The sequence below is a fragment of the Dama dama genome, chromosome X (genome assembly GCF_033118175.1).
Source record: "Dama dama isolate Ldn47 chromosome X, ASM3311817v1, whole genome shotgun sequence".
In the NCBI taxonomy this organism is placed as follows: Eukaryota; Metazoa; Chordata; class Mammalia; order Artiodactyla; family Cervidae; genus Dama; species Dama dama.
The window spans coordinates 156,027,532-156,099,620 of record NC_083714.1 but is presented as its reverse complement, the minus strand read 5'-3'; the positions used below and the strand labels follow the sequence as shown (position 1 = coordinate 156,099,620).

The 72,089-nt window shown below is 44.3% G+C and overlaps 1 protein-coding gene and 2 pseudogenes across 1 annotated transcript; 2 read left to right on the top strand and 1 right to left on the bottom strand.

The window, feature by feature from the left end:
- The first annotated feature begins 21,340 nt into the window (after nt 1–21,340).
- LOC133052309 (testis-specific Y-encoded protein 1-like) lies at nt 21,341–23,636 on the top strand (annotated as a pseudogene).
- A 4,903-nt stretch (nt 23,637–28,539) lies between these two features.
- LOC133052310 (testis-specific Y-encoded protein 1-like) lies at nt 28,540–30,747 on the top strand (annotated as a pseudogene).
- Nucleotides 30,748–33,948: 3,201 nt separating this feature from the next.
- Nucleotides 33,949–55,199, bottom strand: LOC133053087 (ubiquitin-like modifier-activating enzyme 1). The gene is made up of 25 exons (XM_061137905.1): nt 55,083–55,199; nt 54,907–54,965; nt 54,639–54,807; nt 54,411–54,545; nt 47,575–47,681; nt 47,272–47,362; nt 47,031–47,163; nt 44,627–44,724; nt 44,378–44,524; nt 44,070–44,246; nt 43,849–43,953; nt 43,678–43,758; nt 43,195–43,350; nt 41,190–41,355; nt 40,880–41,076; nt 39,062–39,126; nt 38,526–38,721; nt 37,524–37,598; nt 37,214–37,400; nt 35,464–35,552; nt 35,136–35,228; nt 34,821–35,012; nt 34,452–34,553; nt 34,247–34,347; nt 33,949–34,084 (listed from the first exon to the last, which is right to left on the bottom strand). Exons 1-25 carry the CDS (start codon nt 55,197–55,199, stop codon nt 33,949–33,951), a joined length of 3,174 nt encoding a protein of 1,057 aa, XP_060993888.1.
- Between the last annotated feature and the right edge of the window lie 16,890 nt (nt 55,200–72,089).

Here is a 72,089-nt window from a genome sequence, read left to right as displayed (position 1 = left end):
ACACTCAAACTAATTTTACAATGCCACCATCACTGTAATACCAAAACCAAAGATGCCACAGAAATAGAAAATTAGAGGCCAATGTCACTGATGAACATAAATGCTAAAATCATTAACAAAATTCCAGCAAACAGAATCCAATGACATATTTAAACGATCAGACACCATGGCCAAGCGGGATGCAAGGATTCTTCAACGTCACAAATCTATCAATGTGATACACCATATTAACAAATTGAAAGATTAGAAACCATATGATTATCTCAATAGAGGCAGGCAATACTTTGACAAAATCCAACATCCACCTATGATATAAAAATCCTCCAGGAAGCAGGGAGAGAAGGAACATATTCAAACATAATAAAAGCCACATACAACAAACGCACAGCAAATATTTTCCTCACTGGTGAAAAATTGAAAGTTTTTCCTCTAAAATCAGTAAAAAGACAAGGGTGTCCACTCTCATCACTGCTATTCATCAGAGTTTTGGAAGTCCTAGTCACAGCCAGCAGAGAAGAAAAATAAATAAAGGAATAAAATGATTCCAGGTTGGAAAAGAAGAAATTAAAGTCTCACAATTTACTGCAGACGTGATCCATCACATAGAAAACCCTAAAGACACCACCAGAAAATAACTAAAGCTAGTGATTAATAACTCAATGTTTCAGGATATGAAATTAATCCACAGAAAACCCTTGCATTCATATACACAATCAATGAGAAAACAGAAAAGATTTTTTTTAATTTAATTTATTTATTTTAATTGGAGGCTAATTTAAAATATGTAGTGGTTTTTTTCCATACATTCACATGAATCAACCATGGGTGTACGTGTGTTCCCCATCTTGAGCCCCCCTCCCACTGTCCTCCCCATCCCATCCCTCTGGGTCATCCCAGTGCACCAGTCCTGAGCACCCTGTCTCATGCATCGGACCTGGACTGGTGATTTGTTTCACATATTATAATATACATGTTTCAGTGCTATTCTCTCAAATCATCCCACTCTCTGCTTCTGCTGCAGAGTCCGGAAGACTGTTCTGTACGTCTGTGTCTCTTTTGCTGTCTGACATATAGGGTTATCTTACCATCTTTTGGAATTCCATATGCATCTATTAGTATACTGTATTGGTGTTTTTCTTTCTGGTTTACTTCACTCTGTATAATAGGCTCCAGTTTCATCCATCTCATTAGAACGGATTCAAATGTATTCATTTTAATGGCTGAGTAATATTCCATTATGTCTATGTACCACGGTTTTCTTATCCATTTGTCTGCTGATGGACATCTAGGTTGCTTCCATGTCCTGGCTATTATAAACAGTGCTGCGATGAACATTGGGGCACACCTGTTTGTTTGGGTTCTGGTTTCCTCAATGTATATTCCCAGGAGTGGGATTGCTGGGTCATATGGCAGTTCTATTTCCAGGTATTTTAAGGAATCTCCACACTCTTCCCCATAGTGGCTGTACCAGTTTGCATTCCCACCAACAGTGTAAGAGTGTTCCCTTTTCTCCACACCCTCTCTGACATTTATTGTTTGTAGACTTTTGGATAGCAGCCATTCTGACTGGCGTGAGATGGTATGTCATTGTGGTTTTGACTTGCCTTTCTCTGATAATGTGTAATGTTGAGCACCTTTTCATGTTTGTTAGCCTTCTGTTTGTCTTCTTTGGAGAAATGTGTGTTTATTTCTTTGGCCCATTTTTTGATCGGGTTGCTCATTTTTCTGGAATTGAGCTGCAGAAGTCGCTTGTATCATTTTGAGATTAACTCTTTGTCAATTGCTTCACTTACTATTATTTTCTCCCATTCTGAAGATTGTCTTTTCACCTTGTTTATAGTTTCTTTCGTTGTGCCAAAGCTTTTAAGTTTAATAGGTCTGATTTGATAAATTTTGCTTTTATTTCCATCATTCTGAAGGTGAGCCATAGAGGATCCTCTTGTAATTTATTTCGGTGAGTGTTTTTCCTATGTTCTCCTCTAGGAATTTTATAGTTTCTGGTCTTCAGTGAAAAAAAAAAAAAAAAACAAGAAAATAAATTAAGGAAACAACCCCATTCACCATTGCAATGAAAATAATAAAATACTTAGAAATAAATTTACCTAAAGGGACAAAATATCTATACACAGAAAGCTATAATACACTGATAAAAGAAATCAAAGATAACACAAATAGATGGAGAAATAAACCATGTTCATGGATTGGAAGAATCAATATAGTGAACATGAGTATACTACTCAAAACAATCTGCAGATGGAACACAACCCCTATCAACGGTATTTTTCACAAAACTAGACTAAATCACTTCACAATTTGAACGGAAACATAGAAAACCTCAAACAGCCAAAGAAATCTTTTTTTTTTTTTTTCCCAAAGAAATCTTAAAGAAGACTAGTGGAACTGGAGTACAAACCTTCTTGACTTCACCTTATCTTTAACAAAGAAGGTAAAAGTATACAATGGAGAAAAGACAAACTCTTTAACAAGTGGTGCTTAGAAAACTGGTCAACCACCTGTAAAAAAGTAAAGCTAGAACAGTTTTTAACACAATAAAAAATAAATCCAAATGGATTAAATCAGTTCAGTTCAGTTCAGTCGCTCAGTCATGTCAGAATCTTTGTAACACCATGAATCACAGCACACCAGGCCTCCCTGTCCATCACCAATTCTCGGAGTTTACTCAAACTCATGGGCATCAAGCCTGTGATGCATCCGGCCATCTCATCCTCTCTTGTCCCCTTCACCTCTTGCCCACAATCCCTCTCAGCATCAGGGTATTTTCCAATGAGTCAACACTTCGCATGAGGTGGCCAAAGTATTGGAGTTTCAGCTTCAGTATCAGTCCTTCCAGTGAAAACCCAGGACTGATCTCCTTTAGGATGGACTGGGTGGATCTCCTTGCAGTCCAAGGGACTCTCAAGAGTCTTCTCCAACACCACAGTCCAAAAGCATCCATTTCTCGGTGCCCAGTTTTCCTCACAGTCCAACTCTCACACACATACACAACCACTGGAAAAACAATAACCCTGACTAGATGGACGTTTGTTGGCAAAGTAATGTCGCTGCTTTTTAATATGGTCTCTAGGTTGGTCAAAAATTTCTTTCCAAAGAATAAGAGTCTTTTAATTTCATGCCTGCAATCACCATCTGCAGTCATTTTGGAGCCCCCCAAAATAAAGTCTGACACTGCTTCCACTGTTTCCCCATCTACTTGTCATGAAATGATGGGACCAGATGCCATGTTCTTAGTTTATTGAGTGTTGAGCTTTAAGCCAACTGTTTCACTCTCCTTTTTGACTTTCATCAAGAGACTTTTTAGTTTCTCTTCACTTTCTGCCATAAGGGTGGTGTCATCTACATATTTGAGGTTATTCATATTTCTCTCGGCAATCTTGATTCCAGCTTGTGCTTCTTCCAGCACAGTGTTTCTCGTGATGTACTCTGCATAGAAGTTAAAGAAGCAGGGTGACAATATGCATCATTGATGTACTCCTTTTCCTATTTGGAACCAGTTTGTGGTTCCATGTCCAGATCTAACTCTTGCTTCCTGACCTGAATGTGGGTTTCTCAAGAGGCAGTTCAGGTGGTCTGGTATTCCCATCTCTTTCAGAATTTTCCACAGTTTATTGTGATCCACACATTCAAAGCCTTTGGCATAGGAAATAAAGCAGAAATATATGTTTTTCTGGAACTCTCTTGCTTTTTCAATCATCCAGCAGATGTTGAAAATCTGATCTCTGGTTCATCTGCCTGATCTAAAACCAACTTGAACATCTGGAAGTCCATGGTTCACGTATTGCTGAAGCCTGGCTTGGAGAATTTTGAGAATTACTTTACTAGTGTGTGAGTTGAGTGCAACTCTGCAGTAGTTGGAGCATTCTTTGGGGTTGCTTTGCTTAGGGATTGGAATGAAAACTGATCTTTTCCACTCCTGTGGCGACTGCTGAGTTTTCCAAATTTGCTGGCATATTGAGTGCAGCACTTTCAAAGCATCATCTTTCAATATTTGAAATAGTTCAACTGGAATTCCATCACCTCCACTAGCTTTGTTCGTAGTGATGCTTACAAGGCCTACCTGATTTCACATTCCAATGCCTGGCTCTAGATGAGTGATCACACCATTGTGATCATCTGTGTCATGAAGATCTTTTTGTACAGTTCTTCTGTGTATTCTTGCCACCTCTTCATAATATCTTCTGCTTCTGTTAGGTCCATACAATTTCTGTCCTTTATGAAACCCATATTTCCATGAGATGTTTCCTTGGTATCTCTAATTTTCTTGCAGAGATCTCTAGTCTTTCCCATTCTGTTGTTTTCCTCTATTTCTTTCACTGATTGTTGTGGAAGCCTGTCTTATCTCTCCTGGCTATTCTTTAGAACTCTGCATTCAAATCAAAATATCTTTCCTTTTCTCCGTTGCTTTTCACTTCTCTACTTTTCACAGCTATTTGTAAGGCCTCCTCAGTCAACCATTTTGCCTTTTTGCATTTCTTCTCCATGGGCATGGTCTTTTTCCCTGTCTCCTGTACAATGTCATGAACCTCCGTCCATAGTTCATCAGCCACTCTATCAGATCTAGTTCCTTGAAGCTATTTCTCACTTCCAGTATATAGTCATAAGGGATTTGATTTAGGCCATACCTGAAAGGTCTAGTGGTTTTCCCAACTTTCTTCAGTTTCAGTCTGAATTTGGCAAATAAAGTTCATGATCTGAGCCACAGTCAGCTCCTCGTCTTGTTTTAGCTGACTGTATAGAGCTTCTCCATCTTTGGCTGCAAAGAATACAATCCATCTGATTTCGGTGTTGACCATCTGGTGATGTCCGTGTGTAGTCTTCTCTTGTGTTGTTGGAAGAGGGTGTTTGCTATGACCAGTGGATTCCCTTGGCAGAACTCTATTAGCCTTTGCCCTGCTTCATTCCATACTCCAAGGCCAAACTTGCCTGTTACTCCAGGTGTTTCTTGACTTCCTACTTTTGCATTCCAGTCCCCTATTATGAAAAGGACTTCTTTTGGGGGTATTAGTTCTAAAACGTCTTATGGATCAGCAGCAGCAGAGAACCGTTCAGCTTCAGCTTCTTCAGCGTGACTGGGGCATAGGATTGATTGTTTTGGAAATGGACTGAGAACATTCTGTCATTTTTGAGATTGCATCCAAGTACTGCCTTTTGGACTCTTTTGTTTACCATGACGGCTACTCCATTTCTTTTAAGGGATTCCTGCCCAAAGTAGTAGATATAACCATCATCTGAGTTAAATTCACACATTCCAGTCCATTTTAGTTCTCTGAATCCTAGAATGTCGACATTTATTCTTGTCATCTCCTGTTTGACCACTTCCAGTTTGCCTTGATTCATGGACCTAACATTCCAGGTTCCTATGCAATATTGCTCTTTACAGCATCAGACTTTGCTTCTATCACCAGTCATATCCACACCTGGGTAATATTTTTGCTTTGGCTCCATCCCTTCATTCTTTCTGGAGTTATTTCTCCACTGATCTCCAGTAGCATTTTGGGCCCCTACCGACCTGGGGAATTCCTCTTTCAGTATCCTATCATTTTGTATTTTCATGCTGTTCTTGGGGTTATCATGGCAAGAATACTGAAGTGGTTTGCCATTCCCTTCTCCAGTGGACCATATTCTGTCAGACCTCTCCACCATGAGCTGTCTGTCTTGGGTGGCCCCACACGGCATGGCTTAGTTTCATTGAGTTAGACAAGACTGTGGTCCATGTGATCAGATTGGCTAGTTTCCTGTGATTATGGTTTCAGTGTGCCTGCCCTTTGATGCCCTCTTGAAACACCTGCTGTCTTACTTGGCATTCTCTTACGTTTGACACGGGGTATCTCTGCATGGCTGCTCCTTACCTTGGCAGCCTAAATGTAAATGTAAAACCAGAAACTATAAAACTATTAGAGGAAAATATAGGCAGAACAATGTAACATAAGTCATTGAAAGATCCTCTATGATCCACCTCCCAGAGTCATGGAAATAAAAATAAAATTAAACAAATGGAAATGATTAAATTTAAACTTTCTACACAGTGCAGGAAACTATAAGCAGTGTTATAAAGCAGCCTTCCAAATGTTAGGGGGGAAAAAAAAAACAGAAACAAAAAGAAAAACAAATGAAGAAACTGACAAAGAATTAATCTCCAATATATACAAGCAGCTCATGCAACTCAATACCAGAACATTAAATGACCCAATTCAAAACAAACTGGGCTAAAGAACTGAGCAGAATTTTCTCCAAAGAAGATATACAGATATCTAACAACCATATAAAGGGATGATCAACATCTCTCTTTATCGAACAACCGCAATCACATTCCATCTTATACTGGTTAGAATGGCTTCCATCAAAAAGTTTACAATCAATAAATGCTTTAGATGGTGTGCAGAAAAGGGAAACCTTTAAACTGTTGTTAAGAATGCAAACTTGTAAAGCCACTGTGGAGAACAGTGTGGAGATCCCTTTGAAAACTGGAAATAGAACTGCCATGTGACCCTGCTGGACTTACACACCTTGGAAATCAGAATTGAAAGAGACACACGTACATTGAAGTTCAGTGCAGCACTGTTTACAATAACTAGGACATAGAAGCATCTTCTATGTTCATCAGCAGATGAATGTATAAAGTTATTGGTACATATGCACAATGGAATACTCAGAAGTCAGAATTCATTTCAGTTGCTCAGTTGTGCCCGACTCTTTGTGACCCCACGGATTGCAATAATATAGGCTTCCTTCTCCATCACCAACTCCCCGAGTTTGCCCAAACTCATGTCCTTTGAGTCAGTGATGCCATCCAACCATCTCATCCTCTGCCATCCACTTCACTTCCTGCCTTCAATCTTTCCCAGCATCAGGGTCTTTTCTAATGAGTCAGTTCTTCCCATCAGGTGGCCAAAATATTGGAGTTTCAGCTTTACCATCAGTCCTTTCAAAGAATACTTGGGACGGATTTCTTTTAAGATAGACTGATTTTATCACTTTTCAGTCCAAGGGACTCTCAAGGGTTTCTTCAAACACCACAGCTCAAAAACAAATTATTTGGTGCTCAGCTTTCTTTATAGTCCAACCCTCACATCCATAAATGACTACTGGAAAAACCATAGTGTTGATTAGGTGGACCTTTGTTGGAAAAGTAATGACTTTGCTTTTTAATATCCTGTATAGTTTGGTCGTAGCTTGTCTTCCAAAGAGCAAGTGTCTTTTAATTTTATGGCTGTAGTCACCACCTACAGTGATTTGGAAGCCCAATAAAGTATCTTCCTCTTTCTATCATCCCCCCATCTATTTGCCATGCAGTGATGGGACTGGAGGCCATGGTCTCTGTTTATTGAATGTTGAGATTTAAGCCAGCTTTTTCCACTGTCCTTAACCTTGATCAAGAGGATCTTCAGTTCTTCCTTGCTTTCTGCCATAAGGCTGGTGTCATTTCTATGTCTGAGGTTATTGATATTTCTCCTGGCAATCTTGATGCCAGCTTGTACTTCATCCTGCCCAGCATTTTGCATGATGTACTCTGCATATAAGTAAATAAGCAGCTTGACAGTATACAGCCTTGACATACTCCTTTCACAGTCTGGAACCAGTTGTTCCAAGTCTGGTTCTAACCGTTGCTTCTTGACCTGCATACGAATTTCTCAGGAAGCAGGTAATGTGATCTGGTATCCAATCTCATTCAGAATTTCTCACATTTTGTTGTGATCCCACAGTCAAAAGTTTTGGTGTAGTCACTAAAACAGAGGTAGTCAGTAAAACAAAGTTTTTGGGAACCCTCCTGCATTTTCTATGATCCAACTGGTGTTGGCAATTTAATCCCTGATTCCTTTGTATTTTCTAAATCTAGCTTGAACACCTGAGAGTTCCTGGTTCTTGTACTGTTGGAGCCTAGACTGGAGAATTTCGAGCATAACTTTACTGGTGTGTGAGATGAGTATAATTGTCTGGTAGTTTAAATATTTATTGGCATTGTCTTTTCAGGGATATTTGAAAAATACAACCTCCTAAAAGTGCAATAGGAGGAAATAAAGAAATTACGTGATGAATCATGACTGTGGGAATCAAAACTTTGATATAAAGTCTTCCAACAGTAAAAGCCCAGCACCAGAATGCTTAAGAAGTAAATTCTAACAACAACACCAACAGAAAAATATTGGAGAAGAGATAGCATTCATTCTATTCAATCTCTTCCACAAATTTGCAGAAAAAGGAAAACTCTGACACCCATTCTAAGTCACTACCACCACCCTAATAACAAAAGTAGAAGAAGATGCCATAAAAAAAGAAAAAATGAGAAAAATAGGTCAATATCACTTATGAACATATATGTAAAAATCTGCAACAAAATTCTGGCGAATAGAATGCAATAACATATCAGAAACATCTTACATCATGATCAAGTAGGCTTTATCTCAGAGATGCAAGGATTCTTCAATAAATCAATAAATGTGATGCCTCATATCAGTGATTTTAATTATAAAATCATATGATCATTGACAAAATTCAGCACTGATTTATGGTAAAAACTCTCCAGAAATTATACACAGAAGAAAATTACCTCAACAAAATAAGACCACATATGACAAACCGACAGGAAGCATTATCCTCAAGGCAAAAAAATTGAAAGCGTTTCCTCTAAAATCTGGAAGAAGGAAAGATCTCTAACTCTCACCACTACTATTCAGCTTAACTTTGGAAGTCCTAGCTGCAGGAATCAGAGTAGAAAAAGAAATAAAAGAAATCCAGAATGAAAAAGAATAATTAAAACTCATACTGTTTGCAGATAACATGAAACTCTACATAGAAAATCCTAAAGACACCATCAGAAAATGACTAGGGCAAATCCATGAATATAGTAAGGTTTCAGGATATAAAACTGTTTCACAGAAATCCCTTGCATTCCTATACACTAACCATGAAAAATCAAGAAGAGAAATTGAGGGAAAGATCCGTCACTGTTGCAATGAAAAGAATAAAATACTAGGAATAAATTTACTTGAAGAGACAAAAGACTTATATAAAGAAAAATATAAAATGATGAAAGAACTCAAAGATGGCATAAACGGTTGGAGAAATATGCTATGTTCTTCAGTTGGAAATGTCAATATAGTGAAAAGGAGTATACTTTCCAAAGCAATCTATAGAGTCATTGTAACCTTTATCAAACTGCCAAAGGTGTTTTTCACAGAAGTAGAACTGGTATTTCCACAATTTGTATAGAAATGCAAAAGACCCTGAATAACCAAAGTAATCTCCAGAAAGAAGAATGCAACTGAAGGAATCAACCTTTCTGACTTCAGACTATGCTCCGAAGTTACAGTGATCAAGACAATATAGTCCTGGCACAACAGAAATATCGATTGATGAAGCAAAATAGAAAGCCCAGGGATAAATCCACCTATCCATGGATACCTTATTTTTGACAAAATAGGTGAAAATATACAATAGTGAAAAGACAGTCTCTTCAGGAAGTGGTGCTCAGGAAACTGTTCAACTATTTGTAAATGGATGAAACCAGAATGCTTTCTAATACCATAAACAAAAATAAATTCAAATGGTTTAAAGACATAAATGTAAGACTAGAAACTGTTAAAACTCTTAGAGCAAAGCATAGACAGAACACTCTCCACATAAACCACAGCAAGATCCTCTATTACCCACTCTCCAGAGTAATGGAAACTACAACAATGAGACCTGATTAAACTTTAAAGCTTTTGGAGAATTAAGGAAACTATAAGTAAGGTGAAAAGTCAGCCACCAATATGGGATAAAATTAATAGCAAATGAAACATCTGACAAAGAGTTAATCTCTAAAATATACAAACAGCTGATTCAACTCAATATCAGAAAAGTGAATAGTCTAATTTAAAAGGGGACAAAAGCCCTAAACAGACATTTCTTTAAAGAAGACATACAGCTGGCTTACAAACACATGAAATATGCTTAACATCATTCATTATTAGAGAAATGGAAATCAAAATTGCAATGAGTTGTCATCTCACACTGGTCAGAATAGCCATCATCAGAAATTCTACAAGCAAGAAATCCTGGAGAGGGTGCAGAGAAAAGGTAACCCTATTACACTGTTGGTGGTAACACAAACTGGTACGATCAGTGTGCAGAACAGTTTGGAGATTCCTTGAGAAACTTGGAATAGAACTGTCATATGACCCAGCAACCCCACTTCTTGCTGTATACCCAGAGGGAATTAGAATTAGAAGAGACACAGGTACCCCAATGTTTCTTGCAATACTCTTTACAATAGCTAGGACATGGAAGTAATCTAGATGCACATCAGCAGATGAATAAATAAGGAAGTTGTGATATATACACAAATGGAATCTTGTGTCACTTTTTATGAGGCAGTTCAACCTTCAGCCTATGATTCCGAGTGAAAAAAGTCAGAAAGGGAAAGGCAAATATTGTTTATTAATGAATATATATAGGATTTAGGAAGACTAGCAATGATTCTACATGGAGGCTAGTAAAGGAGATGCACATATAAAGAATAGACTCTTAGATGCAATGGGACAATTCAAGGATGGGATGATTTGAGAAAATGGCACTGAAACAGGTACATTTCCATATATAAAAGAGATGACCAGTTCAAGTTTAAAGCCTGAAAGATGCACTCAACTCTGGTGCTGTGGAAGAACCCAGAAGGAGGGTTAACAAGTAAGGTTTGAGCTGAGTTCAGGATAGAGGGACATATGTATCCATGTGGCTGATTCATGTTGATGTATATGTCAAAAACCACCACAGTAATACATAGTAATAATATTCCAATTAAAATAAATAATTTTTAAAAGGAATATGAAGAAATGAGAGGAAAAAAAAAAAAAGTGAGTTCAATAATAGCAGGGACATGCTCCAGAATAAAACCTCAACAGTTGTTTCATACCTATTCAAGAAAGGGGGATTAGGAGGGCCAGAATATGTTTGCTGGTATAGAAGCTGAAAGTCAAAGAAGATAAGCTTGAGAATGCAACTATGTAGTAGTAGCATGACCTCAGTATCATAGTCTAAGTAGTGGACAATGAATGTGACAGAATGCAAGCTTAGTAGATCTGCATGGCTACTCTGGAGCATAGGCTCAATAGGAGTTAAATGCACGCACTTGAGCATCCTCTCAGGAGTGACGGTACACATGTTTCAGAGTGACGGTAAATAGGTGCAGCAAAAGTGCTCTAAAATGTTGGCCAAATGCTTGTAAGAAGGAAGGTTCAGAGTGGAAGCTCAGTGTTTGTGGGACTAATGCTATAGACTTAGACTCAAACTTAAGAAAGAAGGGAAAGCCGCTAGATGATTCAGGTATGACCTAAATCAAATCCCTTATGATTATACAGTGGAAGTGACAAAAGATTTAAGGGATTAGATTTGATAGAGTGCCTGAAGAACTATGGATGGAGGTTCATGAAATTGTACAGGAGACGGTGATCAAGACCATCCCTAAGAAAAATTCGGCAAAAAGGTTGTCTGTGGAGGTCTTAAAATAGTTAAGAAAAGATGAGAAGCCAAAGGCAAAGGAGAAAAGGGAAGCTATACCCGTATGAATGTAGAGTACCAAAGAAAAGCAAGGAGAGATAAGAAAGCCTTCCTTGATGATCAATGCAAAGAAATAGAGGAACACAGTAGAATGGGAAAGACTAGAGATTGCTTCAAGCAAATTAGAGACACCAAGGCAACATTTCATGCAAAGAAGGACACAATAAAGGACAGAAATGGTACAGACCTAATAGAAGCAAAAGAAATTAAGAAGAGGTAGCCAGTATCTATACAGAAAAGATGAAAGAACAATACAGAAAAGATCTTCATGATCCAGATAATTACGATGATGTGATCAGTCACCTAGAGCCAGACATCCTGGAATGTGAAGTCAGTTGGGCCTTAGGAAGCATCAATACAAACAAAACTAGTGGAGATATAGAATTCCAGTTGAGCTATTTCAAATTGTAAAACATAGTGCTGTGAAAGTGCTGAACTCAATATGCCAGCAAATTTGGAAAACTCAGCAGCAGCAACAACACTGGAAAAGGTCAGTTGTTGCAGCACATGTATTTTAGAGCTTGTTCCCTGCAGTGTTGAAATGTGCCCCACAAAGAATTAGACACAACTGAAGCAATCTTGTGCAAATATTTGCAAGATTTTTTTTTTCAGCGCTTGGCAGCTTTTCCCCAGTGAGAGTTAACTGTGAAGGTGGAGCAGCTGCTTGGCTTTCAGGGACCCTGGTGGTGCCAAGTGTGCAGGGACACAGACTGACTACACCACAGGAGTTATGGCCCTATCAGAGTCTTTTTCTCGAGCTTGTTGTAGCTGGCAATCAGAAGGCCTCTTTGGCCAGTCTTCCTTTCCCCTTAGTTCCACCCATTCAGGCACGTAGAAGGCTTCCTTGCCTGGGATCCTTCTCTGTTGTTTGATGTGTCAGCACATAGAGAGATGTCCCTGGATGGGGACCTACTCTGTAGATCAGTGCGTCAGGCACCGAAAGGAGCATGCTGAGTGGGATTCTACTCTAGTTTGGTGCATCAGTCACTTAAAGGAGCACCCTGGGTGGTGTCCTACTCTGGATTTCAGTGTGTCAGTCATTTCATGGGCCAGCATCTCTATTGTAGTAACTACGGTTGCTAGCATGTGGGGGGAGAGAGGCCATGGTGACTGCTCCACTCCCTACACGTGACTCAGCGGCATCGCCTTGCTTCCGTGACTGCCTTGCTTACCTCCACAGGCATATCCTAGTGCAGTCTCCTCCCTCACACCCCCTCTCTCCATCTCTCCACAGTCAACAGCAACCCTTGCCCTGGAATTGCTCCAGAATCCATAAATTCCAGCTCCTAGCCACTGTACCTTTCAGGGGACCCATCCATGTTCCTGTCTGGGGTATGTACAGCTGTGGCAAGGACTGTCTGATTCACATTCCATCTAGGTTTCCACAGATCAGCTGCTTCACTCTCAGCTTTAAACATGTATTCTATGATTCAGACAATTGCCCCAATATGGGGATCTGACCCCTGCTTCAGTTTCTTCACCCACCAAGGGCAGTTCCAGTCCTACTAACACTCCTGTTTTCCCCCCTAGTTCTTTCATCCTGCTGAGTGTTGTGGTTCTATCTATTCATTTCCACTGGTCAGGTATTCCTGTCTGCTCTCTCTCAGCTGATGTTCTGATTACTCTTCCGTGTCTGAAGGTGTATGCCTGATGTATCCATGGAAAGATGTACTCCATGTCCACCTACTCCTCCACCATCTTGTTCTCATCTCACAATAGGTTTAAAGCATGGAATCCACAGTGGCAATAGGTGTGCTATAAAATGTGAGTTCAGATATACTCGTGAGGGCAAGCTCAGTGATTGCAGCACAGCTGATCTAAAACATGGATTTAGTGTTGGCCAGACACATGCTTCAGATGCTAAGAAAATTATTTATGGTGTGCTAATTGTAGAGCACAAGATCAGTCGTTGTGTAACATTTGCTGTAGAATGCAAGTTCAGTTGTGGAAAGAGGTATGCTCCACAATGTAACTGAGCAGTTTTAGACATCTTGTGGTAGAGTGCATGCTCAATAGTGGTGGCAACTATGTTCTAGTCTGCATTCAGTAGTGGCAGGATGCATATTCCCATTGCCAATGGAATAGCTTCAGACAACCTATTCTAAAGTGCAAGCACACTAGTGGCAGAATATGTCCTCCAGATTGCAAGCTCAGCAGTTTCAGTACGCCTGTGCTAGAACTCAGACAGAGTAGTGATGCATGCAGGCTCCAAAGTGCCATCCTACTATTTGTGTCACATCTGCTCCAGAGGACAGTCTCAATAGTGGTGGGGAGAATCCTCAAAAGCACAATCTCAGGAGATGAAGCGCGTGTTCTCTAAAGCAAAGGCTCAGAATTTGAAGCACGCCTGTGCCAGATCATGGGTCTGTATTGACAGGGGTATGTCTAAAGTGTGTTTCACTATTGAGATGCATGCTGAAGAGTTAATCTCAGAAAATGCAGCATACCTGCTCTAAGTGTGCTTCAGAGCGTTGTCTCAGGAGTGGCAGTGCACTTGCCCAAGAGGGCAGACTCAGTAATTGAGGGACATGTTGTCTTGAATGCTGGGTTTTTATTTTTGGGTGCATATCCAGAGATCAAATTCAGAAAGTGTGATATGCCCGCTCTGCCACACAAGCTCAGTAGTGGGAAGACAAGTCCTCAGCAGGTTGTGGCATATGTGTGTTGTGGCATATGTGTGTTGTGACACATGACAAATTGAGGCAGGAAATATGAAGTATACACCAGGTCCATACTTGTGGCACATCACCCATAGAACAGCCTGCACAGTCTAGAGTGCTGGATGACTAGCAGCATAACGGCTGGTATAAAATGCCACTGGAGTAGTTGTTGTGCACACCTTCTAGGGCAATACCTCAAGGAAGTGACTTTAATGCTTCAGAACTCAAGATCACTAGTGAGCACACAGTTGATCTAGAATGAGGGTTCACTTGTGGGTAGGATATGTGCTTTACAATGCCGCCTCCATTGCCCTGGAGTAGGTCCTCCAGAGTGGAATCTCAGTAGTTGAAACACCTGCTCTAGAATACAGGAAAAATAGTGGGGGGAAACAAGCAACAGAGGGCAAGCCAAATCATTGATAAATTCCAGCTGCAGAGTGTGAGCTCCCACAGAGTGTGGCCTGTGTTTAAGCACACAGGCCATGGAGCAAGATTAGTAGTAGTTGAACTCATGCTCTACAAGGCAGGTTTAGGAGTGATAAAACAGCATACCAGGGTGCAAAATCAGTAGCTGAAGCATGAGTGTTTTGGGGCCTGGGCTTACAAGTGGCAAGACACATGCTTCTGAGTGCAAGAGTAGTAATGGCCACACATGTGCTCTAGACCACAGCTCACTAGCTGTGCCATGCCTGTTTAGTGTGAGGACTCAGAAGTGACACATGTGCTGTAGTACCAGGATTTATACTCCTGGGATGCATGATTCAGTGTGCAGTTGTGTAGTTCAGGCATTCTTACTCTACAGCATAGTCTCAGTACTGTCAGAACATTGGCTCTAGGAGGCACACACAGCCATGGTGGGAGGTATGCTTCTGAGTAAACCTCAGTAGTGCAAAACCCATGCTAAAATGTGTGCACTCTGTAGTAATGAGATCTGTACTCCCAATTGCAAGTTCGGTTACTGTGGCATGTGTGCAACTAGAGCCTGTTCTCAGCAGAGCCCAGATGTCTGCACTTGAGCTCATGCCCAGTGGAGGTGTACCACGTCCTTCAGTGTTCAAACTCACTGTGTCTACAGGAGTGCTGGCTCAGTTGTGTCCAGAAGTAAACTTCAGAGTGCAAGTTCAGTAATTGTTTAGGCACACCTGAACTACAGTGCAGGTTAAGTGGTGGCCTGATTTACCTATAAGGCAACAAGCTAATTATTGTGATATTTATACTTTAGAGTGCAAGTTCAGTAGCTGAGGCACTCTTGTTGTGGAAGGCAATTTCAGTAGTGCAGGGATGCAGGATCCAGAGTGTAATATATCAAAAGTGCAAAGATACTTACAACAAGCATGTTTTAGGGTACAGGCTCAGTAGTGGCATGCCGTATTCTCTAGATCCCGGGTTCAGGAGTGATGGGGTGTATGCTCTACTGTGCAGTCTCAGTGACAGCAACCCACTTGTTCTAAATCTTGTTCATAATCTCCATAGTGGCAGAAAGGGTGATCCAGATTGGAAACTAAGTAGTTCCAGCGAGTGAGCTCCAGATGGCAGCCTCAGTACTGACAAGCACATATTCTGGAGTGCAAACGCAGTATTCAGAACATTTGTGGTTTGAAATCAGAGAAGGAAATGGCAACCCACTCCACTATTCCTGCCTGGAGAATCCTGTGGACAGGGGAGCCTGGTAGGCTGCTTCTGCAGGTTCGCACAGAGTCAGACAAGACTGAAGCAAGTTAGCATGCCTGCCTGCATTGGAGAAGGAAGTGGCAACCCACTCCAGTATTCTTGCCTGGAGAATCCCAGGAATAGGGGAGTCTGGTGGGCTGCTGTCTATGGGGTCACACAGAGGTGGACACGACTGAAGTGACTTAGCAGCAGCAGCACTGTTTGAAATCAGGGGTCAGTAGTTGTGAAAAGCTTCTTCGATAGTCCACTTTCAGTCGTTATGGCATGCCAGGTCCAGAGCACAGGCACACTTGGTTGTGACACTCATGCTCTAGAGTGTGGGCTGATAAAGTTGTATTGTATGCCCCAGAGTGCAAGCTAATTAGTACACCTGTTCTAATTCAGTGCTCAGTAAAAGCAGAATGCAAATTCATGATTCCAACCTTAGTAGCTGCTGCATGCATAATCAGGAGTAGTGGTTCATGCACTCATGAGTGCCAGATCATGAGTTGCAGCATAAGTGCCACAGAGTGGAGGACAACAGTGGTAAGAAGCATACTTCAGAGTGCAAACTAAGTAGTTGCTGGATGCATACTACAGAGGGTGAGCTCAGTAGCTTCACTGCCTGCATGATTTACACTGTGAGCCCAATAGTATTTGACAGTGGCATATTGACAGTATGCCTACTTTAGAGCACTTGCTTAGTAGTGGCAGAATGCATACCTCAGAATATAAACTCAGTAGATTGGTCCTAACATGGCAGTGGAATAAGACAAGGAGTTCAATTTTTCCCCAGTAAATATCTCAAAAGATTGTCAGCATGTGGAGTAACTTCCACAAAACAAGTTCTATATGCTGGCAGAGGACACCAGATACCAAGAAAGGCCAGTCAATTTACTCATAATGAGATATGAGACGAGATAAACCAGAAAAGAGAGGCCAAAGATTTAGGGTTAGAGACTGGTTATAGAACCAGACATGAAACAATGGACTGGTTCTGAATTGTAACCCTACTTATTTAAATTAGATGCAGAATACACCATGTGAAATGCCAGACTGGATGAAGCACAAGCTGGAATCAAGATTTCTGGGAGAAATATCAAAAACCTCAGATATACAGATGACAAAACCCAAGTGGCAGAAAGTGAAGAGGAACTAAAGACCATCTTGATGAAAGTGAAACAGGAGAGTGGAAAAGCTGGCTTAAAGTTCAACATTCAAAAATGAAGATCAGGTCATCTGGTCCCATCATTTCATGGAAAGCAGATGGGGAAACAATGGAAACAGTGAGAGATTTTATTTTCTTGGCTCCAAAATCACTGTAGATGGTGGCTACAACACAAAATTAAAAGACACTTGCTTCTTGGAAGAAAAGTTATAATCAACCTAGACAGCATATTTAAAAACAGAGACCTTACTTTGCCAACAAAAGTCTGTCTAGTCCAAGCTATTATTTTTCCAGTAGTCATGTATGGATGTGAGAGTTGGACTATACAGAAAGCTGAGGCCTGTAAAATTGATGCTTTTGAACTGTGGTGTTGAAGAAGACTCTGGAGAGTCCCTTGGACAGCAAGGAGATAAAATCAGTCATTCCTAAAGAAATTCAGTCCTGAATATTTAAAGGGAGGACTGATGCTAGAGCTGAAGCTATGATACTTTGGCTATGTGATGCAAAGAACTGACTCTTGCAAAGGACCCCAATGCTGGGAAAGATTGAAGGCAGGAGGAGAAGTAGACGACAGAGCATGAGATGGTTAGTTAGCATCACCAGCTCAATGCAGATGAGTTTGAGTAAGCTATGGAAATTGGTGATGGACAGGGGAGCCTGGTGTGCTGCAGTCCTTGGGGTTACAAAGAGTTGGACACGACTGAGCAACTGAACTGAACTTGTGTTGGGAAAGAGAGAGTCAATACCTAGGCAGATTGATAAGAATTCTAGGCTCCCCACAGAGGAGAAAGGTGTCTGGGTTCTTGAGGAAGAGATAGGGTTCTGGAATTCTCAAGGAGGAGAAAAGGGCAAACACTTTTTTTATTTTTATTTGTTTGCTTGTTTGTTTGTTTTTCTGTATTCCTGAGTTTTAATTACATCTTTTTTTTTTTTTTTCTTTAAGCCTGGAACTGATGATTACACCACAAACAACTCAGTTTAACTCTGGAATTGGGATTATGTACCAACAATGTATTGTGCTTGAGGACAGTTTCTCCTTCCTGAAAGCCTTATGACCAATCCTAATATTTTAGAAGGTATATTATGGGAGAGGTTCTGGTAGGATCTTTCTATTGTTATTTTTTAATCCTGTTACCCTAAAATGTAAATTGTGGGAGTAGGCCTGGTAAAATTTTTACAACCTTGAGACATTTTTTTTTTGATTTATTGCAATAGCTAGTTTAAAAAGTATGTAACTCCCTTGCTAACACCAGCAAAGGGGTGCATGCTCCATCACCCTTCTGATGTCTGTGTCAGAAGCTTTGTCTGTCCTTTTTCACTTTAATAAAACGCTGCTACACAAAAGCTCTTGAGTTATCAAGCCTGGCCCCTGTTCCCAAGTTAATTCTTATTCTTTGGACATGATTCATCTTAAGCAATTAGGGAAGGAGGAGTTTCCATACCACAGGAAACCCTCTCAGAGGTTGATTCAGTGGACCACTTTGGAATCTCAGCGGGTAGTATAACCAAACCCCCCCCCAAAAACCATCTCAGATTTCAAGCCAAAAAGGCAATTACCAGTGGAGAATTGCCTCACACGCTCATGTCCACCAACAATGAGTGGGGACTATGTACAGAGGGGCCCTCTGCATCTTCAGCCCTTAGAATAAAAGATGAGGTTTGAATGCTCTGAGGACACTCTGAGAGGACTAATATGATGTAGCAGCCTGAACCACCAGAATGCCAGACAGACAAGCATAAAAAAAGAAAAGGAATTTTCCCATGGGAAGGCTCTAAGACCACACTGCCACCACTGAGCTGCTCACAGAACAGACTGTGCCCTAGTATTTACCAAAGGAGAGCAAGCCAGCTTCCATTGTGGTGCTCTCAGGGGACAAAGATTCAGGATGTTGACAACGAAAGGCAGAAGGCCATGACCTTTTAGGCCCAGGAGTTTACATCTGTTGCCAAGCTGTGAACAGACGAAACATGAGCAGCTGCTAACCATGTCTTCCTGGGACCTGGGAAAATTTATAGCTGCCAAGAGTGTCAAAACATGAAAGAAACTCCTCTGAGGAGATGCACAGGTCACAATGGACTGGATCCTTCTGGAATACCTGAGAAACTGACCAGATTGAATCTGAGCAGTGCATAAAAAGGATGGCCCACCAGTGAATGTGATGGGTGGGTATGACACTTGACAGGGAGTTGGGGGATCATGTTATCCATGGACCTGTGCTGTGAGAATTTGGAGAGGTGTGGTGGAGGCGATAATACTCTCCTGGGAGGCAAGCTGAGGCCCCTCGAAGCTTGCAACTTTTCCCTTCTCCCTGTGCTGGCATGTGCAGGTGCAGAACCATACATGGTCCTGCTGCAAGCTGATCTCCTACTTTTGGGACAACCCCTACTTCTGGAATACAGTGATCATTAAGGAATATTACCTTGGCATCATTGGGAAAGGTGGGTCCCGGGGTGGTGGGTGTGGGTGTGCAAGGAAGACAGGGCGGGGGGGCGGGGGGGGAATGCTTCAGATGGGGCATCTGCCCCTGTCTCCCCTGACTTTCTTCAGGATATAAGACACGTTATTCCACTCCAGTGGAATGTTTGCCAGCAGAAGCAGTGAAGCCAGGGAATCATGCCCTATGATCTCACTGAGTTAGCAAGTTCTACCTGGAAATAGACGCCTGCAGCCTGGACTCCTGGAAGAAAGGAGAGGCAGGAGGAAACCACCTGGGCGTGATCATTGAGTGCACAGGGGCAGAGACACAGGATGGGCTGCAGTCCCAGGCACAGGAGCTGTGGTGGGTGAGCCAACAGCCCTTTGGACAAACAGCTATGAGGGCCTTGGCATCTTTCTTAAGTGCTGGGCATTCTTTCCATGTCCTGGCCGGGAGCATGAGCACCCCTTGCCTTTTGTGTAAGGTTTCAGAGATACAGCGGCACTGTAGCATAAGCACCTGCTATCTACAGAATCATCGAGTGTGAGACATCTCTCTTTGTACCCTTTGCAGAACACAGATACCGCCTATGAGGACTATAGGAAGGATGGCTTAGGTTGATCGTCTTGCTGGAACCAGCCCTACAGGCTTGGGCCACTTGGTAGGCTGGGATGTGTTCTCACCTGGAGAACAGAACCTCTTTGAAAGGGCCTGGATAGGGTAAACGGGCCATCGTGCAGGCCTCCGGCACTGATGTGTCATGGAACTCAACTCACTGGTGTCCTTAGCCTCTCACTGGTAGGCATTCCAGCAAGGTTCAGGTAGTTCCGTCATGCCAGCAGACCGTGACCCGTTTCTCCCTCTGCGCAAGGTGTGGCCGTATCGCCAGAGTCCTGTGCAGCGTTCATGTCTGCCCAGCGAGGGAGGGAGGGTCGCCCGTCCCCTTCTGCGCTTCAGCAGTGACCACCCACCGTGGGCTTTCCAGTTTGAGAGAGCACTCTCCGAACCTGTGGCCCAGAACAGTCTCATCTGCCATGGGTGCGACTCATTGAGGAGGAGAAGCGCTTGACTTCACTCCATGTTTAAGCATCTCTTCTGAGCACTGGTGTCCGGAGAATGGCAGAGGACCACAGCACCACTTAGAGAGTCGGAGACACACAGGCAGCATTCCCTGGTGCACACACAGCAGGATCGCCAGAATCAATGATAGGCGAGAAGCAGAGACAAAGAGAGAGATCTCTGCCCTATGGCTCTGGTGCCCCTGAAGAGTGGAGGTCAACTGTTGCAAACGTTGGGGTTTGTACACACTCCCCTAGCATCCAGACAGCAGCAGGCTCCTGTTCCAGGAAGGAAAGTATCCAGCCACTTTGCGCCCCTGCCTATCCTTTAGATACTCAGGGAGAGCTCCCAGGGATGGGCGGTCCCATGGGACACAGCAGTGTGCTCTTTGGATTGCAGAGCGAGAACACATGGCTTGAAATTCCAGAGGCCAATTCAATGCCAGCGCCTGCAGGAACGCCAGATGCAATAGCCCTGCCCTCCCTGAAGCCGAGTGTGGCCAGGTGGGGGCGCTGGAGCCCAGGAAGCGGGGAAGCCGCCCTCTGGTCTAGGGGCGTTTCCCTCAGGGTGCCGCCCACTACCCTCTCTGCCATTGGTCTCGATTTGACCCAGCAGCCTGAGCCTGTCTCACAGCCTAGGGGTCCCGCGTGTTGGGCTGATCTCCGAGCACCCTCTCCTGGCCTCTCCGGAACCCCTTTCTTCAGCCTCAGGCCACCCGCAAACACCAGGTCCCACCACCTGACCATTCCGCTCTCACCCCGCCCTAAAGAGCTAGCCAGCCACACCCGGTTACCTCAGCCGGGCCGCCATTGCGCACCACTTGCTGTGCTATTATGTCCGGTCCCTTCGCATCTGCCCCAGCTCGGGGTCACAGCCATGTCCCAGAGGAGCGTGAGAGGCGGCCAGAGGAAGGTGGGAGCGTCCCGGGACTCCGGACCTTCTTAGCTGGGAGCCCGGGTGCTCAGGGGGCAGTGGCCAGGGGCCTGCCATCGCGATGCCGTGCACGGCTGGGGCTTTGCAGCCACCAGGTGGCACAGCAGGCGAAGAGGTCACCCTCTACATGGTGGAGGCGGTGGGGCACGGGGGGGGGGGGGGGGCCCTGGTGGACGGAGACGAGGCGGGGATCAGGTGAGTGTGCCAGCTGCTGGTGGAAGGAGTTATGGAGGAGGTGGAGTTTGTGGTGGATGAGGAGCGGGATCGGGGTCCTCCCAGGAGCTGAAGGAGAAGACGCTGGGGGAGCCGGGCCTGGAAAGACCTGGAGGCCCGAGTGAGCGGCCAGCGCCAAATGTGCTACAGGCACTGACCGCCCTGCAGCTGGAAGTGAGCTCCCTGCATGAGGAAAACCGCCGGGCCTCCGTTCGCTTCATGCGCATGAAACATCTGAGGAGGAAGCGTCACATGGCTTGGAGAAGCGCCATCCTCCAGGGCATCCCTGGCTTCTGGGCCAAAGCTGTATCCTTCCTGCTCCTCCTAGGTGTTTGCCTGTCGGGAAGAGGAGGAGGAGGTGGAGCAGAAACAGGAGCATGTGCAGGGGAGGGTGCGGGTGTGTGGCGAGGGCAGAGGTAGGGTGCTGCAGGCCGCTGACAGAAGTGTGGTCCTGGGCATTGGCAGGTTCCAAAGGCACAGCCGAGTAGTATGTGGTCAGAGCCACACCTGTAAGTGTCACAGCCATGACTCGGAGTTTCCCCTTCAGGCCTGCATCTGAGGAGGATCAGTACCCAGGGCCTCTAGGTCAGGATGACCAGAGATAGTACACTAGAGCAGCAACTGCAGACGTTTATTGTTGTAAATGTGGATGACCCCTGGAAATAGCTGAGACATGGGAGTCTCTCTCTCTCTCTCACACACACACACACACACACACACACACACACTCACACACACACACACACACAGAGACCGTAGAGAAATACACACATTCAGACACATATAGAAACACACACACACCCCAGTTTCTTTCAGATAAGGTAGTCACAAGGACTGCAAATCCTAACCATGTTACCAGTGACATGCTACCCAGCAAACACGGCCCAGGAGGCAGGCAGGAGAGTTGAGAAATACCCCTGCTTTTGGGTTACAGACCACCTGAGCTGCAGAACAGCACAGGGAACCCAGAGCCACGAGCAGGTCTGATGGTATGGCAGGGCCTGAAGATGTGAGTCGTGGTCGGCCAAGCATGAGTGCCCAGCATCCTTGCAGATGCCTGTTCCAGTGTCCTTCTCCAGGCCAGACTAGGGCTGTTGCCCCTGGCTCTTCTTGGCCCGGCATATGGCCTGAATGTCTCCTTGACCTAAAGCAGATTATGAACCACCCTCAAGTGTCAATCATAATCATCGCCCAGGATGAAGACTTTCTTGGGTACATGATCGACTTCAAGGTCAGTGAGGGAGGCTGAGGATGGGTGGGTATGGCACTTGACAGGGAGGTGGGGGATGGTGTTATCCATGGGCCTGTACTGTGAGACTTTGCAGAGGCATCACGGAGGCTGTTAAGGCCCGCCTGGGAGGCAAGCAGAGGCCCCTCGATGCTTGCACCTTTTCCCTCCTCCCCGTGCTGGCAGGTGCACGTGCGGAGCCATCCCCGGTCCCACTGCAAGCTGATCTTCTCCTTTTGGGACAACCCGTACTTCTGGAACAAGGTGATTGTTAAGGAATATTACCTTGACATCACTGGTAAACGTGGCTCCCAGGGTGGTGAGTGTGGGTACGCAAGGCAATACCTCTCTGGTGGGGGTGTGGGTGGATGCTTCAGCTGCCGCATCCGCCCCTGTCTCCCCTGTCTTTCTACAGGGTATAAGGCACATCATTCCACACCAGTCCACTGGTTCTGGGACTTTGAACGGGGAGCACCCAGCCGCAGGCTGGACACCAGGAGCCTGAACTTTCTCAATCGGCTGTCAGGCCACAACTGCCCAGAATCGAACAGGATTGCTGAGGTGGGTTTGGTTTGGGCCTGTGCACAGTTGGTGATTGATGTTGGAGCTCTTGGCTTCTCACAGGAGGGTTAGGGGCCTGGTCAGCCCCGGGGAGACCTTGCTTTTATTGCCATCAGATCATTGGCCAGAACGTGTGGGGCGATCCCCTGAAGTACTACCCCAGGGAGGAAATTTGTGCCATGAGGGGCAGCTGACAGAAACACAGGTGGTGAGGGGGTCTGCAGCAGGGCCCTGAGGGGACATCCGTGTAGAGGCTGGGGCACTGTCCTTTCCCAGATGGGGATCCTCAGGCTCATGCAAGCTGGCTGCGGAGCCTGGGTTTGGGTCATGCACGTAGCAGGTGACGTGCTGAGACTGGAGTCTTGGGGACTCGGTGTGGCCGTGAGTGAAGGAAGTCTCCCTCCAAGCAGCTGTGGGTGCAATGCCAGAATCCTCGGTGATTCTGCTCGAGGCAGGGTGAATGCCGTCTGTTTGTCAGAATCATCCTTCGGTCAATCGCGCTATCCCCGGCCTTCTGCTGCTCAGAAAGTTTGAGATTGTCTGGGTCCTTGCTTCCCGCCACTGCTCCTGGGATAGCCTATGACTGGAAGGGCATCCTCTCTGGGATCCCAGTGCACTTAGGTGCTGACTTTGGGGTCATTTGTGAATTTCCACATCCACCACTCGCCGTCTCACTGCCACCACGCAGGCCGCGCTGGGACCGGCTTCAGGCCAGCTTGGGAAAATACGGAAGAGCTGCGGGACGAGGTGGACAGGGGGCCCCAAGGGAAGGACATGGTGCCTACTGACGCCATTTCCCACATTGCTGGGCACGGGCGTCTTCAGCTACTGAGAGAGCTGTGTTCCCTGTTTGCGTTTGTGTCCCCATGCCCAGCATGTGTGTGTATATACACACGTGGTCTTGTGTCACCTGTGTTAATATGGATCTGTGTGTGTGTGTGTGTGTTTCTCGCCCAAGGCAGACACACAGATGAAGGTGTCAGGAGAGGAACTGCCAAGAGACGAGAAGAGGAGGCAGGAGGCCTCCCCAGACTGAGGGTCATTGGTCGACGTATCTCTGCAGTGACCCTGTCCAGGATGGGAAAGAGGAAAGGATCAGTCAGTTCAGTCAGTCAATTCATTTGCTCAGTCGTGTTTGACTCTTTGCCACCCCATGAATCACAGCATGCCAGGCCTCCCTTTCTATTACAAACTCCCGGAGTTTGAGAAAGGATGGCCAGTGATAATTCAGACTGTGGCTCACAAGTCTGCAATTAGACCAAAGACAAAAAACACCACCATTTCTATCATGTTATTTTGTGTGTTTTTAGTAGGTGGAGGATTGGATGGTCGGAGGATTCAACCAGGGCAAATCAGATGGGGTCGGGCTTTGAAACCACTCCTTGTGGACCGCTCAGTCAGTGGCAGTGTGGACCAGTCAATGGATATGTTGGACGTGGCTACGGCAGGGCCTGGGGTTCTGAGGAGACTAAGGTCCTGTGGAGAAGGGCAGAGACCCGAAGGAATAGGAGGCACAGAGTGCCTGCAGCCCTGGAAACTTGTTCCACACACCTGAGAAGGATACACGGGAGAAGTCCTGGACCAGTGCTGCCCAGGTTCAGCCCATCAGGCAGCACGCTCCCTACCGAAGGAGCACACACTGGCACGATATGACACAGAATGTCAGCTGTGCTGAGGTAGGCTGTCCGTGCAAAACTACAGGCATCCTAGCAGAGACAGGGTGTGCGCATGGCATGCCACCAGGCACTTGCAACCTCCCTGGCAGTGCAGAAAGGCAAGGAGAGTTCAGGTGTGTGGTGTACGTGTGTGTCCCTCTGCCGGCGTGTGCCTGAGAAGAGGCAGGGAAGTGTGAGGATGCAAGGATGGTAGGCTGGCTGCTTGTCCCAAGGGATCTTCGGACAGTGGGAGACAGGGAGGTCCCAGGGGTATGTTCAGAGCCTGCTGGTTTTCAGGGTCCCGGGGCTCGACATTAGTGGTTCTGACAAGATATGCCATGGCTCGTGCTGAAAGTCCTGATGTGAATTCCTTCCCTCCTCTGCAGTCTTGTCCCTGGCTGTAAGGCCAGAGTGGCGAAGGTGATGGTCTGACCTTGAGGGTGGATTCTGGCAGTCTTGCTGGTGCAGAATCTCTGATTTTGTCTTAGGGGATCTGAACCAAGTGACACTCCGAGGGACCCTGCATTCCAGGTGACCGTTTTCGATGACCCTGGGCCCAAGCAGGGACTGCCTTCCTTGGCGCGTGTGTTGGGTAGGCAAGCAGGGGTGCCTGGCTTTAGGGAGTCCTACCTGGGCCTAGTGAAAGAAATTGAAATGGAGCCTTGGCATTTATCAAATGAGTGAGACCTTGGGTGGGATGAAGCCCTCTTGGTGCATTTGAGATGGAAACAGTGCTTTCTGCCCAAGGGAGGCATGAGCTGTGGGCCTAAAAGGGCCAGTTTCCAGGGCATCATCCATTCAGGGTCTCCGTGGGTCTGGGTAGTAGTAAACTGATGGGACTATGTCTAGGGATGCCACCTTAGCTTTCTGGCCTCAGGTCCCATGTCTTATATTGGAAGAGACCCTGTAGATGTATGTGCACCTTTTTCACAATATTTTATCAGTCCCTGGCCTGCCACAGTCTCTTGGAGCCCTTGGAGGCTCGAGCGTCTAATTGACCTTTCCCTGCTACAGGGAGATAGCGCTTGGGGTGGCAGGTAGACAGGTGCACACAGAAAGCTCCAGAGATAGGGAGGCCAGGGGGCCTCACCCAGAATGTTTTGGGCCCTAACAGATGATAGGGTTGCAACGGGGCACAGACATGATGAGGCATGACATAGAGAGGTGCACACCGAGAAAGTGGTTCTCCAAGTCAGCTGAGCCCAAAGGCCCTTGTTTTCTGGTTCCTTCAAGGAATGCACATGTAATGGAATCATGCCAACGTGACTGGTACTGTGAATCAGCCCAAGGTATGGGAGAATGTGGAACACAGCTGCAGGTCACTCAGCGGTCCACGGCGAGCACATCCAGGCCTGCCCGACGCTCTGCAGATCGGTCCCTGTCATGAACAATGCCAAGATTTTGTTACCCTTGAGGACAAGACACAGAGTTAGAAGTGCAAGCTGACAGGATCGACAAGCAAGTAAAAGAGAATAACTGGGACAAAGAATGTCGGGTGCTTACCAAAATTCATGTTCCTGGACAGGAAAGCCTGTACTTCTCCATATGTGTAAGTCTCCTCTCAGGGATGTGAGTGTGTACACTTGTATGTGTGTGCACATATGTGCGCAGAAGCACCTTCCAGTACACTTGTGTGTATGAGCAGTCTGAAGAGACCTAGCTAGGTGACGGAAGAATGGATAGCGGAAACATGAAGGTACTAGTGAAAGGTACATAGACTCTTGCCAGCAGAAGCAGTGAGGCCAGGGAATCATGCCCTTTGATCTCACTGAATTTGCAAGTCCTAAATGGAAATAGAGTCCTGTAGCCAGGACCCCTGGCAGAAAGGAGAGGCAGGAGGAAATCATCTGGGGGCGATCCGTGAGTGCAGAGGGGCCGAGACACAGATTGGGCTGCAGTCCCAGGCACAGAGGCCCTGGTGGGTGAGCCAACAGCCCTTTGGACACCCAGCAATGAGGGCCTTTGCATCCTTCTCAAATGCAGGGCATTCTTTCCATGACCTGGCCAGGAGCGTGAGCACCCCTTGTCTTTTCTGTAAGGTTTCAGAGATGCAGCAGCACCTGCTACCTGCAGAATTTTCCAGTGTGAAACATCACTCTTTGTACTCATTGCAGAACACCTATATCATGTATGAAGACTATAGGAAGGATGGCTTCGGTTGATCCTCTTGCTGCTCCCGGCCCCACAGTGTTGGACGACAGGCTAGGCTGGGGTGTGTTCTCACCGGGAGAACGGAACCACTTTCAAAGAGCCAGGATAAGGTAAATGGGCAGACATGCATGGCTCCGGCACTGGTGAGCTTTGGAACCTAATGGTGAGGTGTCCTTAGCGTCTCACTGGCAGGTATTCAAACAAGGTTCAGGGAGTTCCCTCATGCCAACAGAGCATGTCCCTTCCCTCCCACTGTGCAAGGTGTGGCCAAGCATGGCAGTTTGTGTAGCATTCATGTCAACCCAGCAACTGTGGGCTGTTCGCCTGTCTCTATATGTGGTTCTGTAGTGACCTCCCACTGTTGGCTTTCAAGTTTGAGAAAGCACTCTCCGACTGTGTGGGCTGAAAATATTCTGATCTCCCGTGTGTGCATCTCACTGAAGTGAACAAGGGCTTGCCTTCACTCCAAGGTTAAGAGTCTCTTCTCAGCGCTGGTGTCCAGAGAGTGACAGAGGGCAACAGCACCACTTAGAGAGAAGGAGACACACAGACACCAGCCGCTGGTACATACACAGAAGGATTGCCAGAAACAGTGCTATGCGAGCAGAGTAAAGAGACACAGAGAGAGATCTGTACCCTATGGCTTTGGTACTCCTGAACAGCGGAGGTCAAGTGTTGCAAGCATTGGGGTTTGTACCCACTCCCCTACCATCTGGACAGCGACAGCCTCCTGTCCTAGGGAAGAAAGTATCCAGCCACTTTGCACCCCTGCCTATCTTTTGGATACTCAGGGAGACTTCCCATGGGTTGAGGGTCCCATGGGGCACAAGAGTGTGCTCTTTGGATTGCACAGCGGGAACACGGTTCGAATTTTCAGAGACCAGTTGTGTAACAGCGCCTGGGGTAGCGCCAGATGCAAAACCACCGCCCTTCCTGGAGTCGAATGCGGCCACCTGGGGACGCTGGAGCCTAGGAAGTGGGGAAGCTGCCCTCTGCTCTAGGGGCGTGTCCATCAGGGTGCCACCCACTACCCTCTCTGTCATTGGTCCAGATTTGGCCCAGCAGCCTGAGCATGGCTCACAGCCTAGGCGTCCCACATATTGGGCTGATCTCCCAGGGCCAGGGCACCTTGTCCTGGCCTGTCCAGAGCCCCTTTCTTCAGCCTCAGGCCACCCGCAACACACCAGCCCCCACGTCCTGACCATTCCTCTCTCACCCTGCCCACAAAGAGCTAGGGACCCCCACCTGGTTACTGCTGGGCCCGCCATTGCGCACCACTTGCTGAGCTACTATGTCTGGTCCCTTCGCATCTGCCCCAGCTCGGGGTCATGGCCTGGGCCCAGAGGAGCATGAGAGGCGGCTGGAGGAAGGCAGCAGCATCCCGGGACTCTGGACCTTCTTGGCTGGGAGCCCTGGTGCTCAGGGGGCAGTGACCACGCGGCCTGCCATCGTTATGCTGTGCACGGCTGGGGCTTTGCAGCCACCAGTTGGCACGCCAGGCAAAGAGGTCACCCTGTACAGGGTGGAGGTGGTGGAGGACGGCAGGGCCCTGGGGACAGAGACAAGGCGGGGATCGGGCGGGAGTGCCAGCTGCTGGGGAGACACATCATGGAGGAGGTGGAGGTTGTGGCGGATGAGGAGCAGGAACAGCGGTCCTTCCAGGAGCTGGAGAAGGAAACGCTGGAGGAGTAGGGATAGGAAAGGCCCAGAGACCCGAGTGAGAGGCCAGTGCTAGATGCACTGCAGGCACTGGCCGCCCTGCAGGCGTAACTGAGCTCTGAGCATGGGAATAACCGCGGGGCCCAGGTTCGGTTCATGCACAAGAATCATCAGGGGAGGAAGTGTCACTTGGCTCGGAGGACCGCCATCATCCAGGGTCATCCATGGCTTCTGGGCCAAAGCTGTATCCTTACTGCTGCTCCTAGTGGTCTGCCTCTCAGGAGGAAGGGGAGGAGGGGCAGAAGCAGGAGGATGGGTGGGGGCGAGGACACAGGAAGGGCGATGGAAGCCCCTGAAGGAACTGTGGTCCTGGGCAGTGGCAGGTTCCAAAGACATAGCCAAGTCAAATCTGGGAAGGGCCACACTTGTAAGTGTCGCAGCCATGACTCTGGGTGTCTCCTTCAGGCCTGCGTCTGAGGAAGGAGCAGCATCCAAGGCCTCTAAGTCAGGAATGACCAGAGACAGTACATGAGAGAAGAAACTGTAGAGAGTTATTGTAAATGTGGATGATCCCAGGAAATTGCTTAGACATGGGAGTCACACACACTCACACACGCGCACACACACACACACACACACACACACACACACACACACATAAATACACACCCCACTTTCTTTGAGGTACGATTTGTCACAAGGACAGCAAGTCCTGACCATGTAATCAGTTACCTGACACTATCCCGAACAAACCGGCCAGGAGGAAGGCAGTAGCAGCCAGAAAGAGCCCCTGCTTGTGGGATGCAGACCACCTGAGCTGCAGAATAGCAGAGGGAACCCAGAGCCATGAGCATGTCTGATGGTATGACAAGGCCTGAAGACGTCAGTGGTGGCCGGGGAAGTGGGAGTGCCCAGCATCCTTGCAGATGCCTGATCCAGTGTCCTTCTTCCACCCCAGACTAGGGCTGTTGCTCCTGGCTCTACTTGGCCTGGCATGTGGCCTGAATGGCTCCTTGACCAAAAGCAGATTATGAACCACCCTCAAGTGTCCATCATAATCAGCACCCCAGATGAAGACTTTCTTAGCTCCATGATAGACTTGAATGTCAGTGAGGGAGACTGAGGACGGGTTGATATGGCACTTGATGGGGAGTTGGGGGATGGTGTTATCCATGGGCCTGTGCTGTGAGACTTTGGAGAGATATCATGGAGGCTATTAATGCCCACCTGGGAGGCAAGCTGAGGCCCCTAGGAGCTTGCACTTTTTCCCTCCTCCCTGTGCTGGCAGGTGCAGGTGTGGAGCCTTCCACTGTCCCGCTGCAAGCTGATTTTCTCCTTTCGGGACAACCCGTACTTCTGGAACACAGTGCTCATTTAGGAGTGTTACTTTGACATCACTGGTTAACGAGTCTCCCAGGATGGTGAGTGTGGGTGTGCAAGGGGCTGGATGCTCCACCTGCTGGATCTGCCCTTGTCTCCCCTGCCTTTGTCCAGGGTATAGGGCATGTCGTTCCACTCCAGTCCACTGGTTCTGGGACTTTGAACAGGGAGCACCCAGCCACAGGCCTGTCACCAGGAGCCTTAACTTTCTCAACTAGTTGTCAGGCCACAGCCACAACTGCCCAGAATCGAACAGGATTGCTGAGGTGGATTTGGCTTGGGCCCACACACAGTTGGTGATTGATGTTGGAGCCTTTGGCTGCTCACAGGAGGGTCAGGGGCCTGGTCAGCCCAGGGCTGACCTTGCTCTTGTTGCCAGCAGATCATCAGTGAAGACATGTGGGATGATCCCCTGAAGTACTACCCCAGGGAGGAAGGTTCTGCCATTAGAGGTAACTGATAGAAACACAGGTGGTGAGGGAATCTGGAGGTGGGCCCTGAAGTGACAGTTGTGTAGAGGCTGGGACACTGTCCTTTCCCAAATGGGGATGCTTAGGCTCATGCAACCTGGCTGTGGACCCTGTATTCAGGTCATGCATGTAGTAGGTGATGTGCTGAGAGTGGGGACTTGGGGACTCTGTGTGTCCATAAGTGAAGCAAGTCTCCCTCAAAGCAGGTGTGGTTGTAATGCAAGAGTCCTAGATGATTCTCCTAGAGGCAGGGTGAACTAAGCATCTTTGTAGAAGCATCCTTCCCCTGACACTAAGTACCATCTCCAGCTACTGAAACACCTGTATTTCCTCTTTGCCTTTCTGTCCCTGTGTCATGCATGTTTGTGTGTACATACGTGTGTTTGTGTCACCTGTGTTGGTTTGTTTGTGTCGCCCAGGGCTGATGCAGTGATGAAAGCAAAAGGAGCCAAGACATGGAACAACCTAAAGAGGAGGCATGGAAGGTCCCCAGATATGGGGTGGATGGTTGACCTATCTTTGCAGTGCCCCTGTCCAGGACAGGAATGAGGGAAGGATGGCCAGAGATAACTCTGGACCAGGGCTGCACAAATTTGGATTTAGATCAAAATTAAATCAACAGATAAACATGATTATAATTTCTACTGTGTTTTCTTGTGTTGGGGTTGTAAGGTGTGAGGATTCACCCAGAGCAAATCAGATGGGGTGGGAATTTGAAACCACTGCTTGTGGACCGCTCAGTCTGTGGGGAAAATGCCAGTCTGTGGGGAAATGTGCCAGTCTGTGGAAATGGTGGACGTGGCGACAGTAGGACCCAGGATGGTAAGGACGCTAAGGTCCTGAAGAGAGGGCAGAGACCTGAAGGAGGAAGAGGCACAGAGAGCCTGCTGCACTGGAGACTTGTTCCACACACCTGAGAAGGATACCCGGGAAGGTCCTGGGCCTGTGCTGCCCAGGATCAGCCCATCCGGCAGCATGCTCCCTTCCCAAGGGTGGCATACACTGGCATGATGCGACACAAAATGTGAGACGTGCTAAGGTAGGCTGTCTGTGTGAAACCCCAGGCACCCTAGCAGAGACAGGGGGTGAGTGTGGAATGCCTCCAGGCACTTGGCAACCTCCCTGGCAGTACAGAAAGGTGAGGAAAGCGCAGGTGTGGGGTGTACATGTGTGCCCCTCTGCCAGCGTGTGCCTGTGAGGGAGGGAACAGGTAGGAAGCAAGGATGGTGGGCTGGCTGCTTGTCCTAAGGGACCTTGGGGCAGTAGGAGACAGGGAAGGCCCTGGGGTCAGTTCAGAGCCTGCTGGTATTCATTTCCAGGGACTAGGTAATAGTGGTCCTTCTGAAGATGCCCCATTGCTCAGCCTGGTAGTCGTCACGTGAATTCTTGGGTCTCATCCTTGGCAGTGTGTATGACTTGAGTGATTCACAAGTTGATCTACATGAAGGCCGAGGAGCAGGGACGTTTTTCTTTTCAGTGCATAGCCCCTTTCTATATGTAGATGCTTCAATTTACAAAAAAAATGAAGCATTAAGTTAATCAGTAGTGGCAGCCTCAGTTCAAGTGCTACACAACCACACGAGGTTTAAGCGTTACAGTGCTGAGCAACAGAACTATTTGTCCGGACAGTCCCACAATCCTGTGCTAGAGGATCTGAACCTGTGAGAGTGGAAAAAAGAGAAGAATACAGTTTCTAGGTAACCTTCGAACACTACGATGATGGAAACAGTGGACAAATGTTAGTGTCTTCAGTAATGTAGAGCAACGATGATGTAAAAGCACCTATCCTGGAGAAACTTCTTGTTTTAAGCTTGGCAAATAACACTGCCATTCAGTAAGACACCAGAGGTAAAGAAATTCTGTTCTTTGTGTCCGAGGTTTTCTGGGAACAAAAAGAACATATGGAAGAACTGAGGTCACCCAGCAGATTAATAGTGTGGCCCTGAAGAGTCAAGGACACATACACAGTGTCTGGCCTGTAGACGGCCCAGACAGTAGCCCGGATTTGGACAGGCCTGCCTGGTTGATGGACTGGCTGAGCTAGCTGCAATACCCAGGTTTGAGTGGAAGAATAAGGGATGTTTCCAAGCGGTGTGTTAAGAACAAGGGTCTTACATATCTGGATGACATACAGAGGGTATGAGTAGTTACCTTTAAGAACCCAAGCTGGTACCAGAGGGTAAGGAAGGGACACGGTGGCAGGTGAAAACACTCATTTCTTCAGCCATCTGGACAGTGTGCCTGGTGTGCTTGACAGTGTTTGTGCGGCCACTGTTGGTACTCTCACTGCTGACCTATGAGAAAAACTCCTTTACGTCTCCCCAGTCTGCTGATATTCAAGGGAAAAACAGGGAGACCCACAGATGAGGGAAGCAGGGCACAGCACAAAGGGACATTTCTTGTCTGGTCAATAATTTCTTCCTAAGTGTACGAGACATCTTAAGGACATTAAACAGTTGAGCAGAGCTTAAGATGAGGCTCCCGCACAGGTAAAAAGCATGGTTATAAACCATCTGAGTGCAAGTAAGCTAGAAGAAGACCAAGCTCTGTATATTCTCACTGAAAAAAAAAAAAAAACCATGTGCAATACTACTTGCAACACTTATAGGTATTAATAAAATCTTTTTATTCTTCCAAACAACTCTTCATCCGATGATTCAAGAGATGAAACAAAGAATATTCACTCTGGCAAGATTTAGAATTCAGACCCATAATCCAGACCCAGAGTCTACCACCTTGAAAACTGCTATGGCAAGATACTTGTGGGAAGGGAAGGGAGTAGAACTTCAACCAGATTTAATGTAAGCGGTAAGACTAGATATGCTCTACATCCAACCTAGAATGTCTCTATTTCTCTGTAAGCAGAGGACAGGAGGAAAATGGACCAAGGCAAGCATCCGGCAGAACAACTGGATGTAATCTTATCTGATAACCCTGAATTTGAGAGAAATTCCACACGGGTGCAGTGCGGAGCTTTTTGGATTAATATGTGAACCTGCTCCTTCTGAAGACAACTAGGTTCGGGCCTCTGCCAAAGGTAGGATAGGACACGCTTGAATGAACTCCTCTTTATTAAGAATCCCAACACTACACACAGCAAGCAGCAACAAGAAATTCTCAAAAGGACGTAAGGCTCAGCTTATGCCAGAAAGTTGAGCTGACTGAAAACATGGAAGAGGCGCATAAAGGAATTAGCGAATGGTGTATCGTACATAAGGAACCTCCACATCTTTGCCATCCTCATCACTGCAGCACAGCTCAAGCACCAATGCTTGCACGTGGTGTCCCAGCTTTTGCTTTGATACTCGACTCACAATTTCTGTCATCCTAGTATGAGGAATAACAGGGTCAGGTAAGTAGAAAAAGAGGAAAGGACATAAAGGGGCAAATAACTAAGGAAAACGGTAAACATGAGTTGCATAGATAGCTGATGCTTCCTAGCCGAGACAGGACCAGAACATTTCTCCCTGCCCAGTGAGCCCAACTCACGATTGATCCATCCGCTCCTTCAGCTTGCTGGGTGGCATGAAAAAGGAGTAGAGCATGGATACACCTTGGGATAGCATGGTGATCTCCAATTTGTGCTCTGTCTGAAGATAGTAGAAAGGAGGGGCCACGGTGTCACTAGGATGGACAATACCAAGGACCTGGACAAGCACTACCCTACGTGTAGTAAGTGAAGAAGGAGTCTTACCTTAAAATGGTCAAGGAACTGCTTGAGGGTCATCTCTTTACCATTAGGCTGCAGCCCCTGGACCTCAAAGCGATCCCAAAGTGTCCACTCTTGGTTATAAAACTGCAGGATAAAGCACAGCAGAGTAAATCAGGGGACAAGCCGAGGTTACACTCTCCTCTTTAAATCACAGATATGAGAGTTTCATTTCCACAGTGCACAGGTTCCAACAGTGAACACGGGGTGCACAAAATTAAAGCAAACCTCCAGAATGATGAAAACCAGAGCCAGTTCTCCAAGGATAAGATACATATACTGCCCACTCATATACATACATGTGTCACTCACTGATGCGTGATACCGAAGGTTCCCATAAATACAAGAATTTACCTGGTGACGGGGTGGGGCAAGGGGCCCAGAGAAGCAGAAAAAGGGCAGGGCCAAGTTGATGAAGCTATTCTTATAGGACTCAAGCTGTTGGTGTCCCTGTACCACTTTGTACAGCTCCAGACATACAAGGCCAACTACAGCTGCTGTGGTTGTAGCAATGGCTGGGATGATCTTCCCTGCAATCAGCTTGCTCTATGACACAGAATGTGACGAGCAGAGGTGATTGTTAAGAGAAGTTGACAGCCCACTGAAAAGGTCATATGTGGCAGATTCAAATTTAGAAAGGGTTCAAGGTTAGATCCAAATTTTTGTTACCTTATGCCGGTCTGCGAGGGGAATGTTATAGTTCTCTGCCCGGAGATTGGATGCAGCCACAATGAAATCCATGTGGAAGTTGGTGTCATCATCCTGTTGTTGAGTGGAGACAAGAGGAAGAATAGAGGAAGCAGATCAGGAGCAAAAGGCTTTCTAGATAGTACTACGGACCAACATCTATTTTTCCCCATTACCTGCCAATGCAGCCAAAGATGTCCCAGACCACCAAAAAAAAAATGGGCCATATGGTAGGCGTGTAACCCCACAAAAGCTAAAGATGGCTCAGCCTATCCTCCTATCCTGCTGAGGGCACCCCTCTCCCAAGCACCTTCTCAAAGTTGATGGGGTACATCCTGAACCCAGAAAGGCTCTCTGGGGTTGGCAGCATGGCCTTGAGCTCCTGTAGGCGGTTATCATCTGCCAAGAGGAGGTAGTACATGTCAGTCCTCAGATACACATTAGATTCCAGGCCAGGGTCTGAGGTGAAAGCAGGAGTCCAAAGTAAGGCAGAGAAGTTCACGCAGATCAAGGATTTAAAAAGGAGAGACATCACGTGAGAGAGTAAAAGGAAGCAGGAAAGATAAGGCAGAAACACCCCAAAGAGAAAAGAAGTAGACAGGTGTGTGGGACGTGAAAAGGAGCATAACTAGAGACACTGAGGGACAACGACTGAGACACTAAGAAAGGTTTAGACAGCAAAACTATTTTCAATAAAGATGGATGCAACCCAGGTTGCTCACTGATGAATGAGTGTATACAAAAACGTGGTCTATCAATTCAGTGAAACATTAAGTCTCCTTAAAGAGGAACATTTGAAATCCTGGCAGTTTAACAGCACAAATGGCCTCAGAACTACATGCTTAGCCAGAGGTAGAAAGGCAAGTACTGCATAAGGTTACCTAAAAATCAAAATCACAGACACGGAGTATACCTTAGTGTTTGCCAGAGGCAGAGGGGAAGGGGACTGGGGTGTTACTGTTTGATGGGTATAGAGTTTAAGATTTGCAAGTTAAGTTCTAGAAATTTCCTGTACAATGTGACTGTATTTAATATTACTTAAGCATAGTTTTAAACATGATTAAGATGGTAAATCTCTTGTGTTTTTTACCAAAATATTAAACAAACAAACGCAGGATGTCAATGAGAACATAAAATAAGACATCTTAAAGAAGAACGACACAGACAAGGGGAGATAAGAAGGAAGACGCAAAAGCAAACAGGAGACCAGGGGATAAAAGTTACAGAAAGGAATATTGCAGGGAAATGCACTGATAGGAAAGAAGAGAGTAGTGAAATGGGATAAACAGGACATATCTGAGAAGGAAGGAGGGGCATAAACAGTGCAGTTTAAAAAAAAGTGTACAGGAAAGAAGACAGTAGAAAGTACCTGAAGGGGAGACAGGTAGGGAAATGCATAAAGAGAACTATACAAACAGGAATGTGAGAGAGTAGCTATTTCAGACACAAAATGCAAAAGATGTAAGAGGAGACGACAGACATACAAAGGAAGAAACTGAGGGATACAAACAAGATAAAATGTAGGCAAGGACTTCTAGAACACGAGGTGGGGAGGGGAGACATGGAATTTTGAGTTGGGGGACAGTTACAGATGGAGAGATGAGGAATATATTGAGAGAGAGATGAAGAAAGACATACACACAGATTAATAACAGGTTAAAGATACATATCAGAGAGAAGTAGGGATGCAGATGAGGAGATCTGTCAAGATGAACCAGGGAAGAAATCAGGCAGAGAGACTACTGGTGGAAATCATATCCATTTCTACCTCAGAAGCACACAAAAAGTAGTACGGAAAATAGAACAAAACAAAGAGAAAAAAAAAAAAAAACACAAAGAAAAGACATGGTCCACTCAGAGAGGGAGAAGAAAGAAGTAGCGCGAGAGAGAATTTGTCTCCATCCAGCCCACTGGAAACTGAAGAAGGAAAGAGGGCGGTGGATCAATCTCAGACAGGAGATCTCAGAGCAGAGCCAGGGGCAAAATATCAGTGTGCAGGAGGCTTGCATGGACATGGGCCACAGTAGCATGGTGGCTCCAGCCCAGCTAAAGTATCTCACCAACGGAGGAACTGGTTTGCAGCTCCTGGTCAGAAACTTGGATCCTGACGCCAGACTTCGGGGTGAACTCAGGGACCTGCATAGACTGAATGAGTATGGTGACAGCACTCCGGTCCTGAGAGCCCATCATCCCGTAGGTCTGGGCAAACAGGTTGGCAGCAGCTATCACGTAGTCCAGATGCAGGGGCTAAGAGAAGGCAAGGTAAGGAAGGGAAAGAACATCTGTACTCCCCTACGGAGGCTCAGCCTCCTTACCACCCATTCAGCGACTTTCCACCCAACTGCAGGAGACCCAGGAGAGTAGACTTACATTGTTGACATCAAAGATGAGTGGGTGTGGGCAGCGTTTAGGCCCGGACCAGAAAGGGGCTCCTGAACCTGTAAGCTAGAAGACAGAAAGATTTAGGGGAGCAGACCCTGCCACAAGAAGTCTCTCTGATAACCACAACTCCTCATTTTCAGTCCCAGAAGGCCCAACTCACTATACTTTGACACTCATTTTCTACCAGATAGGTATTTATGAAACTTTTACAGACTGCCAGCCACTGTGCTCTTCTTGTTCAGATGCTAAGTCATGTTCAACTCTTTGGGACCCCATGGACTGCAGCACGCCAGGCTCCTCTGTCCATGGGAGTCTCCAGACAAGAATACTGGCCTGAGTAGCCATTCCCTTTGCCAGGGGATCTTCTTGACCCAGGGATCGAACCCAGGTCTCCTGCACTTGAGGCAGATTCTTTGTCACTGAGACACCAGGGAAGCCCACCAGGCACTGTACTAACAAATTAATTTACTAACTTAACAAAGAGCAATTAACCTTCACAAAACTCTCATGAAATTAGGTCATCACTATTCCTAATTCCATGAGTATACTGAGGTGCAGAGAGCAACTGCGTAACTTGTGCCAAGAGAACACAGCTAGATTCTATGCCATTAACTCCGAATTTTTTCTTCTACAGTTTTGACAGTCTTGACTGGGAATCTGGAATGACACATCCTACGTCTAAAGGAAACTGATACCAAGTATCTGACAGCTAGAAGAAAAGTTTGACTGGGCATTAGAGGAGAATGGTAGCAGTCTTTGACCTCAAAAATCATTTGCTTATTCATTTTAAGAGCTCTCAAAGCCTTGCTAAGCTTGACACAACTGAATTAACTGGAATGAATCATGTCAAAAGCATGGCAGAAGCCAACACAATAGTGTAAAGCAACAACCCTCCATTTAAAAATACATTAAAAAATATTAAAAAACCCTGGGGCAGGCTGTTCCCAGTAAAACGGTTCTGACAAATGGTCCCTGCAACTGTGTTACTACCTGGTTAGGAGGAAAGTTATGCAGCAGCTGTCTGATGTTGTTGGAGTACTGGGTGTGCCAGTGATAGTACGCCCAGGTCACACAGTCAGCCCACGATTGTGGCCGTTGCAGCACTAAGCTGCGCTGCACGGCCTCCAGCACCTCCAGAGGCTGGGTGCCTGCCAGGCACAGCGTTCGTTCCACAAACTTGGCGTCTCTATCAAGAATCAGAAGGGAAACCAATGCAGAATTACACAGTGATTCCAGGAGTAAGCTTATATCTGCGAAAGTCAGTCCTGACTTCCAAAGGTATAAGGCCCAAGCAACCACTAATTTATTCAGAAAGTAGACCAGGGAATTCCCTGTGCTTCCACCACAGGGGGTATGGATACAATCCCTGAGTGTCCACACACCACTGTGTGATACCTGGTATGTCCCTGACCCTCCCCCCACCAAAAAAAAAAAGTACAGTAGGTCCTAACTGTTAAATGGTCACAAAATGCTTTGACTGACAGGCCAGAGACAGGGTGAGCAGGCACTTGCACCAAAGTACTCACGTAAGGTATTGGTTGACATTTTCTGCTGGCTGCTTGAAAAGGCCTTCAAACTCATCCCGAGCCCACTGCAGACAGAGCAGAAAACATTACACTGAGATACGGGAAACAAATGAGGTATGAGAAACAAAGTTAAGTTTCTGCAGGCATTAGAGAGATCATCAGGGAAATACAGTCAACAGGAAAACCACGGCTGCTATGGGAAAACAGGAATGAACCCATCCCAGTGGGACTCCTCAAACTTTTAAACACCCACCATTCCATTTAAAAATCAATGATGTTAATCTGGGCAGATTCCTACACAAGTGTAAGTCTGTGGTAAACTTATTCTGAGGCTGAACACGTTACCCAAGGTATGTCATGCCTCAAATTAAAAAAAAAAAAAAAAAGTTCACACCAAGAATAAAACATGAATGATCTCTCTACAATGATCTTGCAGGGCCTGTGCAGAAAATAATAATGGCACTTTTCCTGGAGAATTAAAGAGATAATATAGTCCCAGGCAAAGTGGTGTAAACCATCCTGTTGGTGGAGATCCAGATTCAAGTGCCAGCTCTGCCACACTTGTGTGACCTTCAGGTACATCTTGACTTTTATATCCTCATTTCAAAATTCTGTATCACTAGTATCTACACCTCAAGGAATTAATATCATAGAATAAGCACACAAGTATATATTTTAAACTTATTTTGAATGTCACAAGGACATACCAAATGTAACTTCTTTACAAAAGTCCTGTGAGAGTTACTACTTTCACTTCTGTTTTACAGATAAGGGATCTGAAGCATGAAGAACTTAAGTCCAAGTATCAAACCAGTATTCCTTTCAAAAGCCCTTTTACTGGCCTCTCTGTATGTTAGTAGAAAGAAACAAAGTAACAGAACCATAATCTTGCAAAGGTTTTACATATTGAAACAAACAGACACACACTCCAACACATCTTACTACCTCTCCCTCTGTCTCTAACTATAGATATATAGTCTCTAACTATAAATATATACATACACACACAAACATGGGAGGCATGGACAGGCGGAGAGACACACTGTGTACTGAGTCTGTAAGTTAAAACTCATCCTGAGAGGAAAAGTGACAGATTAAACTGTTTCTTCTCATTTTCTTACTACTCCCATACTTCCTAAACATCCTCAAAAACTGCATTAGGAATTATTTTGATAAAATGATGGTTATTTTGGGACCAAAAAGAAGATGGGATTCGGGCCAGGTTCTGAGTGGCTGCAAAAGGGAGGCTTTTATATTGTCAATCTAGATGACAGATATGCTCTTATATATACATACATATATATATATATACACACACACACACACACACACACACACACACACACACACATGTGTGTGTGTATATACATACACACACACTATATAAACAATTATTCTGACAAACAAACTGCTAAATGTGTTCTGGACAAAAATCAAAATGTTAGTCATAAATATGTACTGAGTAGAGAGGGGTTTAAATAACGAGCAGAGCTGATATTAAGAAGTTGATTTTGTTTAGCAAGAAAACAGTATCCTCTACACAAAGACAGACATCTTCACATCTTAGATTCATGCTTCTTAAGTAAAATGTTTTACATAGTATACATAATACTTCCCTGTATGTTTCCAATATAAAATTCCCAAGTTAAGAAAAAGCATTCCAAAAAGGTTAGGGTTGTAGGTCTAAAATGAATGAAGGAGATTTGAAGGGAGGGCACATCTTATATACACTGAGGCTTGCATGACTGGAATAAAAAGAGCTTGGCATTGTCTAGATGCCTGTCTGTTCTACCTCTTTCTACCCCCACAGCTGATCACCTGCAATGTGTGCTCGATGGCATTCGGGAAGTTCTTCAGCGTGCAGATGGGGATGGACTTCTCAGGAGGGTCCTGGCTGGAGCTGTATGACTCTGTCAGGAAGGGGATAACCACTTGTACATTACCCTTGGTTCCCAGTGTTCCTGACTCCAGAAGTGGCTTACGGTAGTAAACACAACGGCGGTCCATGTACATGCCTGCGGCAAAGAGTCAACAGATGAAGGGGAAGTAAACATCAGTACAGATGACACTCCCTCCCCAAAACACAAACATGGCTCTGTCCTGGTTCTCACCCATGCACAACACTTACGGGCGTCCACATTGTCCAGGGCATTGGCCACACCATCCAGGTTTTGGAAGAAGTCATCATCATACACATGCTCTGTCTCAGGGCCCACACGGTTCTGATGGCTTATGACCCGGATGTGTGGATTTATTTGGCTCACAGCTGCAGCAGCTGTATCAGACTTTGACTTCTGGGTAGTGGCAGAGGAAACAGAACTGTCATCCATATAATCACCCAACTCACCTGTGCAGGCCTATTCTGGAAACTGATTTAAGTAATGATGCACAAGACCAACACTGTGACTTCAGGGGCTCGGTGGCATATGACAAATGCCACATAGCTGAGGCTGAAACAAATGGGCAACAGGGCTTAAAAAGAAAACAGTGATCCAACAGGAGACAATGGGTCGAGCACCTGTTTCTTCTATCTACCCAACACGTATTGTTAGTTTTAGTTACCAGCACCCAGAATGCACATGGGGTGTGTTCACTGAAAGAAAACCAAGATCGTCTGGTTTACAAAACCAGGATCCTCTGAAACCCTGTATTAGCTCAAGTTCCTCTTCTGTTCAAAACCCTCTATCACTTCCTAATTTCAACTAAGGATAAGATGAAGTGGCCCCTATTACTTTTACAAGTTTCTCTATTCCTATGATCTCCCACCGTCTCTATCTCTTAACCACAGAAAAAATATTTCCACCTTGAGATTTTCCTCATGCTGCTACCTTTACATAGTATATTCTTTCCTGAGATTTCTTCCACTCCACCTCTCTCCTTTTTAATTCTCTGTGGAAATGTCACCTTTCCAATGAGACCTTTTTTACCACATTGCAAACTACCCTCTCATGACACTTTGTTCTTTATCTTGATAATGATTCTTACCCTAAAACATTATCTTTCACCCCATATTCAAACTATACATTTTGCTATTGGTATTTATCCATTCTAGCAGTTGAAAACGTAGAGGTCTTAAAAAGGATTGTTTTTTAATGTGATGCAAAGCCATCACTATTTCCTACATTAGACATTTAAACAGAGAAAGGTTTAAATAATATTAGTCTGCTTAAGACTATGATAATTCCATTACATAACACCATCATTAAGAAAAACACTGCAACATGAAGACTTTAAGACAGGTTTCGAGTGTATTTACAGTTCGGCACATTTCTCTTAAGCTATTTTAGAAGACAGATGAATTTTCATAACTACTGCAGTCAATGCATTATATATTTTGTTTAAATGAACCTAAGGAATATTCAGCCTTACAAAAAATGTTTCAGTTAACAATTTTTAGGTGATATTTTAAAACTACAGAAAACTTGACAGGTGTTTACAAATGTAATTGCAAGGTGAAATGTGGAATCCATATCAACATTCACTGGTTTTCAATTCCTTTTGAATTGAAAGTGAATTTCCTTAATGCACAATTCTGTACCATCATACACTGATCGAGTCATTTGGAAAACCCTGTGTCCTTGTCAGACAGCTTTTCAAAGTAGAGAGGGAGATTCACCATTCAGCTGGTGAAATGAAAATAAAAGCAAAATAGTGTCCTAGTAAATCTTGAAACATCTATGGACTTGAGGAAACAGTGCTATCTACCTCCACTGAATTTTGAGAAACTCTCAATGTTATGTCACTGCATCAGAGAAGAGCAGAAACTTCTCTATGTTCTTATATATCTCAACTATCAAAGCAGTGCCTAGTATCTGCATGATAAAACGAAAGGCAGACACTTAGCACGCAAAAAATAACCCTGACTTTTACATAAAACTTCCCTCTATATCCTAGCTTCTGTAGTCTCACATAAGCCGTAACTAAAAATCAAAGGAAAAAAAGTAGGGAGAGATGCAAAATGACAAATGCAAGATATAAGTACTCAGTGACTGTCTGCTCAAAGACTGAACCATAGAGAAAAAATAAGGGAGGAGCTGAAGGAAAGGGGTAAACAAAAGAGACCTAAGTTAGCATGACGGATAACAAAGAAAAGGAGAAAAACCCAACAACTTAACCCTGTCCATCTCACTCACCGTGACGTCCCAAGGACGGAACAGAAACTGTCGGTTCAGATTTGACTTCTCGATGATGTCCATGTCTGTTACTGTGATTGACCCACCGTCCCCACAACCTAGCCCAATCATGGCAAAGTTCTTGAGCAGTTCACAGCCAATGGCCCCTGCGCCCACCTGGGAGGCAGTCAAGAAGACAGACAGGTAATGGTTAGGGGCACTCGGGTAACAAAGCCACCCCAGTCCTATTCCTCCTGGAGACTGTAAGAGAGGGCTGGGCAAGAGACTCTAGTATTGAATATTTAAATTCCAGGAGCATTAAAACGCAAGGTCATCAGGAAAGAGGCAGAAGACCAGGAACAAAGGAACTGGTATGAAAACAAAATGCTAAACAAAAGAGATGAGGGTACAATCAAACACCCTCCCTTCTAAGGCAAAGACTCCAGAAGAGGTGGCCAGAGCTAGGATAAATAAAAGGAGCTTGTTCCCAATAGGAGTTCTCACCAAGAAGTATCTCTGCTTGCCCAGTTTCTCTTGCAGGCCGGAGCCAAATACAGCCACCTGCCCATCATAACGGTTCTGGCACTGCGTCATGTGAAGGGAGGAGAGGATTAGAGAAATTGTACACCGGAGAGGACCAAAGTAATACCTTCTCTGTGGGCCCCCATCACATACTGGAAGGCATTTGTCCTCTGAAAGAGCCTCCTGGTCCTCAGGGAGACACTCAAGGGCATCAAAGTACAGCCACTGCATAATAGGCATAAACTTTCCAGAGCAGGCCTGACGAGGAGGTAAGAAAGGGGAAGTGATCTCTGGTTAATCAGAGCCCGACAGCAAGTAGCAGAGTCAGAAAGAAACCGAGCCCACTCCACCACTATCCTTCTACCCACACCTACCTTCATAACCTCCTGAGCAGCCAAGCCCCCAATGAAGGCATTCATGGGTGCTAGATCCCCAGCAGCCACGTAAGCCAGCTTCCTGATGAGGTCTTCATCCAAACTGTCTTGCTGCACTGCTGGCAGGGCTTGATCCTTCACAGCCTCTGCTAGGGTCACCAGTTCTGCTGCATCCTTCTGGTAGGACACAAGAAACAAAAGACCCAGTCATGCCACTGTGGGGAGAGGGAGGGGTAGAAAAAGTAAACAGAAGCAGTAATGGTAGAGCTTTGGTGCAAGGACCCAGGCTGGCTTGTTCACCCACCTACCTCACTGTGGGGCCGAGGGGACCTGCCATGCTGAGCACAGAACTGGTGCAAGGCCTGGAAACCAATGTGCAGTTGAGCAGAGCGAGAATACTTGGAAAAATCTGTTATCACAAAGTCTGGCTCTGCCAGTGAGTTGAGCAAGGATTTCTGGTGGAGAACAGAGAAGACCACATCAGAACTAAAAAAGCAAAACAAAATGAAGTGAGAAATACCTGGAACCTTACAGTACACCCTCCTGCACATACTTACAAAGCTTATCTTCTTAGTTATTTTGACCTGACTGACAATGCCTCCACGGATATAATCAGAGAAATTTGAGGTATCGCAGATACTAAAGGTGTAGGGCCCTAGAGGATAAAAAGCATTAAGATTTATCTGTCAATTCACACCCTCCCAAGATCAACAGGACTACCAAAACCAGAATGGAAGAACCACCCAACTCTCCCTCTCACCACCCACCTCTCCCTTGGATTCAAAGTATGGGATCAGCAGATGCAAACTATTATACACAGGATGGAAAACAACAAGGTCCTGCTGTACAGCACATGGAACCATATCCAATTCCCTGTGATAAACTATAGTGGAAAGGAACACATGAAAGAATGTATATACAACTAAACCACTATAAAGTAGTTCGACTATAGTAGAACTATAGTAGTAGTAGTATAGTTCTACTATAAAGTAGAAACTAACACAAGATTCTAAGTCAACTGCACTTCAATTAAAATACTTTCATAAGACCCAGAGGGATCGGGTAGAGAGGAAGGTGGAAGGGGGGAGCAGGATGGGGAATACATGTAAATCCATGGCTAATTCATGTCAATGTGTGACAAAAACCACTACAATATTGTAAAGTAATTAGCCTCCAACTAGTAAAATTAAATGAAAAACAAACAAACAAACAAAAAGCCCCACAATGCTGATTTCTTCAATAGCATAGGTACTCTATGTCCAACATGTCACTCTGGAGCAAAAAGTAAAGCAAGCATTTAAAGGATCCAACATCAATGAGATAAGCTCAAAAATTATGAAAGGAACACGAAAATGCAGCTTGAAACTCTAAAATCCACAATTATCTTCCATCCATCAAAAATTTCCAGGTCATGAATCTCTGGCTTTAATTTTCATCAAATCTGTAAACTTTGCAATATTATTTCTTTAAAAAGCTTTTCTGCCTCACACCTTTGTTGGGATTTATTAGATTCCATGTATTTTTTCACTTGAAGCAGCCATATGTCTTTTTTATATCTTCCAAATCATTCTGTACTATATTCATGATTACGGAGAACTCTGTTGACACCTGAAATATATTTATGACTTGACAGGTGGTGCTAGTTGTAAAGAACTTGCCTGCCAATGCAGGAGACATTAAAAGAGACCCGGGTTTGAGCCCTCAGTGGGAAGATCCCCTGGAGGAGGAAACGGTATTCCACTCCAGTTTTCTTGCCTGCAGAATCCCACGGACAGAGGAGCCTGGCAGACTACGGTCTGTAGGGTCGCAAAGACTTGGACACAACTTTGGTGACTTAGCATGCATGCATGTGTGCGCTGATTTTATATACTTGGTATGTTTAACAAATTAACACACAAGAAAAAAGTAGTAGATTTAATAAAGTAGAAGAAATTATCCATGATACAACAAAGAGCATGGAGAAAACCAAAGAGCAAAGTGGCTTAAAACGCATGTAACTGGAGATCTGCAAAGAGATGATGGAGTGGGGTGTGGGCTGAGAAAGTAGTACTGAGACGAAAGAAAGTGGTGGGGGTGGGGGAGGGCACAGACATATTCCAAATCTGATAAAGCTATGATCTCAGAGGTAATATAAATTTGAAAGGAAGCACCGAGAAAATTACACAAAGGTCTACTATCATAATTGCAAAATATACTAAGGTATATAATCATCAATCCATTTCTTAAGATCAGTGGTAGAAAATTTAAGAATGTTAAATACAAAGGAACAAGGATAAGAACAGGAGACTTTGTGGGGGAAAACAGGCAGGAAAGAAGAGTACCACATCTTTAAGCAATTATATCTAGAATGCTACACTCTGCAAAAATATTTTTTTTTCAAAATCAGGCATTCTGAAATAAAGACAATTTCAAACATCAAAAAGCAAGAAGAGTCACCACTAAAGTACAACATATGATAGAGCCTGAGTGGAAGCAAAATGGTACTGGATGCACATCTAAATGTAGAGAACATGTAACTGCCAAACCCCAACAAATAATTTTAATTTGACAATTATAAAATAAAAAAGCTCTTCTAGCTTTTTAATGCTTGAAGAGGTTTATGACGCACATGAAATTGCAATTATTTTGGTGTGTGTGTGCGCAGTGATAAAGTATTACTTGGAAAAGCAAATGCAGAATTTACATTTACACAGTCTAAAAGTTAAAGAAAAAATAAAAGAGAGGTGCAACCAATGAGCCAAATGGAATCAAATACTAGCGGTATTCATCTTTCTGCTTCTAGGTTCAGTTCACAGTTCTCAGCTAAGGCTACATGGACACATGTCTTGTAAATCCCAGGTGAGAGATCAGAGAGTTATATCCTCTTGGTCTGTGGTGCAATTCAGTATACATACATATGACCACAGGGACAATTCTCCCTTTGTTCTAGGTAATCATTTCTTGACCCCCAGCTTAGCATACCCAGGACGTTGATCTCTAGTGGACAGATGCCATTGAGTTCATTCATGCCCTGAACTTCTGTAAAGGAGACGAAGTCACCACTCTCAAATCCGTGTCGGGACTCATCCAGGCAAGTGACAATACCAGGGTTGCCCTGGTTGGAAGAGAAGTTAAAGAAAGTCTCACATGTAGAATCAGGGTACCCGGGGCATAGACAAGGACCAAGGCTACAAACATGCCTGCCTTGGGCCAGACTCCATACCTTGGTAACCATAGAAACCATAGCAGTGAGAGGCTGTTCCCCATTGGAATCCGTGAGGATCATTTCCTCTCCAAAGTCACAGAATAATTGCCTGTAAAAGGAGAAAACAGGACTGAGACCTGGAACTTGGGTACTGAGGCATCATGCTGGTAATATGACAGCGCTTACGCAGTATGGGCAGCGGTGGACATGCAGACTTGTATACATGGTTTTCCTGAGAGTATCATTAGGGCACTGAGAGCCAGGGGGGTTTTGGCCTGGCCTAGGAAGGAGTTAGGGATAAAGGGAGAAGGTGGAACTCACCCAAATAGACCTCGAGTGTCTGCTACCACCAGCTTGATTCCGTGCCTGTGACAGAACTCACCCACCTTCAGCTGGTCCTCCAAAGGAGAGTTGGTAAGGACCACCACCTGTAACAAGAAAGCAGCTCACTGAAAAAATGACTGGCACTGAGGTGAAGGGGAGGAAGGAAAAAAAAAGGAGAAAGGCAAGTCAGGAACTGGCAGAAGGTCAGGGCTCCAGCTTACTAGTTCTGACCTTTTCTACAAATATAAAGTACATGTTTTATACTCTGTCAGGGGACGTTCAACTTTCAGGGATCCAATATGTTATTCTCTTCTTTTGTGTGCCATTTCTCAAGGACTCTCTATTCCTCATCAGTTCCTGGAAACCAGCGACGAGCAGAGGTGCACACAGTTCTCAGGACTGAGATCATGAGAAAGAGCACCTTCTTGGACTCCTTTCAGTGACTCCCTTCAGTGACATTTTACTTAAAGGTAATTATTCAGTTACACCCCTCTTACTCAAGATATGGAATACTTTCTGGCCCTTTAAAGGCTGTTACGTGCTTGGCTTTGTTTTTGCTGAAAGTTTTTACTCCCTTACAAGTTGCCTTGTATGAAGATATATAAATGTGCGTTTCTGCAAATAAAGCACCCTTGTTTCACTCGAGACCTGGGTCACCTGCACCCCAATTCTGGTTGACCCCAGTCCCCAGGTCCCAGTCTGCAAAGACTGTGACAAGTCGCGCCCCAACAGGGACCTGGTGAATGCCCTTGACAAGCAGATGGAGTGACTGTTAGGACCTACGGAGTTCGGTAATTGCAGGGTTATGTGACAAATGGCTGGAATGCCCCAACCACTTTTCTACTTTACTTCATCATTTATTTAAGGTTCAGGACTTTCAGTTTCACATCAGCAGATAGAGGCTTGTCTACAAACAGAGGTTGAATATAATCCCTGGTTCCCTGATGAAAGCAGTTCCAATTTAAAAATTTGGAACTGGGTTAAAAAAAAAAATTAAACAAACCACAAGACAGAGAGAAAATATTCCAATAGATTTCTGGCCGTTGTGGGCCTTCATTAAAGCCATAATCTTGCCATTTCAAGGCAATTCTAGCCCCCCGATAATCATCAACAAACGTAACTCTCATTATACGAATATAAATTAAATGATAAGAGTTTACAAAAGGCCCAATTAGAGCAACATAAAATGTTTCAAAACTTTCCCACCATCCCTGCTCCGGCTACCCCAAGCACTCCTCTTCCTCTAGTAACAGGAACGAAAACTAAGGTCCCCTCAATTAAAAAACAAAATGAATCTGATGATGATTCTTCTGCTGCTCTCTTTGACACTAAAGCCAACGATACTTTTTGATGACAATAAGCCCATGACACCCACTCATTTTTATGAATACAGATGATCCACTCGTTCTTCATGATGAAGGCTTTCTGATTTACTGACTTTGCAATCTCAAGTCTCTGAGGCCAATGATCTTCTTGCCTTTCCTGTGTAAAGAAATATTAATGCTCAAGGGCAACTAACAGCTCAATATGAAGGCACTGGTTTTTCTCACATGCAACAAATGAAAAAGGTTGTAACAATGTATGGCCCTTATTCACCTTTTACTAAGGAACTTCTAAACTCTGTGGCATCTTCTATTGAAAATTTTATTCCTTATGGTTGGCCAATTTTGATATAAGATCTTCCTAAAACAAGAAAATATCTTCAGTAGATAATATAGTTTCACAATGTGGCCCAAGATCATGCCAATTCTAATGCTCGAACTGGCACTCCCCAAAACCAAATTACTTTTGAAATGTTAACCGGTAAAGGGCAATTTGATTTGGTGCAAGTTCAGATACAATGCCGTCCTTTATTGCATGAACAACTGAAAGAAGTTGCCCTTGATGCTTGGGATCAAATTACTCCTCAAGGGGAACCTAAAGGTAGCTACACAAAGATATTACAAGGACCTAATGAAGCCTATGCTGATTTTTTAGCTAGACTGGGAGTTGCCATCTCCCATAATGTTCTCAGAGAAGAAGCCAAAATACAGTTAGAAAAACTGCTTATATATGAGAATGCAAATCAGAAATATCAAACAGCCACTGCTCCAATTCATGAGACCAAGAATCTTATTATTTGAAGGCTTGTCACAACTTAAGATTAAAAACTCAGAAAACGCAAATATTAGCTAAAACAATGGCTGCTACCTTTAAAAAGGAAAATGAAAGATGTTTTGTTTATGGAGATAAGAGCCATTAAAATAATTGCCCTAACACACACACACACACACACACACACACACACACATATACAAATTGAAACTATTCAAAAGCCTCCAAAAGTCTGCCCTCACTGTCATAAGAGGATCAGTTCAGTTCAGTTCAGTTCAGTCGCTCAGTCATGTCCGACTCTTTGCAACCCCATGAATCACAGCACGCCAGGCCTCCCTGTGCATCACAAACTCCTGCAATTTAGTCAAACTCATGCCCATGGAGTCAGTAATACCATCCAGCCATCTCCTCCTCTGTCGTCCCCTTCTCCTCCTGCCCCCAATCCCTCCCAGCATCAGGGTCTTTTCCAATGAGTCAACTCTTCACATGAGGTGGCCAAAGTACTGGAGTTTCAGCTTCAGCATCAGTCCTTCCAATGAACACCCAGGACTTATCTCCTTTAGGATGACTGGGTGGATCTCCTTGCAGTCCAAGGGACTCTCAAGAGTCTTCTCCAATACCACAGTTCAAAAGCATCAATTTTTCGGCGTTCAGCTTTCTTCACAGTCCAACTCTCACACTGGGCTAAAAAAAGGTCAATCTAAATATGATGTTGAGAGAAATCTTATTTCAGGAAACTCAAAGATGGGGACTCACCAGGTCCCCATCAACAAAAACCAGGCAGCATCCAACAATGCTGCCGTCAATATACCAGTCATAAATGATTCTCTTCTTTTTCCTCAAACAGTCCCTTCTAGAATACTATATACCTTTACACCCTCTAGACCTAGAGAGACTTGCTTTCTCTCTCCCTTATCCTAATCATAGGGGGCCTCACAAACGATATCAATAGACTGTACTGCCTCAAAAAATGATGAAGTCTCCTATTATATGTCAATATTATGTGGCCAACATGCTCTATTACACAATAATGCTGGCTCATTACATCAAATTTGGAAAATCCCATACCGACATGCTAAAGAAATCATTAATAACTGCTCTACTTATAGGCCCCTACATCTTCAACCCATTACACAAGGTATCAAACCTCGAAGATTACAACCCAATGAACTATGGCAAATAGATATAACTCATTGACCTGAACTTTCTCCCTCTGCCTTCTTACATGTCTCAACTGACACAAATTCTTCTTTTATATGGGCCACACCTCTCCGAGGTGAAACTATACAACATGTTATAACCCACCTGTTAACTTGCTTTGCAATAAAGGGAACACCTAGTTCTATAAAAACAGACAATGGCCCTGCCTATATTCTAGACAATTCCAACAATTTTTACACTCATTTTCTATTAAACATATTGTAAGTATTCCTTATAATCCACAAGCACAGGACACAGTTGAACACTGAAACTATAAATAAAACAATTAAAAAAGGGGGAACACACAGGAACACATCTATCCTCCTTATCCAGAGCAGACTTCACTAGATTCCAACACAATATATTCTTTAATCCTATAACTACTATTAATACAGCTTTGTTTTGCATTTTTTAAACTTACCACAAGGAGATATTTTGACAAAAGCAGAGAAACATTTTGAGGCATTGAAGGAACACCTCCCTTCCTCTGCCTATTTGGTATCAAGATGGGTTGACTAAACAATGAAAAATTGGAAAATTACTATTACAGGGAAAAGAGGTATGCTTGTATTTCTCCAGCTGGATCCAACGAAATCAGTTGGCTCCCTCTTCAGAAGAGCTGCCCCAGGGGAGCCACTGGTCTTCAAGACAGAGACGAAACGGCAACATCCCCAGAAGGAAGAGTTTCCAGTACAAGCCATGGTGGCTTTAAAAACTGCCAAGAAATGCCACATTGAACGTCATCGCCCTTTTATTTCCCTACTTGGGGACAGATAAAAATCCTTACTAATCAAGCTGAAACTCTCGTTTCTCAACAGAGAATTCCTCAGAATCCTGAAAATATTTTTGTCGCTATGCTTGCTTTTGCTTCTCCCACTCAGGCTGACTTGATTAAGCACACTTATTGGGCCATACCTAACCCTCCTTTATTGCAGGTCACGAAATGGACAGACATAGGACTGATCAATCCACTAATAAGTCAATACATATGCCTTTTCCTTGGAACTTGGAGGGGCCCTCTCATCCTGAGAAAGAAGGCAGATTGATTAACATCTCTCTAGGCTAGTAAATCCTTCCTTTTACGCATGGGCCCAGCAGTATCATGTATTCATGTTCAAGAAACGTGGACTTTTGTCCTGCCTCCAAAAAAACAACTTCCGCACATTGCTTGGACTGTTTACTGCCCTGTCCTTTTATGAGAACCATGTCAATACGACCAAAACTCTAGGAGAAGGAAAAAAGTTGGAATATAAGGTGTTTACTTATAAGGACTTTAAATACACTCCTGTTTTTTGGGATATATGTCAAGCTAAATCAGGGAAGTTAATGTTTGTGGCCAATTACACCATTGTTGACTGTGGACCCTATGATATGTGGTTATCTAACTGCTCAGATGATATTAACAGTACTATGTGTTATTATGTTACTCAAGTAACATGGAAGATTACCAACAGTTCAATGGAACACTTCCATGACAAAGGACTCCCTGGCTGGCTTGATGGCGGAATGGCACCTCCTTGCCCTCGAATTGTCCTCAATATACAGACTGGACCTAAACATTGGGACATCTGGAGACTTGCTGTGAGTACTGAAAAACTTGAAACTTGCACTAGATATTTCACAGAGACTAGCTGTAATCATAGTAACTATTCCTTCCATTATAATCATTCATATTTTATATAAGCTCGTGTTCCCCTTCCGTTTGTTACGGCCACAGGAAACTTAAAATTTAATAAGGCTTTACTTTCTATGACTTGTATAGATTACAAATTGTATACTTGTCTTAATTCCTCTATTCCTCTAAAAAAGAAATCCCTTTCGATTCTTGGATCTCCACTTAGTCTAGGGTTGCCAGCAGATCTCCAATGACAGTGGGAAGAAAGTCCTATGACAGGACTTGCCTCCCAGTTACTCAGTAAATTACTCTGACGATCTAAGCAGTTAATTGGATGGCTGATTCTTGGCATTTTGAGATTAATAGCCATTTGCACTACTGCTATTGTTGCAGACACTGCTTTACAAACTTCAGTTCAAACATAAAACTTTATTCAAAATTGGACTAAAGATGCTCATTCTATATGGGTCACTCAGGTTCAGATAGATGAAAAAGTTCAAGACAAAATTCAGAAATTAGAAACAGCCATCCAATGGGTTGGAGATCAATTAATAGATTTACTAAAACAAATATTATTAAACTGTGGTTGGAATCCTACACAAGATTGTATCACTGCTGTTCGGTTCAACCATAATGCTTACAATTGAGAACAAACCAAATTTAAACTGCAAAATATACATAATAACACTTCCTTAAATGTGCAATTGTGGCAAAACAAAATTTTGGAAACCTTCTCTAAGAGTCTCCCGTCTTCCAACAATTTGGAAACCTTTGCTGAACAGCTAACTAATAAATTATCTGGGCTGGACCCTCAAGGATGGTTTTAAAACATTACATGTAGTATCGGATCTGAAACTATAACACTGATAACTGTCCTGGTGATTACATTTGTAGTATACCGATGCCTTTCAACTAAAATTGTTCAAACTAAACAAGCTCAATTGGTCAGGGCCTTTTTCACAAAAGTGTCTACAGTCACCCCCAATTATGAACAAATCAAAAAGGGGGAATCATCGGGGGATGTTCAACTTTAAGGGATCCAATATGTTATTCTCTTCTTTTGGGTGTCATTTCTCAAGGACTCTCTATTCTCTTATCAATTCCTGGAAAACAGGAATGAGCAAAGTTGCATGCAGTTCTCAAGTCTGAGATCATGACAAAGGGCACCTATTTGGAATCCTTTCAGTGACTCTCTTCAGTGACCTTTTACTTAAATGTAATCTATTCAGTTATGCCCATTTTATTCAGGACATGGAACACTTTCTGGCCCTTTAAAGATTGCTATTTGCCTGGCTTTGTTTTTGCTCATTTTTTTACTGCCTAAAGCTGCCTTGTATGAAGATATATAAATGTGCGTTTCTGCAAATAAAGCAACCTTGTTTCGAGACTTGGGTCCCCTGCTTCCCTCTTCTGGTCAACTCTAATCCCCAGGTCCCGGTCTACAAAGACTGTAACAATACTCAGTGAGGGTGAAAGTGCAAGATAAATATGATTCCCAGACTATGACAAGAAATGTAAAGAGGTATTAATGGGACAGAATCTGAAGACCAACTAATTCACTTCTCTGAAAAATGGACACCCACTCCTACCTGCCTACAACCCAGTATGCCCTTTCACATACTCTGTAAAAGCTGGCATTTAACCCCAAATCACTACACTTTCATTACTTTCCATTTTAATACTAAACAAAACAGGACAAATCTAACCCTGCTCAGCAACAATATGGAAAGAGTCCTTGTCCGAATCTTCTTCCCTATTCACAAGGGTAAGTTCCTACCACTATAACAAGAATTCCAGTGCCCAAGTTCTTTAGGAAACCCCAAGCAGAGTATCAGCACCCACAGGCCCAGTCCATTAAAAAATATATTGGACAAACCAGAAAATGAATCTGAGAAAAGGAAGGCAAGTTGATGCTGCAAGATACCTGGAAACCACTAAGAAAGTCTTCAACAAGGGCACCAGTGTAGGTGCTGACTGGCACATAGTGGTTGAGTTCAGCAAGGCAGGGCTGTGATGCCTCAGCACGGTTCTTACCAATGTCCTCCTCTCGCAGGTAGAACTACAAGAAGGTACAGAAAGGAAAAAAGTGATGTGAATGCAGAGATCGAGCTGTTTGGTGCCGGGGCAAGGGAAGGGAGTCAGGAAAGAATACCTGGGACGAGAGGTCAGCCCACTGAGCAGTGCCCTCATCATGCAGGGTGACAGCTTTGACACCACCAAGGATGATATTCTTGGCAATCTCCACCCCTAGGCCCCGAAGTCCTGATACCAGCACAGTGGATGCCTGGAGATGCTTCATAGCCTCATGGCCGAGGACATACCTGCAAGATTTGAAGAAGACTTGGTTAGGGCTTGGCTAACCCTCCTTTATCTTCTGTGTCCCTCTGTGGCTTCATATAACCAGGTTTAGTCACACTTACAACTGTCTAGAGTAAAGACCTTCATCTATGTCTGTTTCACTGCCCTTTTTTGGCATTCCCTAGGAATGGAGGGAAAAAAGTTTCAACAAGATAAAGTAAAAGCTTAAATAACAGAGATACTTTCCCACCAACCACAACACCATCCCACCTCTAAGATTTATCTTAGAGAAACTCACGCTGGCTGATCCTGATGGCTCTTCGAACACTACAGAACAAGCGGAGGAGAAATCAGGACTTGGTTTTGAATCAGGCCCAGACATACACTGTTTCTTTGACAGTGGCAAGCTAGACATCTTTAGAAAAAAAGTCAGAGATGAGCCAGATGTAGGCAGACTTTTTTGTTAATGGTAACTCTGAGGGAGAGAAGGGATTTAGTACTAATAATCTCATTTAAGAAAAGAAAAATGAAAATATGCTAGGTACCAAAGCCACTCTGAGATGAAGGAAACAGAAGGCCGAGCTCAGACAGCTGACATACCCTAGGAACAGAAAAAAGAAAAGCTTCAGGAAGATAACAGACTAAACACTCAGTGACCACCCAATGGCTACATCATGAAGTCTGGCTGGGTTTCATGCAGGCTGAATAGATGCTGAGAAGGGGATGCTTTCTGATCTAAGGCTGTTGGAGGAGGGGATATGATAATGCTATATGCGCCAATGAGACTGAAAGTCAAGATTTCCAGCTTCTGAACGAGGATGCCAGGGGCCTCCCACGGCCCTTAGGGTATACTATAAAGCAAGATGTGGAGTTACAGGATCTTTTAAAAAGCTACAAAGTTAGCTACTTTTTGAATCCACAGATAGAGCTCCAGGCAAGCCTGGGACTATGAGCCTCTAACAGAAATCTTAGGACCAAAATCTGACATGGCGTTCTCAAACGCTGCCACAGTGATGAAGGGAAGTGGGGAAGGATGTCTGAACGATTATATATCCAAAGAATTCCTTCCTGGTGTCTTACTCCTTAGGGGGTTCTGAGGGCTGATACTTGGGGTTATTTGAAAAGAACTGTGACACAATGAAGAAACTGGGTATTCTCCAACAGTATATGATGCCTTATGAGGAAAGCATGTTACTGTACAACAAAGTTGGGTTCAGAGGCGTTTCTTGATGCAAATGCTAAAGTCGAGTTTGCCGAGCTGGGCAACTAAGCAGAAATCTTGGGTACAGGAACATTTCTTAAAGGTGGTGTAGAAATGAAATGTCTTTAAACAGACACGTTAAAAAAAAATGTATTTTAACTGGAAATACTGGGCTCAGTGTGATCTCCATGGTAAGCGATTACAATCAGGCTAAGCAGTGTGGCCGGGGTCTCTGAGCAGGTGTTAGGGTCAGTAGTATTCACTAGACTTGTGTGTGTGTGTGTGTGTGTGTGTGTATAAATCTATTAATTAATTAAAACATATTAATCTCTTAAAAGTGAATAGGAGGAGAAAACGAGGGAGTGAAATGGTGTCTAAGCAAAGATGTCAGAGAAAGGTCTCTTCGAGGAAACTGAAGGGTAAACAGACCTTGCCTGGGCTCTAGTTCCTCTTGGAAGCTGTGAGGGTAATAATTTTAATTTAAGGTCTTCATAGGAATACAAGACTAGCAATTCTGAACCTGGTGCTGTAACATACTAGGGAATGAGATTTTTGACTAGATATGTTGGACCTGAGCCTCTAAAGGCAGAAATCAGGGCCTCCGGAGCCCTGAGGTTCGATTTTGCAACCCAAGGGAAGAAACGGTAACATCCACCCTGTACTTGAATGTTATGCCCTTGTGCCTCCACCTACACCGCCCCTTAAGCTCAGTTTAGGGTATCCCAGTTCAGTTCAGTCGCTCAGTCATGTCTGACTCTTTGCAACCCCATGAAACACTGCACACCAGGCCTCGCTGTCCATCAACTCTCCGAGTCCACCCAAACCCACGTCCACTGAGTCAGTGATACCATCCAACCAACTCACCCTCTGTTGTCCCTTCTCCTGTATCCCAGGAGCTCCTGAAAACCCTTCCCGAAAACGCTACCGAAAATAGCTGCCTAAAAATCCCTTCCCGATAATGCTGCCAGGGAGGGCAGCGGAGAAAAGCCATTTGTTACCAATTCCGACTCTCCAGGTGGCTCCGCTGGCAACTCCACGTGGAACAGAAGCCAAACCCGACACCGCACTCTTTTTGCTCTTCCGCCCCCTCCGACTACCTAAGGATAGTTGCTGCAGCCTCAGCCTTCCCTGCTCTCCCTGCTGTCCCTTTCGCGGATATACATTTTTACCTCAAACGCCGAGACAAAATGGCGACCGCTACGCTTGTCGTCGAAAGCGTTTCCTGACTCTCTGTCACGCCCACTAGGGAATACGGCTGACGTCATTACGTGTGCCACAGGAAGTGGGAAGACAGCTCCCTCTAGTGGTTGCAATCACTAGTGTTACTAGCTCAGTCGTTTCCTACCAGGGATTGTAATCCCACAGGCTCCTCTGTCCATGTAATTCTCCAGTAAATAACTTTGGAGTGGCTTGCCATTTTAAAATCCGTTCAAAGTAAAAAGTAAAATACAGTAGTTACATCGTTTTTGTGGACTGCCTTCATAGCTCAGTGGTAAAGTGTTGGCCTATCAAAACAAGAAATAGAGAACGTTCAGGAGCCTGTGAGTTCGATCCAGTGTATTTTGGTGGAAAAAGAAAATTTAAAGAAGTAAAACTTCCCATAGGTGTTCCCCCCGACCGCAACAGCACATACTTTCAGTTCTGTTCCCTCCGTCAGTCGTGTCAGACTCCGTGAGACCGTATGGACTGCAGCATGCCAGGCTTCCCTGTCCATCAGCAACTCCCCCAGCTCTGGCAAACTCAGGGCTATCGAATCAGCGATGCTATCCAACCATCTCATCCTCTGTCCTCTAGTTCTCCTCCTGCCTTCAATCTTTCCCAACATCAGGTTCTTTTCCAATGAGGCCGTTCTTAAATCAGGTGGCCAAAGTACTGGAGATTAAGCTTCAATGTCAGTTCTTTGAATGAAAATTCAGGACTGATTTCCTTCAGGATTGACTGGTTTGAGCTCCTTGCAGTCCATGTAACTCCCAGGAGTCTTCCCCAACAACACAATTTAAAAGCACCAATTCCTTGATTCTCAGATTTCTCTATGATCTAGTGCTCACACCCATTCATGACTACTGGAGAAACCATAGTTTTGACTATACCTTCATCCCCAAATAATGTCTCTTTTTAATATGATTTTGCAGCCCTGTGTCCACTGCTGATTTTCTAAATATTCTGGCATATTGAGCGCAGTACTTTAGCACCATATTCAGGATTTGAAAGAGCTCAACTGGAATTCCATCACCTCCACTACCTTTGTTCATAGTGATGCGTCTTAAGGCCCACTTGACTTCACATTCCAGGATGTCTGTCTCTAAGTGAGTGATCACACCTTTGTGGTTATCTGGGTCATTAGATTTTTTTTTTTTTTTTTTTTGCTATAGTTCTTCCCTGTATTCCTGCCATCTCTTCATAATATCTTCTGAGTCTCTTAGGTTCAAACATTTTCTGTCTTTTACTGTGCCCAATGTTGCATGAAATGTTCCCTTGATGTGTCTAGTTTTCCTGAAGATATCTTTAGCCTTTCCCATAGGAAAGACCTGGCCCATGGATCGCTGGCATGCCAGTGGCATCAGGGCACTGAGTGGAAAGGTGCAACTGAAGGTCATCCAACGGGCCCAACACATGGTGACTACTAGTCCACACTACCCACAGTGCTTCTCCACAAATGTTTGTTCCCACAAGGACAATGAGCTTCACAGCACTTCCCTTGAATTTGATCTGGGGTGTGAGTGAAGCCATCTCCTGAATTGCCTTCTTGATCTTCTGCTGTGTATTGGATTCATTATCATGACCATGCCTAGGAAATTTTTGAAGGCAGTAGTATTCTCTCCAGAGGGCTGAGTAGAAGGACCTATGCTCATCTTCTCCTGTGAGAACTCCAAAATAACAAGTCTGCTGAATAGCCATCAAGAAGATAATGTTGGAGCCCACCAAAAAAGAGAAAAAAAAATAATAATAATAATACCACACATCCAAGGGCAAATGCCACGCCCCAACAAGTTGGTAGGAGGGACAGAATTGCATTTAGAATCAAACCCCATATCCACCAGAGATGCTTTGAGGGCCCAAGCAAACTTTGTGTGCACCAAAAGCCAGAGACCCCAGAGAGAATGAGCCAGTCCTGACTGAGTGTTTGAGGGCCTCTTTATAGGCTTGGGTCAGCAGTGGCCTGCTGAGAGGTCAGGGGCTTTGGGTGCAGCAGACATGGGTCACAAAACATGTAGCATAAGCCCTCTTGGAGGAGGTCTCCATTAGCCCCCATTGAGTCACTGAGAAGATGACCCACAAATGGCAGAACAAGTATACAAAAGAAATAATTGCACTGTTCAGAAAGTTCTAGGGCCCATAACAGATTTCCTTACCTGGAGATCTGAGAATCCCTTTGAGTTTAGAGGCCAGTGGGATTTGATTACAGATCTTCCACAGGACTGGGGAAATAGACTCTTGGAGGACACACACAAAGCATTGTATGCACCAGGAGCCAGGATAAAGGAACAGTGTCCCCACAAGAGACTGAGCCATATTTCCCTGTGAATGTCCTGGAGTCTCTGGTGGAGACATGGGTCAACAGTGTCCTACTGAATGGTCAGGGGCACTGAATAAAAGAGTACCTGCACAAGTCCTTTTGAAGGAGGATAGTATCTTCATTACCCCTACAATAATTTGTCCTCAGGGTAAACAATGGGGATGGAACACAGCACCACCCATCAACAGAAAATTGGATTAAAGGTTTACTGAGCAAGAGCCACCCATCAGGACAAGACCCAGATTCCCCAAAAGTCAGTCTCTCCCATCAGGAAGCTTCCATAAACTTCTTATCCTGCTCCATCTCAGGGCAGACAGAATTAAAACTACAATCACAGCAAACTGACCAAACTGATCATATGGACCACAGCCTTGTCTAACTCAATGAAACTATGAGTCATGCTGTGTAGGGCCACCCAAGACAGTCGGGTCTTAGTGGAGCATTCTGACAAAATGTGGCCCACTGGAGAAGAGAATGGCAAACAGCTTCAGTATCCTTGACTTGAGAACCCCATGAACAATATTAAAAGGCAAAAAAAAAAAAAAAAATACTGAAAGTTCAACTCCCCAGGTTGGTAGGTAACCAATATGCTACTGGAAATGAGTGGAGCAATGAATCCATAAAGAATGAAGAGATGGAGTCAAAGGGGAAGGTAACACCCAGTTGTGAATGTGACTGGTGATAGAAGTAAAATCTGATTCTATAAAGAACAATATTACATGTGGGCCTGGAATGGTAGCTCCATGAATCAAAGTAAACTGAAAGTGCTCAAATGAGATGGCAAGAGAGAACATTGACACATTAGGAATCACTGAACTAAAATGTACTGTAATGGGCAAGTTTAATACAGATGATCATAGTATCTACTACTGTGGGCAGTAATTCCATAGAAGAAATGGAGTAGCCCTCATAGTCAACAAAAGAACCTGAAATGCAGTACTTGGGTGCAATCGCAAAAATGACAGACTGATCTCTGTTCATTTCCAAGGCAAACTGTTCATTATCACAGTAATCCAGGTCTATGCCTCAACCAGTAAAGCTTCAGTAAAGAAGCTGAAGTTGAACAGTTCTATGAAGAACTATAATACCTGCTTAAATTAACAGCAAGGGGGAAAGAAAAAAAGAAAAGAAATGTGCTCTTTTCATCATAGAGGGCTGGAATGCCAAATTAGGAAATCAAGAGATATTTGGAGCAACAGGAAGGTTTGGCCTTGGAGTATGGAATGAAGCAGGCAAAGGCTAAGAAGAGTTTTGCCAAGAGAAAACACTGGTCATGGCAAACACCCTCTTCAAACAACACAGTTCATTTCATTTTAGTCACCCAGTCATGTCGAATTCTTTGTGACACCATGATTCACAGCACACCAGGCCACCCTGTCCATCACCAACTCTCGGAGTTTACTCAAACTCAAGTTCATCGAGTCGAGGATGCCATCCAGCCATCCATTCCTTTGCCTTCTCCTCGTGCCCCCAATCTCTCCCAGCATCGGGGTCTTTTCCACTGAGTCAACTCTTCACATGAGGTGGCCAAAGTATTGGAGTTTCAGCTTCAGCATCTGTCCTTCCAAAGAACACCCAGGGATGATCTCATTTAGGATGGACTGGGTGGATCTCCTTGCAGTCCAAGGGACTCTCAAGAGTCTCCTCCAACACCACTGTTCAAAAGCATCAATTCTTCGGCACTCAGCTTTCTTCACAGTCCAACTCGCCCATGACCACTGGAAAAACCATAGCCTTGACCAGACAGACCTTTGTTGGCAAAGTAATACCTCTGCTTCTTAATATGCTGTCTAGGTTGGTCATAACTTTCCTTTCAAGTAAGCGTCTTTTAATTCCATGGCTGCAATCACCATCTGAAGTGATTTTGAAGCCCCCCAAAATAAAGTCTAACACTTTTTCCAGCGTTTCCCCATCTATTTGCCATGAAGGGATGGGGCCAGATGCCATGATCTTAGTTTTCTGAATGTTGAGCTTTAAGCCACCTTTTTCACTCTCCTCTTTGACTATCATCAAGAGGCTTTTTTTGGGTCCTCTTCACTTTCTGCCATAAGGGTGGTGTCATCTGCATATCTGAGGTTGTTCATATTTCTCCTGGCAATCTTGAGTCCAGCTTGTGCTTCTTCCAGCCCAGCATTTCTCATGATGTACTCTGCATAGAAGTTAGATAAGCAGGGTGACAATATACAGCCTTGACATACTCCTTTTCCTATTTGGAACCAGTCTCTTTGTCCATGTCCAGTTCTAACTGTTGCTTCCTGACCTGCATATAGGTTTCTCAAGAAGCAGGTGAGGTGGTCTGGTATGCCCATCTCTTTCAGAATTTCCCACAGTTTATTGTGATCCACACAGTCAAAGGCTTTGGCAGAGTCAATAAAGCAGATATATGTTTTTCTGGCACTCTTGCTTTTTCGATGATCCAGCAGACGTTGGAAATTTGATCTCTGGTTCCTCTGCCTTTTCTAAAATTAGCTTGGACATTAGTTCAATTAGTTCACGGTTCACGTATTGCTGAAGCCTGGCTTGGAGAATTTTGAACATTACTTTACTAGCGTGTGAGATGAATGCAATTGTGCAGTAGTTTGAGCATTCTTTGGGATTGCCTTTCTTTGGGATTGGAATGAAAACTGACCTTTTCCAGCCCTGTGGCAACTACTGAGTTTTCCAAGTTTGCTGGCATATTCCATGCAGCACTTTCACCTCATCATCTTTCAGGATGTGAATTAGCTCAACTGGAATTCCATCACCTCCACTAGCTTTGTTCATAATGATGCTTTCTAAGGCCCACTTGACTTCACAGGATGTCTGGCTCCAGGATGTCTGGCTCACAGATCGTCACACCATTGTGATGATCTGGGCTGTGAGGTTCTTTTTTGTACAGTTCCTCTGTGTATTCTTGCCACCTCTTCTTAATATCTTCTGTTTCTGTTAGGTCCATACCATTCCTGCCTTTTATCAAACCCATCTTTGCATGAACTGCTCCCTTGGTATCTCTGATTTTATTGAATATATCTCTAGTCTTTCCCATTCTGTTATTTCCCTCTATTTATTTGCACTGATCGCTGAGGAAGGCTTTCTTTTCTCTCCTTGCAATTCTTTGGAACTGTCAAACAACACAAGTGATGACTACACATGAACATCACCGGATGCTCAATACCAAAATCCGACTGATTGTATCCTTTGCTACCAGTGATGGAGAAGCTCTATACAGTCAGCAAAAACAAGACCTAGAGTTGATTGTCCCTCAGATTATTAACTTATTTTAAAATCCAGACTTAAATTGAAGAAAGTAGAGAAAAACCACTAGACCATTCAGGTATGACCTAAAACAAATCTGCTATGATTATACAGTCAAAGTGACAAACAGATTCACCGATAGACAGAATGACTGAAGAAATATGGATGGAGATTGATCACATTGTACAGGAGGCAGTGATTAAAACTATCCCCAAGAAAAGAGAAATGCAAAAAGTCAAAATGGTTGTCTCAGGTTGCCTTACAAATAGCTGAGAAAAGAGGAGAAGCAAAAGGCAAAGGAGAAAAGGAAATATATTCATTTGAATGTAGAGTTCCAAAGAATAGTAAGGAGGGATAAGAAAGCCTTCCTCAGGGATCAGTGCAAAGAAATAGAGGAAAATCATAGAATGGGACGGACTAGATGACATACTGTAACAGCTTAAAATTTCAAGTTTGTGGCTTCAGCTGACTGATTTCCATTCCTCACTCTTGAATTGTATACCTTACTATGAACTAATACCTCTCTGCCCTCTTTTATACAACTGTGATGACAGCAGCCATCTCATATGTTCAGTCAGTTACGAAATTCGAAATCCTAGGTGTATGTAAATAAGGTAAATTATGTAATCAATATTATGTAAAACTTTACACAGATGAAACTTAATGCTCTCTATGGAGTACACCCTTAGTTTTAAATATTACTATAAAATGTATTGAAACATCTTTTCTGTGAAACTAAAAGTGTTACTCACTGTTGTCTCTGATTCTTTGCAACCCTATGGACTGTAAACCACTAGCCTCCTCTGTTGGTGGGATTCTCCAGACAAGAATATGGGAATGGGTTGCCATTTCCAAATCCAGGGGATCTTCCTGACCTAGTGATGGAAGCCAGGTCTCTTACTTCAGGCAGATTCTTCACCATCAGATTTTACTGCCTGTTTTCCATATTCATATAAAATTAGTTCTGGGTTATGATATACCCAGGTACCAGAGAAACCTCCATTTGGGAGCACTATTTTATAATAAGGCTGTGAAACACCTGACCAGACTGAGCTTCAATAGCAAAATGCTGATGTTACGCATGCAGTTTCTTATTTTAATACAATGAACTAAGTAAAACACAGTGTCATCTGAGGCACCATCCTTTAATGAACTTCTCAATACACAATAAGCTCCCAATGCATTTCTATTTAACAAAGATAAATACATATAGCTTGCCAATCAAGAGAAGAAACTAATATCTCCTGCCAAAACTGGGAGTGGGGCGTGGGAATCTAACCCCAATGAAAGGTGAAAGAGGCAAGTAATAAAGTGTAAAATTCAAATGCAATAATATAAATAGAAAAAGAAGAAGAAAAAGTCAAAAGCGAAGCTAACAAAAATGGGGAAAAATAGGTAAACTGAACAAACAGAAGGGGGAGAGATTCAGTTACTGAAAGGAGCACAGATAAGATGGCATTGCTATGAAATCATACTAAATAAAGGGGATTTTTAGGTACTTTGGACAAATATTCATGCCAAGAGAAGTTAAGTTTTACGAAACAGTCAAATTGCTATAAGAACAGACTGCCTGAAACAATCTAAAAAAACGAAAATCTGAATAGACTTAACAAAGAAGATGAATCAGTAATGACATTTTCCATAAATAAAAGCATAGAACCAGTTTTTTTTTTTTTATTGTGTACTGTACCCAATGTTTTTATCAGCATGTAAATGGCAAATATGAAAAGTACACGTGTACAATATATACTAGCCATCAGGTAAAGTGCTATTTTTTTGTGCTAAGTTGCTTCAGTCATGTCCAACTCTTTGTGACCACTTTGAAAGTAGACCACCAGCATCCCTTGTCTGTGGGATTCTCCTCCAATGGCAATGGCAAACCACTCATGCAACCTTGCCTGGGGACAGGGAAAGTTAGCTAATTTAATTCATGCACACAGAGGTCTCAAAGAAATGGGATGCTTGAAGTGACCAAAACATGCTCAATATATATGATTTTATCTTTAATAAAGATAAAATATATAGTTCTCCAGTCGTGAGAAGAAGCTAATGTCTTCATCAGAAACCAGGAAGAAAAAGTACTTAATCTCTAGGCAAGATGAAAGAAGACTCTATGTGATTTTTGGACAGATATTCATTGGTAGAGTTCACAAAGAAGCTTGTGCTTAGAAAAGAACATTAATGGAGAACTATCATAGTTTGTTTATGTAGCTTTCATACCCTTGCATTTCCTAGCTCTGGGGACAAGGATCATTTCTATGCTTCTGTCATAGGGATGGTAACATCATATGAATTCATTTCCCACATTCAGGGGGAGGCAGGGAACTGTAATATTTTTATTTTTGTTTTTAATCATTTTACCTCATTAACCATTTCCCAGGTTGGCTTTATTCAAAACAGTCAACATGCCAGTAAGGTATGTCTTGAGAAGCCTGCTATGAGCCCCAATAGTTTCCAGCTCTGCAACTTTCCTAGCAGTTTCACAAACTCAAACCTAAGTTGGAGGCTGTGGAGAGTAAAACTGGGTCAGTAGCTTGGTGTTAAAGAGATCTGCAGAGAGAGACAAGAATGCAGGCTAGAATGAAGATGAAGGAACTGAAAAGAACAAATCAATGTACACCTTCTCAAACCCTATGGAAACAGCTCTCCATTCCTGGGGGTAGATTAGTCCAATAAAATGGCTTTTCTTTACCTGACAAAAGTGTTTTCTTCACTTTTAATAAGCTGTACATCGTTTCCCCCATTTGATTTACACAGAAGTAGCAGTTTTAGTGAAATGATTCACAAGCTTTTCTGGGTTGAGTACTCAACCAATGCTTAAAGCTAGTCTATTTTAGAGGATGACTGAGGCTAGGCAGTTAACCTTTGGCTGAAGCTTTTTCAAAGTTTGCATAGGGGAAAAGAACTGAACTCTTGTTCTACTAATATGGGGAGAGATAAGAAGGCTTTTCTAATTTGCAGCCTCCAAAGCCTGGGAATAAGATCCTGAAAACTGAAAAGAAATTAAGAGTTGTGAGATACCATTGATTGCCTATGATTTCCCCACTGAGACATTTATGGGGCAGAGATAAACGAGCAAAGGAGCCAGGTTTTCTAATTTGATTGGAATTTAGGGTGGCCAAAGGACTCAGTTACTGAAGTCCCCATCATCCTAACCATTCAGATGGATACTCTTTATATACCTCATTGCCCCTTAACTTAAAAAAAAAAAAAAAAAAGTGGTTGTTAGACAAGGTTGGAAAGGAACATGCAATCTCCAGGGCCTAGTGTATTCCCTGACCTATGCCATTGGTAATGCTAGCATCCCTATGCCTCCATTTTTCTGTCAATCTGTGAGAGTCGAATGGGTTGCAAAAGAGTTGAAACAGGTGGCCTGAACTCTGGCATTGCCAGCTCTAAATCCTAGCTCTGTGGCCAAGTGAGTAAGTAAGTCTAACTTTTTACACTGTTCCACCCATATGCAGTTTATATATAGCCTGCTGCAGTCACTTACAGTCCTTTGCAAAGGTTTGAAGTGCCAATTGTGGGGTCAAAGCATACACTCTTAAGTGCACCACTTTCCTGGTGTGTCACTGGGGATAGAACTAGTGTCAAATTTGTTTTCACAGTAAAGTGAGTTTTCACTTGCTCAAGGGATGGTTCTTGATCTTCCACAGAGGTTATTCAAGATCCATTAACTCAGCAGAAAAAGAGCCACAGGAACGTTTTTTAGCTGTGGGTGCCATAACCTCTTCATCCATCTCCCGTACTTAGACGACCAAATGTTCACATCTGTAGGAACAAAGAATACTCCAGATTCTAGATGCAAGCATGACCAGCAGTCAGATCAATTATGTCAGGTAGTGGTAAACTGGTATAGGTTAACAGTTTGGATTGTGCTCTTTGTATTGAAAAAAAAATCAAGGTTAATAAGAGTAACAATGGGTTGTAAAAGGAGAGGAGGTTGTAAAAGGGTTGAGGAGAGGAAGTTTGATCGACAGGTACCAGCTGACAGTAAGGGTGACTCTGAACATTTTCTGACATCTCACATCTCAAGCAAGTAAAGGTTTTTTGCACATATTGAAGTCTAAATCTGGGGGGCTACCTGGCCTCCTACATGCATTCTTAAGAGCATGAGGGAGGCTATAAGCACTCCCTGATTAGTTTAGTTCCAAGTAAAAGGGCATCAACCCACTAGGTAAGCATGGAGTGCAGGGTGAAGGCTACAGAGTGTATGTGGCTTTGAGCACTTGACCAAATTTTGAGGAGGACTCATAACCTTTTTGAGAAATGAAAATCAGAATCACTCAGTCGTGTCCAGCTGTTTGCAACTTCCTGGACTGTAAAGTCCATGGAATTCTCCTCACCAGAATACTGGAGTGGGTAATCTTTCCCTTCTCCAGGGGATCTTCTCAACCCAGGAATCAAACCAGGTCTCCTGCATTGCAGGCAGATTCTTTACCAGCTGAGTCAACAAGGGAAGCTAACATTTCTAGGTTAAGGGCAAAAGGGTGAGGATGATTTGGCAAAGTTTGTGGCCTCTGGTCCTGTACAATTTGATAGATCTGATTGGATTCCAGTATTAGCCAAAATTGCCTTCTTTCTTTAGTGGCAAGATAAAAGTGTTGCAGGGTGAGGAAGTACACCCTAGTATACCTGCTGTGAGAGAAGTTCTGTCATAAGGTTAATTCATCACTCTCCATCTCCAGAGTGTATTGACTGAGCTACTGATGTAAACGGCTTATTTTTCTTGCAGGCAATGCATACAGATTCTGTCCAAAGTCTCAACCCTACTTCAACTTCAGTTTTCTGTGTGGCCCAGAGACTACTTAGGATATCTTGTAAATATTCATCTTCAGAGAAATGTAAACTTGGATGAATTTTTGATAAGCAAAGTAGAGACTTCTGGCTTCATCAGAGGCTGCTACTGCTGCTAAGTCACTTCAGTCATGTCTGACTCCGTGCAACCCCACAGATGGCAGTCCACCAGGCTCTGCTGTCCCTGGGATATTCCAGGCAAGAACACTGGAGTGGGTTGCCATTGCCTTCTCCATTCTATGGGCCTACTCTGAGTCATTTCTGCCCGGTAAAGCTGAAGCAGACTCTGATTTTGTCAGAGGGATCCTGCAGGAGAGTTGCAGCAGGCAGCACAACAATTGCAGGAACCCTGGCTTCTAAGTGAGCATCTTGGATGTCTCCCACCCAACCATTAGCACGCTGCAGGCTAGCGGGGATGCCTGAGCTGTAAGCAGAGCTACCACAGCCTGAAAAAGGCAGCAGAAAGAGAGCCTTGGCATTTAGCAAGTCAGTGAAGCCTAGAGTGGAATCAAGCCCTCTTGGTGCCTTTGGCAGGGGAATGCTGCGCTCTGAACAAGGGAGGCATGAGCCTCCCAGAAAGGACAGGCTTCCAAGGCCTCTATTTGTGTAGGGCCTCTGTGTGTCTGGGTAGTGGTAAATCGTAGGAAGGGACACCACCTTACTTTTTTGACCTCCTGTTCAGTGCTTTTTCTAAGCAGGAGCCCTTTGGACCCATGTGTATGTTCTACAGGATGTTGTATTAGACACAGGCCTGTCTCGTTCTCTTTGGCCTTTTGGAGGACCTGGCATCTATTTGGACGTTTCTTCCTACAGGGAGATAACCCTCTGGGGAAAAGGAAAACAGTTGCAAGCAGAAAGCTACACAGTTAAGAAGAGTACGGGGACCCTGCTCAGTAGGTCATGGGCCCAAGGGTGTTAAGGGCTTGCTCCGAGGGTGTGACATCGCCGAGGAATGACCTTGAATGGGGAAGGCTGAGAAAAGCATGCTTCAAGTCAGCTGAATCCCAAGCCCCTTGCTGTATCTGAGTGGTTCTGAGAAGGAAGACACAGGGAATCATATCATGCCAGTGTGATTGGCACTGTGATCCTGTCCACGCTGATGGGAAAATATAGAACACGAGTGCATGTCACTCAGCTATCAACAGTGAGCACTTCCAACCCTGCCTACTGCTTTGCAGGTCAGTCTCCCTCAGGAGCAAATTCAAGATTTTGTAACCTTTCAGGATAAGTCATAGAGGTAGAAGTGCACATTGACATGATGGATGAGCAAGTGAAAGAAAATAACCGGAACAAAGAAAGAGGGATTCTTACCATAATCCATTACCCTGGAGAAGTAAACCTATACTTCTACATGTATGCAAGTTTCCTCTCAGGACTGTGTGTGTGCCCATGTGTGTATGTGTGGTTGCCTGACAGCACACCAGTGTGTGTGAGCTGTGGGAACTGACCTGGCCAGGGGATGGAACAATGGATACCAAAAATGTGAAAGAGATTTTGAAAGGTACATAGACCATGGGCTAGCAGAAGCACTGAAGCCAAAGAAACAAGACTGAGAATCTCAATGAGGAAGCAAGCTGTAAGTGGAAACCTGCTGCTGCTCCCTGGATCCCTGCGAGAAAGGCCAGGCAGGAAGAAAGCACCTGGGGCAGTCAGTGAAGATGCAAAGCATCGGAGAAACAGAATGGGCTGGATTCCCAGGCACAGAAGCTGGGGTGGCACAGCCTCTTGGACACCCAGCTGCAAGGAGTTTTCTGTCCTTTTGAAGTGCAGGAGCTTTCTTTCCATGACCTGACCAGGAGCATGAGCATACCTTGCCTTTTGCTTCATGTTTCAGAGAGGGATGGGCACTGTTTGCCTGTAAGCAGCTGCTACCTGCAGAGTTTGCCAGTTTGTAGCATCACCCTTTGTACTCTTCCCAGGATGCTTAGGTATGGGGACTATGCAAAGCATGGTGTATGCAAAATATGCTTCTCCCAGCCCCACAGAGCTATGGTGACAGGGTAAGTTGGGATGTGTCCTCATCTGCAGGCTGGATGAGAAGAGAACCACTTTCAACAGGTCTCGATATGGCAAATGGGCAGACTTCCATGCCTCTGGCACCAGTGAGTCATGGCCATTGATGGGGAGCTGTCCTTAGCATCTCACTGGCTGGCATTCAAACAAGAATCAGGGAGGTATCTCATGCCAGCAAGAGCATGGCCCGTTTCTCCCTCGGTCCAAAGTGTGGCCAAGACGCTTTAGTCCTGTGCAGTGTTCATGTGTACCCTGCAAGGTGGGGAGAGATGCCTATCCTCTCTGTGGTTCAGGAGCTGCTGCTGCTGCCAAGCCGCTTCAGTCATGTCCGACTCTGTGCGACCCCATAGACAGCAGCCCACCAGGCTCTGCCGTCCCCGGGATTCTCCAGGCAAGAATACTGGACTGGGTTGTCATTTCCCTCTCCAATGCATTAAAGTGAAAAGGGAAAGTGAAGTCGCTTAGTCGTGTCTGACTCCTAGTGACCGCATGGACTGCAGCCTACCAGGCTCCTCCGTCCATGGGATTTTCCAGGCGAGAGTACTGGAATGGGTTGCCATTGCCTTCTCCATGTTTCTGCAGAGACCACCTCTATTTGCCTCTCAAGTTCGACAAAGCATTCTCCTACTGTGTGCACTGAGAAGGTCTGCTCTCAGTGGGTGCCTCTCCTATGTCATATTTTCTCCCATATCTGATTTTCTTATATGAAGTATTCAGTTTTACATCTCATTCCTTAAATATGGCACATGTGTGTGTTCGTGCTCAGTCTTGCCCAACTCTGTGTGACTCTTTCGACACTAACCTGCAGGGCTTATCTATCCATGGAATTTTCCAAGAAAGCATACTGGACTGTTTTGCCACTTCCTTCTCTGGGGGAGTTTCCCAAGCCAGTCATCGAACCTGCATGTCTTGTGCCTCCTGCATTGGCACACACATTCTTTCCCACTGTGTATTTCATTTTCGAAATTACTTTTTTTTTTTCTGTAAAAGATACGAATAATGGAATATTATGGATTTTGTATATGATAGTCTGGGTGCAGATATCCATATTTGAAATATGGGATTTTCTGTATTTTCATGTATTAAAATCTGGGTGTTGATTTTTCCTACATGATGTATAGAATTGTCTGTGTTTAATACAAGATTATCTGGTGGTCAAGTTTCCTACACAATATATGGAATTTCCTGTAATTCTTATATTAACATCCACATGCCAATTTTTCTACATAAATATGGAATTCTCTGTATGTCACATATGGCCATGTAGGCAAAGTTCTCCTATATGGAAATATGCATGTGACTTTCCTGTATGAATTATGGAGTTATCTATATTTCACATTTGAAAATCAGGATGGATATTTTTTCCTACAAGGAAAGTGGAAATCTCTATATTTCACGTGACTATCTGGGAGCAGATTTTCCTATATAAAAAATGGAAGTCTCTGTATTTCAATGCTTTACCATCTAAGCCGCCAGTGGACTTGAATGATTCTAAAACCTACAAGAGCTTCTAGAGCTAATACAGAGAAAAGATGTCCTTTGATCATAAGGGACTGGAACGTAAAAGCAGGAAGTCAAGAGATATCTGGAGTTAACAGGCAAGTTTAGCCTTGAGGTACAACATGAGGCCAGACAAAGGCTAGCAGAGGTTTGGCAAATAGAATGGGTAAAAATGAAAACAGTGACAGACTTAATTTTCCTGGGCTCCAATATCACTGGGTACAGTGACTGCAACCATGAAATTAAGAGACCTTTCCTCCTGGGAAGAAAAGCTATGACAAACTTAGACAATGTATTCAAAGCAGAGCCATCACTTTGCCAACAAAGGTCCATATGGTCAAAGCTATTTTGTTGTTGTTGTTTATCCAGTAGACACATAAGGGTGTGAGAGTTTAACAACAAAGAAGGCTGAGTGCCAAAGAATTGAGGCTCTGGAACTGTGGTGCTGGAGAAAACTCTTGAGAGTCCCTTGGACAGCAAGAAGACCAACCCAGTCAATCCTAAAGGAAATCAGTCCTGAATGTTCATATGAAGGACTGATGCTGAAGCTGAAGAGCAAAGAGCTGATGACCACCTGATGCAAAGAGGCAACTGACTGGAAAAGACCCTGATGCTGGCAAAGACTGAGGGCAGGAGGAGAAGAGGGAGACAGAGGATGAGATGGTTAGACAGCCTCACTGTCTCAACTGACTCAACATGAATTTGAACAAACTGTGGGAGATAGTGAAAGAGATGGGACAGACAGGTAGGTAGACATGAGCAGGGTGTTAAGGATTCAAAGGTTTGGCCCACTTATAAGACAAAGGGTGATGTTGACCCTGCACCAGAAGCATGGTCACTTCTGAAGCTGATTGAGCCCCTTTGTAAATATTGCCAAAATGCCCCTGATCATAACTAGCAGGTTTCCTGATTCCAAATTAGGCAAAGATGCCCACCATCATACTTACCCTATGGCATCCTAACCAATCACCTAATGACAAACTTCCACGAGGAATTTTCTTTGTCTTGAGGCTATAAAACTTAGCCACTAACTCTCAAAAACT

Bases quoted from the DNA above. Each gene is read 5' to 3' on its own strand.
- LOC133053087 (XM_061137905.1), bottom strand. From the start codon at position 55,199: ATGTCTAGCTTGCCACTGTCAAAGAAACAGTGTATGTCTGGGCCTGAT. The intron at 43,351-43,677 runs GTGAGAACTCCT...ACTGCCTCCCAG, and splicing joins GCAAGCAGAGATACTTCTTG to GTGGGCGCAGGGGCCATTGG. The intron at 35,013-35,135 runs GTAACAAAAATT...TCTGTGTCATAG, and splicing joins CCCTCGCAGACCGGCATAAG to AGCAAGCTGATTGCAGGGAA.